The following is a 72089-nucleotide window of genomic DNA, read 5'->3' on the forward strand; positions in this document are numbered from 1 at the left end:
GAGGTGTTCTCAAATACCCATTCCAGCATTGTTTTATGTTAGGATTACTTAACGAAGTGGTTTAAACAACAAGAATGGGTTGTCTCACAGTTCTGGAACCCAGAGCTCTGAAATCATGTGACCAAAGGCTCATGTTCCCTCTGAAGCTGCTAGGGAAGAATGTGTTCCAGCCCTCTCTCCTAGCCTCTGAGAATTCCCTGGCTTGTGGCAGCACAACTCCTGTCATCACATGGCCTTCTATGTGTGTTTCTCTCTTCAATTTTTTTTTTGAATTTTCTCCTTTTTATAAGAACACCAATCCTATTGGATGAGGACCCACCCTAATGACCTTGTTTTAACTTGACTGCCTCTATAAAGACCCTATCTCCAAAAAAACGTCAGAATCTCAGGCAGTGGGGTTTGGGACCCCAACATATTTTTTCTGGGAGGTAAGATTCAGTCTTTGTATTTGAAATTAATTTTGACTGGGTTAAAAAATCATATATATATAAGACTTGGTCTCATAAGGGAGATTTGGAGATTTTCAAAAATTAAGGACCTATAGTGGAAGACTTGAACTCGTCCTTTTTCAATAAATGATATAAAAAAAACCCACTACCTTCATAAAATTATGAAGTAGACAAGATTTCAACAACATAATTAATAAAAATGATTTATAATTTACACATATGGAACTGAGTAGGAAATAATGTCATAATACACATTCCAGTACACAATGAACATTAAAAAATCTTAGCCATTAAGCAATTGCCAAATTTAAAATGATGGAAACCATGTACAGCATATTCTCTGACTATAATGGAACTGGGCTAGGATTTTTTTAAAGATTTTTAAAAAATTTATTTATTCATGAGAGACAGAGCAAGAGGCAGAGACACAGGTAGAAGGAGAAGCAGGCTCCCTACAAGGAGGCCAATGAGGGACTCCATCCCAGGCCCCCAGAATCATGCCCTGAGCCAAAGGCAGACACTCAACCGCTGAGCCACCCAGGTGTCCTGGAATTGGGCAAAAAGTTAATAACAACATGATAATTTGAAAATCCCCATCAGTTTGAAAGTAATAAATGTATTGCTAAATAACTTAGAGTTAAAAACTCATAGAAATTAGAACGTATTTTGCACTGAAAGATAATGAAAACACATACATATCCTGGCTTGTGGGATGCAGGTAAAGCTGGTCTCAGAAGGGAATTAATAACACACAATTTCTAGCGCATACATTAGAAAAGCAAAGTCAATTATCAATTAGCTAAATGATCAATCTGATGAAGCCTTCAGCTTGTATTTCACAGAGTCCCTTCTGCCTTTCACAGTCTAATCATCAAAATACCTTACAACCCTATGATCACGTCAGGCTATCACACCTGTGGACTTGTGCTCATATATACCCCTCTCCTTAGAAGACCATCCTGGCCACTACTTGTGTCCAGCCTCCATTTTTGCTTTGTAGACTTTTATCGGTAACTGTAACACTTTGATTGTTTGTGTAGAGAACATGAATCTCATTTAAGAAGTTATATTTAAAAAAATTCCTTTTTCTTTTTCCTGAGGAGCTAGGGCAATCATCTGCTGAGCAGCACAGGGGTTTGGGGCGGGGTAGAGCCTATGAAAGTGTGGACGGCCTTAAATGGACTCTCTATCTGGCTTACATGTATTAGAGGTTACCCAGGCCCTTCAAGAGTGAATTAACTTCTTTATCTTCTCTCTTTTGAAACTCTTAATAATAAAACACCATGAAGTCACTATTATGTTCACTTCAACTGAATATTACCAATGTGTTTTATCTACCTGTAGGTTTCTCCTATCCAGTCTCTGTTTCTCTTAAAATACAAGTAAAATTCTGATTTGGGGGTGTGAAATTCTCTCTCTTTTTTTTTAAATTAGAAATATTTTAAAGATGTGTATAAGCAGTCCTAAACAATATGTTTGGATTTGCTTGTTATAGGGGCAGAATATGGAATTATGTAGTCTTTCAAGACATGATTTTCCCTCAGTTGTATGTATAGTAGCCATAGATATTGCATGAAATGTAAGCTTATTCATTTTCACCAATGTATAAAATATTCTATAATGATAATATGCCACAGTTTATTTAACCATTATCTTGTTTTGGAGTATTTAGTTTTTTTCCCCAGGTTTTGGGAGGATTTTTTGGGGATGTTATTTTGCTATTACAAAATACGCTGTTATAAATATGCTTTTCTAGGCCTCCAGGTGCACATATATAAGTTTTTCTCAGATACACACACACACACACACACACACACACACACACACACACACAGAATTGCTGACTCATGGAAAATTTAGTGCTGCATTGTTTTCAAAATAGCAGTACCAGTTTACATTCTCAAAAGCAGAGTATGACTATTCCCATTGATTTGCATCTTTTCTAGTAATTTAAGCTTCTTCATTTTTGCCAATTAAATTTGTGTAACATAGTATTTTTTTGTGGTTTTAAATGCATTTCTCTAAATACTAATGAGTTTGGTTATCTTTCTGTGCTTTAATGGTCTGAAGTGTTTCTCTTTCATGAGGTATGTATTCAAGTGTTTTCCTTGTTTTTTCATTGCTTATTTTTTTCTAATTGTGCAATGCACATATATCTTTATACAGAGGCATATGCATATATAGAATTCTGAATCTTTTAAAAAAGATTTTATTTATTCATGAGAGACACAGAGAGGGGGGGAGCAGAGACACAGGCAGAGGGAGAAGCAGGCTCCATGCAGGGGGCCTGACATGGGACTCGATTCCGGGTCCCCAGGATCACGCCCTGGGCTGAAGGCAGGCGCTAAACTGCTGGGCCACCTGGCCTGCCCAAATTCTGAATTTTTTTGATAAGGTAAGAGGTACCTTTGCTCAGGTAGTGTCTGGAGTAGCTGTGGTTCATCCAGGCGGAAGGCCTAGTACTTGTGTATACCAACTGGAGAAGAAATACAGACACAATTTACCTTCGCTTGGATGGGACTCCACTATATGTTTATCATCTCCCCTCACGGAGGTCTGACCTCTCTCAAATACTGTCACTACTATGTTAGGGGCAATTTTAGCCTAGTGAATATTAAAAGAAAGGTATTTCATTATAGTAGTGTATCAGGATCATTTCTCACTGGGGAGAAAGCCAAAGACTCTACTGATGCTCATGATTAGCTGAAGATGGTTATTAAAAATAGATAAAATACAGGAACTTACCTAATCAGTAAATTTTCTAAGAATAACTTGATGCAGAATCTCGAGATACATGGCACAGAATAGTCTCTGCTGGATGAACACTAGGAAATAAACACAGTCCCTGCAGACTGTTTGGATATGGCTAGATGTATATACCAACATAGGCACCCTGCTAATTCCTGTACATTAAATTAATAAATTTGGCCAGAGTCTAGAACAAAAACTAGCCTGCAGACATGACACGTGGTCATTCTTATTTATGTCCTTTTGTAGTCAATATTTCTTTTTATCTCTGGATAGTTTGAGGACTTTTTTTTTTTTTTTTTGAGGACTTTCTTTTAAAAAACCTTTTTAGCATTTTGATTAAAATGTGATGCTGTCATCTATATTTTTATTCTCTTGGAATTTATTGAGTTTCTTTGATTATTGAGTTCACAGTTCTCTTTAAATTTGGAAAAAAAAATGTGACTCTTACATTCAAGTAATTTATCCTCTCTTCTCCTGCCCCAATGATATATCGGACTTTGGAGATAGTCCCTAACACTTGCAGATAAAGTCAAGCACTGCCACCAAGTGGTGTCTTTTGGGATTCTGGGTTCAAAATCTACGTGATGCGGTAGCAAAGTATTACTTTTGTGAACAATTGCTAGTCTATTATTGGGCCCCGATGCAAACATCTTCTGTTACAGAAGTCCAGTAGCTAATCTTAAGAGCTGAGACACCTTTTATATAATGTGAGGTGTCAGAGAGACATCCTTTTTGATAACATGGAAATTACATATATAGGACAATATCTGGAGACATAGAGGGATGGGATGAAATCATCTTGCTAGTTGTTTCCTGTTTGTTACATTTGATTTTTTCCCCACCCTTTGCCTTCTTTTTTTAAAAATTATTTCAGGTTTTTTAAATTTAATTGTTTTCTTTACTATTGGGTTATGAGATATACCTCTGGGTTTTATTGTTAGTAGTTGCTTTAGAATTTACAATATGCATCTTTGTTATCACATCTAACTTCAAATAATGTACTACTTCATGTACGTAGGAAGAACTTTCCAACTGTATGCCGCCATCTCCTCTCCTATCTTTTTTGGTTATTGTTACCATATATTTCAATGCTATATGTCATGAATGCAACACTATAGTAATCATTTTTAATTGTTGATTATCTTTTCAAGCATTTTGAAGATGAGAAAAAACATCTATATTGACCCAAATGATTATCTTTCTGTAACTCTTCATTCTTTCATATAGGTCAAAATTATCTTACTTTTCTCTTTCTGGAGACCTGTTTTTTATTATTTTCTGTAGTGCATATTTGCTTGCAATGATTTCTCTCAGTTTTTATTTCTTGAATACATTTTTCTTTTGCTTGAATTTAAGAGAATAGTTTTGCTTTGAATAGGATTATAGTGTAATTTTTCTTCAGAAAGATGTTGATCTAGTTTTACAAATTTTATAATAAGCCTGTCAAGTTTTCCTCCAAAAAAATTGAGATCTTAAGTCAGATTTTGTTGAATCTGTAGATCAATTTTGGAAGAACTGGTAAATTAAAATTAGTACATTTCTCAATCCATGCATGTAGTATATCTCTCAACTGATTTTAAGTCTTTTCTAATTTGTCTTGACAATGTTTTCAGTGTTGTAATCTTACAAATCTTTGGTTAATTTAATTATGGTTTTGATGTTTTACATTGCTATTATGAATGGTCTTGATGTTTTTATTTCCCATTTTTGTCATAGTGTACGGGACGATGTTTGATATTTTAATATCCGTATATTAAGACTTCATTAAATTTACTTATTAAACTGTGACTTTGTAAATTCCTTAGCAATTTCTTCTCACATGGTCATGTCATCTTCCAAGAGAGGCAGTTTATTCCTTCATTTTCAATATGTATGATTTTGATTTTTCTCCTGCCTTACTGCTTTGGCTAAGACCTCCAATGTTAAGGTGGTGAGAGTGAATATCTTAATTTTTCCCCCTGATTTTAGGAATAAAGTATTTCGTATTTCACTATTAAATATGAGAATATATTATGTCTGAGTTTTGCATAGATACTCTTCTTTAAAAAGACATTTTTTTAAAAAGTATTTATTTGAGAGAGCACAAGCAGGGTGAGCTGCTGAGAGAGAGGCGGGCTTCCCACTGAGCAGGGAGCCCAATGTGGATGCTTGATCCTAGGACCCCGAGATCATGACCTGACCTGAAGGCAGATGCTTAACTGACTGAGCCATCCAAGTGCCTTTCAGAGATACCCTTGAGGAAGTTCTTTTCTATTGCTTGTTTGGTGAGATTCATTATTATTACTATGATTATCATTATTACTGCATGTTGAATTATTTCAACTGCTTTTTCTGTAATTTATTATTATTATATTTTCCTCCATTAGTATGGTTTTCAAATGCTAAGCCGACATGTATAACCAAAATGAATCCCATTTGTGATCTCTCTCTCTCTCTCTCTCTCTCTCACACACACACACACACACACACACACACATACATACACATAGTAGTTTGTCCTATTTTTTGTCCTATTTGCTAACCTTGTGTTTGGAATTGCAGTATTCACTCATGAGAAATTTTCATCTGTTAATTTCTTCCTTCCTTCTTCACTTCCTTTCTCTTCTTTTTTTCCTCTTTTCTTTTACTTCCCTTTTCTTTCTTTCTTTCTTTTTTTTTTTTTTTTCACCTGCACCTGGCATTGAGGCCAATTTACCTGGCTTCATAAAAATGTTTTGTGGATCAATCAGTTAAGCATCTGCCTTCAGCTCAATTCATGGTCCCAGGGGCCTGGGATTGAGCCCTGCATCTGGCTCCCTACTCAGTGAGAAGTCTGCTTCTCTTTCTCCCTCTGCCCGCCTCACCACTGCTGATATGTATGCTTTCTCTCTCAAATAAATAAATAAAAATATTTTTTAAAAAAGATTTGTGATGCACTCTATATTTTTTTCTCTTCTCTGGAAAGTTTGTGTAAGACTGATATTCTTTCTTCTTAGAATGTTTTGAAGACTTCAACAGTGAACCTATCTTGCCTATGGTTTTCATTGTTGGTAGTTTTTTTTTTTTTTTAATAGAGCTTAAATTTCTTTTATAGTTCTATTGACATCCAGATTTGAATTTATTCTTGGGTGACTTTCTTAACTTTTTTCAAAGAATTTATCCATATCATCCGAGATTTTAAATTTATTGACATAATGTTTATAATATTTTATCTTTTCAAATGCCAGTAGATTTTGTAGTGATGCCTTCTTTCTTATTTCTGTTATGTTTTCTTGATGGGCCATTGAAGGATTTACCACTTTATGCCATTTGCAAAGATGTTAGGACTTTTTGTTGATCTTTATTTCATATTTATTTTTATTAATTAATGCTCTTTATTAATAATTTTCTCTGCACACTTTAAGTTTTATTTACTGTTTATAATTTCTTGCAATGGGTGATTGGATCATTGATTTTCATCTTGAGCGATACTACCAAAGGAACACTTTAAACATATATCATACATTTAGATGTGCAGAATCAACTAAACAACTTTTCAACTTTTTAAAGTTTGACAGCAATGTGGATTAATGAGGAATTCTTTCATGATAATAGATTTTGTTTCTTTGCCAAGTGATTTATAGATCTCATGATGAATATAGAAGTGATTTAATAATTACAAGAGTATAATGTTAACATCTTTCAGTTTCCTGTACAAAAAATAATTGTAGCACAATGTAAGGTAACAATACTACTGACCTTCATTAGGAAGATAGATCATCAGTCTTTAGTTAGGGAAAAATACATGATGTATGAATAATGGCAATGGCTTTGACACAAGCTTGGACAATAATTCAAATGAGACAAAGCAGTGAAAACTGTTTATTAAATGGAAATTTGACAAAGAAATTCTTGGTATTATATTTTGCAGATACGAATACTATATGGTGTTCATACTAGTAACCAATTTTATTTAAAGTAAAAACAACATGTTTGCTAGAAGTTGCTGAAGAAATAAGCATTCTCCTATACCTTTACTGTTCAACTATTTTTATATAGTATTTGTTGTAAAAACAGTCCTTTCATTCTACTCTGAGGAAGTTGTCACACTGATGAAACACAATAAAAACTTTGTTTTTTAGATATTTTGTTATCTAAAAAAGCCTGTTAGATACAGACGACACTTATAAAAATCTCAGAGGGATTATGCTGAGTATAAGAAGGCAATCTAATTTAACTACATGTCAAAAATCCCCACACTATTTAAGGCATAAACTATATTTTACAACTAACAGTATAAAATTTATAATGCCTGTCATTTAATAAAAAATGAGAAGGTATTTAAAGCAGAAAAATATGACTCAAATCAGAAGAAAAATTATATAATTGACCTATTGGATATCATGACAGATGGTATAACTAATAGACAAGGACTTTAAAACAGCTATCATAAATATGTCCCATATGTTCAAGAAGTTAGAGAAAAATACGAGCATGACGAAAAAAGAGGTGGAAAAAGCATACAAAAACATATTTAAAAACTCAAGTGGAAGGTCTCAGGTTGAAAATTATAGCATCTATAATTTAAAATATATAGATAAGATTAACAGCAGATTAAGAGAAGATCCATAACCTTGAAAATATGGAAACATAAATACCCAAAATGAAACAGACAAAATTAATAGGAAAAATGAAGAATTAGTGACTTCAGGAGTAATATCAAACTGTTTATGTAAATGTAATTGAATTCCCAAAAGTAGAAGTGGAAAGAGGGATCAGAAGAAAATATTTAGAGAAAAAATGTTGAAAATCTTCTCAAATGTGAAAAATAAGACTTCACAGATCCAAAAAGCTCACAGACTCAAATTTGAATGTAAAGAACATTGCAGCAAGCTATATCAAGATCACTTCCAGGAAATCAGCGGAACAGAGTAAATCTTTAAAACACAGAGAAAAGGGCTCATGAGGGAGATACAAAGATAAGAGTGAATGCAGACTGGTCATCTGAAAATATGAAAGGAAAAGATGATGTAATGGCATTACTAAAAAACTGAATGGGAACAAAAACTGTCGATGTAGACTTCGTCACGGAGGAAAACAATTATTTTAAAATTAAGACAAAATATCAAAGTAAAGATATTTTCCAAATAAAATGAGAGAGAATTTATAGCCAACAAATCTGCACTATAAAAATTGTTAAAGGCAGTTCTTCAGATAGAAGAAATGTCCTAGCAAATGGAAATTAGGATCTACATGAAGGACCGAAGACTCCTGGAAATGGGAAATATGTGTATAAATTAAAAATATTTCTTCCTATTTATAATCCAACGAAAAGGCAATTGACTATAAAAGCAAATTGGATTTAAAACATATTTAGAAGTAAGATATATGGCAAGTTTGGCACAGTGTATGATGGGGAATAATGGAAGCAGGTTATTGTGTTGTTCTTACACAGCTTCTGAGGTGGTGTAATATTGTTTGAAAGGTGAGTATGCCTACAGCATACAGTAAAATATAAAACAGAGATATAGCTATTAATGGAGGTAAAAATGGAGTCATTGAAAGAAAACTTCTGTAATCTGAGAGAGATGACAAATGGAAATATTTAGCAAGATGACAGATTTGAACTCAATCACATCAGTAACTAGTGGGAACCCTAATGAAGCATAAATTTAAAACACTAGATTGGTTTTATTAGTATCAGACAATGTTGATTTCACATTTAAAAAATTACCACAAATACAGAAAGACATTTTATGATGCTAAAAGGATTAATCCTTTAAGAGGGCATGACAATCATAAATATTTTTTTCACTTAAGAGAGCTTCCAAATGGAAGAAAGGAAAAATAATACAACTAGGAAATATCAGAAAGGGAGACAGAACATGAAGACTCCTAACTGGGAAACGAACTAGGGGTGGTGGAAGGGGAGGAGGGCGGGGGCTGGGGGTGAATGGGTGACAGGCACTGAGGGGGGCACTTGACGGGATGAGCACTGGGTGTTATTCTGTATGTTGGCAAATTGAACACCAATAAAAAATAAATTTATTATTAAAAAAAACCCTAAACACTGAAACAGACAAATCCAAAATTATAGTTGAATTATAGTTAACAATACTGTATCACATATTTGAAAATTGCTAAGAGAATAAATCTTGAAAGTTCTTATCATGAGATAAAAAAAATTTGTGGGGTGCCTGGGTGGCTCAGTTGGTTACGCATCTGAGTTTTGATCTCAGCTCAGGTCTTGATCTCATGGTTGTGGGTTTGAGGCCCACATTGGGCTCATGATAGGTGTGGAACTTACTTTTTTAAAAACATGTATAGTTATATATGGTGATGATGTTAACAAGACATTTAAGAATAATACAAATATTGAATCATTATTTTGTATACCTGAAGCTAAATGCTATTTGTCATTTATAGTTCAAAAAATAATTATAGTTGGAAATTTCAACACTTTTAAAAAAGTAATTGGCTGGAAAATTAAACAGAAAATAATAATATAGAAGATTTGAATATTGTCAACCATTTTGACTTAATTACATTTAGGAAAGACTCCAGCTGATATTACCAGAATACTCATTCCTTTCAAGTATGTGTTGGTAATTTGCCATTGTAGACCATGTTTTAGCTATAAAATAAGTTGTGTAGATTATTGAGATGGCAGTAACAGAGACTGGATTCATACCAGTGCCTGAAATAGCTTAAACAACAACTTGACCCAACATATGAAACCATGGTTTTCAAGAAACTGGAGGTCAGAAAATGAAGGACGGTGATCTCTGAGTGGCCATAAACAAAGGAGGTGAACCCTGTATGTGTTCTTATTCCCTTGTGAGGGCTACACAGCTTTGGTATAAGGAAGGGAAACCCAGGTGGATGCTAATCATCTTCCTGATATGAGAAACCGAGAACAAAACAGCTAGAAGTTTCAGGACAAAATGCTAGTTTTGCCACATTAATAAAACTAAAAAGGGAGTCCAAAAATAGATGCCATACATATATGGCCAATTGATTTCTGACAAAGGTTTTAAAAATTTTTATTTATTCATGAGAGACAGAGGCAGAGACATGGGCAGAGGGAGAAACAGGCTCCCTTCAGGGAGCCCGATGTGGGACTTGATCCCAGGACCCGGGGATCATTACCTGAGCCGAAGGCAGATGCTCAAGCACTGAGCCACCAGGCTTCCCGACAAAACTTTTTTTTTTTTTTCCTGACAAAACTTCTTAACTAGGACACAAAAGCATGAACTAAAGAAGAAAAAATATTAAAATTTTTATCTTCAAGAGCCAGTGTTAAAAAATAGGTAAGCTACAGAGAAAAAATACTTGATAAACACATATTTGAGAAAGAGCTGTAATTAGACTATGTGAAAAATTCTTCAACTCAGTAAAAGATAAAGTAATGAGCAAAATTTTTGAAGAGACTGTTCACTAAATAAACATACGAATGACAAAACAATACAGGAAAATTACTGTCATTTGTCATTAAGGAAACGCATGCTCAAACCACAATGAAGTCTATCTACATGTGCATTAGATTGGCTAAAATTAAAAGAATACTGACAATATCAAGTGTCAAAAAGGATAACGGAGCAAGCAACTCAAACTCTCATATGTTGTTACTGGGAATGCAAATTGTACATTTGGAGAATATGTTTAAAATATTATCTTGCATGATTAGAAATCTCTTCTATGCAGTTAAAACTTTTTGGAAAAATGTACAGTCATATTGGGAAACACTTTAGAGATTTCTTATAAAGTTTAACGTATGGCCCAGGAGTGACATCCTAGAAATTACTCAAGAGAAATGAGAAAGTATGTCCTCAAAACTACTTTGTAGACATGGGCACCTGGGTGGGTTAGTCAGTCAAGGATCTGACTCGTGATTTTGGTTCAGGTCATGATTTCAGGGTTGTGAGATTGAGCCCTGCATTGAGCTCATGCTGAGTGTGAAGCCTGCTTAAGATTCTCTCTCTCTCTCTCCTCCTCTTTCTACAACACCTCCTTCTGCTGCCAGATTGCATCCTCTCTCTGAAAACAAAAACAACTTTGTAGACAGATGTTCACATAAGTCTTATTCATAAAAGTTACAAACTAGAGAAAACCCAAATGCCCATCATCTGAAGGATGGATAAGCAAATTGTGTATATTTATACAGTAAAACAATATTCAACAATAAAAAACTCAAAATGCTGATACATGAAATATCATGGATGAAACTCAAAAACATTTTACTAAATGAAAGAAGCCAGACGCAAAAGAATACATACCAGTTGTAGATTTTCACTGATGTAAAATTCTTGGAAAGGTAACACTATAGTGACAAAAAGCATTTCGGTGCCTACTGATACCTCGAGCAAAGGGGAGATGATAGCAACCATGGTGTTGGTAACAAGGCTGTATATGTTTGGCCAAACTCCTCAGACTATACGCTTAAAATATGTGAATTTTATCTGACATAAAATTTACCTCAATTCAACTGATTTACAAGAGGGGGAATTGGGAAGGGCAAAAGAAAGTGAGGATGCACCACCTTGGAGGAGACATGAACAAAGGGAAGCAAAGTGTTAGACTGGTGCAAAACCCTAAGCACCAAACTCATTTAATGCTTTGGGTTTGCAGGTCCCAACAATCAAAATAATAGACTATTTTAACCACTTAATCAGACTTTATCTAATTGAAGACCCAAAGCATTTATTCTTAATTGAAATAATATCCTTTATGATAATGATCATATGGAAATAAAGTCACTAGACCATTTAATTTCCAGATTTTGTCAATATCTTGCAGGCCCTATTTGGCAACATACTTTCATTAACTTAATCTTTTTAAAAATAGCATTTTATCAAACATTGCAGCAAATTTTAGATGAAAATTTTTGATAGAGGTGGCCTTAGAAAATGAACTAGATGTCTCTTAACTTTTATTTATTGTAATTCATTAGAAAGTTTCTTTAAGCCTATTTTAATTATTCAACTGGTTATAAATAATGAGTATATATTTTGTTGTCAGGTACATGGGGGATTTCTAGCAAATTATTTACCCCTGGCAAGGGAGAGGTCCTTTGGAGAATATGTTTAAAATATTATCTTGCATAATTAGAAATCTCTTCTATTCAGTTAAAGCTTTTTGAAAGGGCTGCTAGAAAGTAACCACGCAGTAACACAGACAAAGAGAATTAAAATCTTTCTCAATGAAAAGGGCATCAAAATCTTCTCACCCTTAAATACAAATTTATTCAGAAAACAAGTACCAAATGTCTAGGTTAGGGATTAGGCAAATAACGATGAAAGAGGCTCTTGTGAAAAGTCATTATTAGGGTGCCAACCATCCTGGTTTTCTGAAGGTTGAGGAGTTCCTCAGGATGCAAGACTTTTAGTGTTAAATCTGAGACAGTTTAGACACAGAGACATAAACACGTGGAGACAGAGGAATAATTATGATGAAACATCATGCGTGTTTTGATAGCTTTAATAGAAATCTATCTGTCCGTGTTGGATACATAGGCCAGATTCTAGTCTATTCAATGCTCACATCTAGGGGATAGTCCATGAAACCAGCAGGCAAATTGTCTCCCTCCTAGTCTGCAAATTTCCCTGCTTCCCCTTGCACAATTTGTGACCGACCCTATGGTGAGGAGTACAGAGTCTTCATTGAGGCTCTCTGGTGGAAACCGGCAGGCTCTCATGGGGCCTGGACCTGGGAAGCTGATATTAGGACAACTTCTAGGTCCTCAGCCTTCATCTCATTTGAAGGTGACCCTATTTTATCATTCTGGACTTCTTTATTTCTTTGTGTCTCTCTAAGTACCCTTCCGTCTCCATTCTGGAACTCTGGGAAAGGATGTCTTAGACTCCTGGACAGGTACCTCCAGGAAGGTGGGGGGAATGGGGATGGGGTCATCTTGCAAACAGACACAAAGCATGAAACCGACCCCTAGAAAAGACATGTGCTACTTTGCCATGGAATGCACCGTTCTTTCCCTCAGGTACTTGCATTCCCCACTGTGCCATCTCTACTCAGTATTTCCCATCAGAGAGTAAGAAGGTACTTCCCTTCAGCACCTTTGGGAGGCCTGGCTTACTTTGTCTTTTATATCGTCTGTTTTCTAGAAGGAAGAATATGACCCTGATGGATGCTGGGAAAGCTTAGCCACACAATTCTCCATGTTTATATGCAAGCTGCACTTCTTTAAATCTTAAAATTCTGCTTAGAAGAACTAATTTGTGCATGGTCTCTTTTATCCATTGGCAAAAATTATTGAAAAAAAAAAGATTGCTTCATAAGAAACAAAGAAAATAAGGTTTTGACACCTTTTAGTCAATATACCTCTATCCCTCCTCTCTTTCTTTGCTGTGCAGACATGGCTTTTCCTCTTCTTATAATGACTTCTGAGCCCTGAGAGATCCATAAATGACTTATGTTAAAATGCTGAATTTCCATTTACTCCAGTCCTTGAGTCTGGGCAGCAGCACGGGGGAAGGAAATACATGGTACGGATGCAGACGCATCTGGGCTTGAATCTTGACTGTGTCCTTTTCTACCTGTAATAACAATAACAATAATAGTCATTAAATGAACAACAGTAATAACGGTTAACTGTGGTGTTACCATTTATTGTTGACTGTGTGTCAAAACCTATGCTAAGTTCCCCAACTTCATTACCTAATTTGAACCTAGCCAGTGAAGGTTAAGTATTAGCATGCCTGTATTCTAGATGAAGAGTCTTGCATCAGGAATCTTCATTATATCACATAGGTAGCAATTATGTAAGTGTCCATTACCTCATCCATAAAATGCTCAACATAATATGACAGTAGGTATCCTATTGTGGAGTTTTGGATTAGAATGCCAAGCACATGTATTACACAGAATGAGATAGAACGGAAGTTTTATTTGGTTCTTTGAGTTTTGGTTTTCCTTAGATAAAACTCAAGATCCCTGCTTTCTAACATAATTCAACTGCTACTTTGCATTGGCCTGGCCACAACGTGATATTTATGATGAGCTTGCTTTCTGGAGCTGCTCTGTAGGAGGTTGCTGATCTTAGAGTTCTTTCTTCATATTGCTTCTGAATTTATCTTCACAGATTTGGGTGAAAAACCTTCTTCTCCTTATGTTTCTAAGTTAGTAATGCTGTAGCAAAAACAAACAAAAAAATAGACCTTAAAGATGAAGGACTAAGTTTTCACGTATACATTTTCACTAAACAGGGTATTCTTGATAGAATTAAACTCATAGCTAACAAGGGATGTTTGGTAATTATAGTATATTATGGATATTTTATTTTGGTTTCTTTTGAATTTTGTTTACAATATACTTAAAATCAGTCATAAAGAGGATAGAAAAGAAAAGGTGGTTTGCATTGTATTCTACTTTTATGTTTTTTATATATGAGTAATATTTATTGTTTCTTCCAAAACTGTATCCTACATTTTTTTCACATTTTTAATATTTATTTCGTTTCTTCCAAAACTGTATCCTACATTTTTTTTTCATTTGTAGAAACACCTAGAAACAAAATAAGATATATTCATGGTACTTTAGGTGATTAGGAAACAAGAGATTGTCCAAGCCACTGTCCAAGCTTGGGAGCTTCTATTTTCTTGGTGTTCAAACTCCTTTGGCAAGTTTAAGGAAGACTTTTAAAGCTTTTTTTTTTTTTTTGTCTGAAATAATATATTCTCATTTAAAAACATTTGACCCATATAAACATATGACTCAGATGTAAACATAAATACAACCTCCTATTTCCCAATCACTTATCTAGATTATCACTTTTATCAACTGGAGTATTTCATCATCATCCTCCTATTAACATATATGTTACTTTAAACATTTTCATAGCAGCAGGACAATATAATATTTCATGGATTCTTAATACTAAGGAAGACCATGTCAGAATAATTTAAGAGTTTTTTTTTTTTAATCTTCATAGTACCCCTTATACCACATACCTCCCCTCCCCACATACACTGCCAGCCCTCTTAAGGATTTGATGCTTTGCTCAAGGGGCACTTGAACATCTCAGATGAATATAACTCCCACTGTGAGTCATCATTACTAATGAAGTTAGTTAAGGAATATGTTCCTTAACTCTGTTGAGGCTGGAGGAGAGTAGGAAATCACCAAAGTAAAAGAAAGAGCAGAAGTCTTCTAGTCAAACATATCTAATTTTAGACCTCAGCTCTCTCTTGGTAGGAAAGTCAAGACCTAGGAAGCATCATGTTTGTTTAACAGACTTCTCACTATGTGATGATGGACAAAGTCCTTATTCTTCCCTGATCTTCAGTTTCCCCATTAGTAAGAATTGGTAAACTAGTACACAGCTCATAAAATAGTTGTAAAAACTGAATGAAAACAGTCTTTAGAAACTCCTAGCTCAGAACCTGGAAGAGCATGGATAGGCACTCTTTTTTTTTTTTTTTTTTTTGAGTTCAATTTGCCAGCATGGATAGGCACTCAACATGACTTCTGTTTGAGCTGGGTCTCAAATAGTCACTTCATCCTGTCGACTCGTCTTCCCAAGTGAACACACATAAACAGAAAATTTTTCAAAAGATCACTTTATTGCCACGCAACATTACACATGCTAGAAAAGATTTGCACTGAGTAGTTTCCTGAGGGGAAAAAGTCAAAGTCAAAAATTTTAAGAGCTAGAAAGGAAGAGGAGAATTGTTCATGGAGGTAATAGCAACTGATGATTAGATAATGACTGAAAATGAGCTCAAAGTGTAGGGCAAATGAATCTATAGGTCTGTACATGATTGGTTAAACAAGTCTCATTGTTCTTTGGCCTAGAAAAAAAAATCTTCACTTACATTCAGTAACTATCTGACTTAGCACAATTACTAAGATCATGGTTCTTTCAGAGCATTAGTGTTAGAACAGTTGATGTGAAGTACAACGTTCAGCAAGCAATACTAGTGATATTATAAATCCAAAGTGTTCATTTTACATTCCCCCTCTATCTATGCAGGAATCCCCTCAGTAATGCAGAAGGACGTGCTTATCCAACACAAACACCCAAAGTCCATCGGCTCTGAATCAGTTTAATTAATCATCAACAAATAGGACAAAATTCCATTAGCTAAAGTTGTATATTAACTAAGACAAAACCTGTATGAAAGAATAGTTACATATTAAACAGAAATTTCTCTAAAAGTGTATTTACTGACTCTTCTTCAGGGCTCCTTATTTGAAAAGAATTTGGGCTGGAAAGTGTTACTTTCTCTGACACACCAACACATCACTCTTTCCCAAACAAGTGACTCAGTGTAATCTTTGCCACAAGCCTTTATGATTTGCATATTATGTAACTCTTATATTTATCTTCCTTCATAAATATTTCAAAACTTACAGAATTCCTTTAGTCTCCTCCCCTCCTCAATGGGGAGTGTTGACTTGAACATATGGCCCCCACAGAGATGAGCTCTTTGAAATCAGAAAACATTTTAATCTTTGCATTCCCAGCACCTAACACCATGTCATTCACATTGAATGAAGTAGCTACCCTGATGTTGAATGCTGGTAGAGGATTTGGTTGGGTCTTGAGAGAATGCAACTTGTTTGGAATAACCAATGTGGAAATGGAAAGGAAAGTTAATCAGGAGCAAGTTACTGAACAGTATTAGTGGAAGTTTGAGGCCACTCTTATTTTCTCCCTGGGAATTCTATGTAAATTATAGAAAAATAAAATTATCATGGGGGGATTTCATGAAGAAAAAAATCACACGATTTGTTAATTCTGATTAATATTTTGATTTTGTCGTGGTTTTTCTTTTAACTCTTTAGATATGATTTCCTGTCGAGATGGACAATAGACAGACTTGATGCGCTATCAAGTAATTGAAGTGTTGATTATACTTTAACCCAAATGCACTATTTATCAAAGTCCTCTCAGCTTTCTTGAATGATTTATTATGCCCAAAGTAAATCTGTGTCCCAGATGGAACTAAGTATGGAAAGACAAGCTGATGTCAGTACGTTCCCTGAGAATAGTTAGAAAAGGACAGATACAGGTGGGTAAAAAGAGATGCAAGTCCTGGAAGTTCAAGAGATTTTTTTGAATAAAATAAATGGTGACACTCTATGGATGTAACCAGCTCCTATGGATTCCTACTTCTCATTGATTTGCCGACTTAAGAATAATGACCTCAGAGCCATTCCCCTTTAAAGGGGAAAGGAGAAAAAATGAGTGGGAAATATCAGAAAGGGAGACAGAACATGAAAGACTCCTAACTCTGGAAAATGAACTAGGGGTGGTGAAAGGGGAGGTGGGCGGGGCGTGGGGGTGACTGGGTGATGGGCACTGAGGTGGGCACTTGACGGGAAGGATGAGCACTGGGTGTTATTCTGTATGTTGGCAAATTGAACACCAATAAAAAATAAATTTATATATATATATACCTCAGAGCCAGAGAATCAAGGCTAAAATGATAGCTTTGGAAATATATAACCGTGTGACCTTGGGAAAGAAAGAAACCTTTCATAATATTAGTTCCTATGTTCTAGTGTCAGTATGAGAACCAAGTGAGGCAATGTATTTAAAGTGATATGATGATGAAGTCACACATTTTAAATTCAGCATGAAATTTTCTTGCTCCAGAAGTAGACTCTTATGGCCTTTGACCAATTAAAACCTTGGGTCCCTTAGCAATCCAAACAACTCACATTTTATGATACTCTCATTTTATTTTATTTTTTATTTTTTTATTTATTTTTTATTTTTTTAAAGATTTTATTTATTTATTCATGATAGTCACAGAGAGAGAGAGAGGCAGAGACACAGGCAGAGGGAGAAGCAGGCTCCATGCACCGGGAGCCCGATGTGGGATTCGATCCTGGGTCTCCAGGATCGTGCCCTGGGCCAAAGGCAGGCGCCAAACCGCTGCGCCACCCAGGGATCCCTGATACTCTCATTTTAAAAGATAGTTTCCAGGTCTCGTGGATCTTAACTACTTCTGTGTGGTACTAACACATGACTTTCTATCAGCGTCCTTTTGCCAGCACTAGGTCCATAACCTCGCTTAACCTCAAGAGAAGGGATCTAAAAATTGCAAGCGCACATGCCTAGTGAACAGTGAATGTCTCTTGACACTGCTTTTTGATTTTGTATGACCGTAGCAAGTTACTTAATCTTTTTAATCCTAATTATTTACCTGTAACCTGAAGACAGGGATAAGTGAGTATTTAACATGTACTTATGGAGGAGGACTACTGGCTTCACTCCATCCTATTGAATGAACTTGTACAAGTTTCTGAACTTTCCTCTGCCTCAGTTTTTCTCTCTCGTGTGACAATAATACTTTGGAATTAAATAAGATTTAATTTTTTTTTTTTTTAGTCCACTTGCTTCGATCAGAGTAAGTGCTCAAAAACTATTAGCTCTCTCCGTGATTATTGTATAATTTTAACATAATTGGCATTATTCATGGATAAGTTCAATTGTAGCAAGATAATAAAAGCAATATAAAATACACATGACCATATCTATCTTACTTTGTAAAAGCTCTCAGTACCTTCAAAATATTTGTTGATTCTCCTCCACTCTGAGATTTGTTATTTGAAGCATATCCTGAAATTCTTGTAATTTATTATGGCCTTTTCTTTAATAGTTAAAGTATTCTTCACCTAGTAACTGTGCAAAAAGTGTCTGTTCACTGACTGCCTGGCAGCATAAGAAGGCTGTTGGATATGACAAAATTTGCAGACAATACAGTTCTTTGTACTTTTACTAAGTATAATCGTATCTGGCCAGCCAATGAAGTGATAGCCTGAGCAGTAAAATATGTGTTTGGGAAGTTAGATAACACCTTACGATGGTGCCAAACGTGGGTGTAAATTTCAGGAGCTGAATATTTCAAGTATATCTAGTGTGTTGCCAAGTCAAGAGAGCAGAAGGGAACCATCATGGGAAGAAAGACTATTTTGCTTCTGATCATGGGGGTCTTCTGGGCATATTATATATATATTCCTCTCCCAGATAATATTGAAGAGTCATGGAAACTACTGTGCATGACCACGTATTGGAAAATTCTAACAGATTTGGTAAGTATAGAGTTTTATTGGCTCTGAATATTTAACATTTTAATCAGGAGAAAATAATTATTTGCATTATTGTTTTTATAAAAATTTCTACTGTTTTGGAAATTTTGTTCTTATTGCTTGCTTGCTGATGCTAACACCTTTTTTTTTTTTTAATTTTAACTATTTAATGCAGATCCCTAACAGAATGAGTAGAGGAAGTAGTCAAGTAGCTTTCATTTAAAATTTTAAAAGACATAATCATTTAAATATTAAAAGACAGGAAGACAAAAAAATCTTATTCTGAGCCACAATGCAGTGCTTTTTTTTAAAATATGAACTTCAGAAATAAAAAGATTGAACAGTGTTGTGATTAGCTACAGAATTCTATGCGATAATCTTGTATTCTGACATGAAAATGCATTTGTATTGAAATATTTGTAAACAAGTCAGCTGGCAAAAAGCCAAGGGAAACTGGATGCACACAATTTCCAGTTGTAAAAGTGTGAGCTACTAAGGTAACAGGGTAGCTGGTTGGCTGACTGCCCATGGTGTCCAAGCTGCCTCTCGAAGATCTGTGGTTCTTTTCTAATAAGGCTCATTCTGTGAAATTGAAACCATTCTTTAAACTCTCCTGTAGACATCTCTGTAGTAAATTGCTTTCTGTGGCAAAAAGCAAAACAAAATAAAACATAAAATGAAATAAAAGTAAGTCAAGGACAGTTAGCCTGGGTATTCAACCTCTGGCTCATTATTTCTTTCCTTGCATATTTTTTTTAAGTTGTTTTTGTTTTTGTTTTTGTTTTTTTAAGCTCTCTTCTGGAATTGAGTGTAGCTCTGAATAAGTGCAAGGCATGTCTTACTTTCATTTTCTTTTTAGTGATTTGATCACTTGTAATAATTTTGCTAGCACATATGTTGTTAGATTTGGGTCAGTTTCACTGGAATAGAGTTTCAAGTCTTATTTTTTCTAAGTTATTCTTGAATTATATTTAAAATATTTATTTTGGAAAAGAATTTCAAAAAATAGAATATTTTCATTCATAGTTTTGTTTTCTTTTATTATTTAGATTAATTATATGTACATATATACTTACACATACAAATACATATATGGTCGTCTTTGTATATTTCTAAAACGATGTCATTTTTTTCTCCTAGTACTTTTTCATCTTTTTCTACATTTTCCCCTCTTTTTGTTTTTCTCATTTCTATCATATATAATACCTTGGGCTTCTTTTAATTTGATGTTTACTTCTGAAATTATTTTATCTTTCTTATATTCCTTTTCTAATTTCTACCAGTACCAGATTTTAGTCACCCTTCCTTTTGACAAGTGATCACCTCCAAATATCTTTCTATATCTTCCATGAATATGTGTATTTCTCCTTTGTGATATTTCTTCTTACATAATTTAAAAAATCCATTCTGCAATATTGTGTAATGTATTTCATCCACTTTGAAGCAACTTGTTTCTAATTTGTTTTCTTCATGTGTTGGAAACTGTTATTTTTCTTATAGTACCTAGTACCTTTCATGAATATCATATATATACAACTTTTGTATTATTTCTATTTGACTGAGATGGCTTTTATTGGACAAACTATTACAGGAATGTCCTGGAGAACAGAGGTAGGGTCAATATATTTTTTTTCTTTCAGTTTTTGTGCTATGACACAAAATTGCTAAGTTTATACATATATATTTATTCTCTTAAGAATGAAAGAGTCTCACCAAATCAGAGATTCCCACTAGCAGGATTAAAACATTATAAGGCTTGACAGTGGGAGAAGTAAAGAAAGTCAGAAATTACCCAGGAAGGTTTAGAGGTAACCGGTATCTTTGTCATTATTGATTTGTTGTTTTCTCTCTTGTTCTATGTGGTTTTCTACAGAAGAAAAATGTAGATTTACCTTAAAGCCTTCACTCCTTTTTTTTAAAGAAAAAAATGAGTTTATTTATTAAATACATCAGATTACCATAGAATGTGACATCTTTCCAAACCTCTGTGAAGTCCATCACACATTGATGAAGTAGCCAGTTTTTTGCCAATCCTCTTTTCCTCCACCAAAAAGAAAAAAAACCAACAGTTTCTCAGTTGAATTTAATGCCATCGGGTCATATTTTGTGCTTCGCCAATCAATTTGAACTTAAGATAAAGAGTAGTAATTCAAACTTTTGATAATTCGGAGATGAAGATAAATGGAAGCCATTGAATACAATCAACTGTCAACTTGTTTGTGGTGAAGCATTATGTCCTGGAATAGAAATATCAAATATAGTTAACTAATATGCCAACTCTAATAGATTTCTCAGCATTACCTTGAAAGGACTAGGAGATTGCATTGAGTCTTGGTAATAAATAACATTATTGTCAAATAACATAATACTGTCAGACCCACCGGGGTGAGGGATTACAAGCATTTGTGAAAAGTGTTTTCCACCATTATACCAGAATGTAAGGTTTTCCTTAGCTGCACTGAGACAACTGGAAGCTTCCTAGGTTTGAGGCCATTTTTAAAAATACCAGGTTTATCATCTCTGTTCTTTGTCTATATTTGGCATTGATTCCTCTAGCCCTGCTGACTTCTTTTTGCTACTGTGGCCTCAAAGATAACCCTAGTTGGCCTTTAGGGGGTGAGGACCAATGGTCATTTCAGTTTCCAAGTTGCCAAATGCGTATCCTTCCTATGCAAAACCCTAACTTGGGTGCAGCCAATGACATAGGTACTGTTTCTTAACTTTGAATGATCAGAAATTCAATTTTATTATTTTTCCTTCAGGAGCTAGATCTATCTCTGTATGACAGATTAAGATACAAGAAATAATTTTGTCCATAAATTGAAGGATATAAATTCTAGAGTTGGTCAGAATTTTCCTTCTTTGTTATCTGATATTTCAAATTTACATAAAAAATTCCTTTTAAGGGTATAGAGTTATACAAAGAGAGTAAGTGATCTGAGAAGATATGTCTGTTAAGCTACTGCTCTCATTCATCACAGTTCACTAAAGGAAAGACAATTAAAGAAACCATAAAACCTTTGTGATTCAACTCAGACTCCAGGGACACTGTACAATATTTTTAACACATTGGTAACTTCTTAGTCCTTTTCATTTTTTAAAAAAATATTTTATTTATTTATTCATGAGAGATAGAGAGAGGCAGAGACACAGGCAGAGGGAGAAGCAGGCTCCCTGTGGGGAACCCGATGTGGGACTCGATCCCAAGACCCTGGGATCACGACCTGAGCTGAAGGCCAATGCTCAATCACTGAGCCCCCCAGGGGCCCCATAGTTTTTTGTATATATTTATTACACTTCCTAGTCGGATCCAAAAGCTTGTAAGATTATAAAGTCTCATCTTACAAAATTTTATACTTAGTACTGTCTTACACAGCATGGTATAATTACTATTTTTTTTTAACAATTCTCATCTTGTATAACATAGATAATTTTCTATCATTTTAAAAATATTTATTTGAACTAACCAGTCTCATTCTTAGCAGATAAAATACTTGGGTCTGGTGATTTATGTTTTAAAAGAGGGACTTATATTTTCTCTATTTGACTTTGATTTAAAGCCAGAGGGCCAACTAAATTAGCATCATTTACTTTTGTGACAACTACTTTGTGTCATAGGTTGTACAAAGTTTTAAGTTCTAATTTGTAAAAATTAAATAAATATATGCTTATAATCTATTACTTTTCTATGTTGACATTTAAAGTCAGCAGCCCTGATGTTTATGGGATTCCTTCAAACATTTTTGTTAATTGGTTGGAATGCTGTACAAAAATCATACCCAGCAGAAACATGGAGGATATTATTCAATGCTCTGTATAAATAATGTAGAAATAAAGAAGACAGAAGATGGTACACTGGAGGCAGGAGTCTCCATCCCTTGCATAGTTGTAGGGAGGAGCAGGTAAGAGACAGCAAAGTGTTGGGGCGCATGGTCAGCATATGTGACACTGTCTGTGTGGGAAGTATATGCAGAATATGGACAAGGCTTGAGCATACTTGTAGCAAGAATGATTGGTCTCCCATAGCCTTTTAAACATGGATTAGATGGGATGCCCGGGTGGCTCAGCAGTTGAGCACCTGCCTCTGGCTCAGGGTGTGATCCTGGATTCCACATCGAGCTCCTTGCATGGACCCTGTTTCTTCCTCTCCCTGTGTCTCTGCCTCTCTCTCTCTCTCTCTCTGTGTGTGTGTGTGTCTCTCATGAATAAATAAATACAATATTTAAAAAAATAAGCATGGACTAGGCATTTGCAGTTCACTCTGCATGAAATACTGCCCTCCTGGCTGCAATTGTAACATGAGGGCAGTCATTTGTTGGAAGTGTATATGTTTTGTGATGGGCCAGACCCAACGTGACCAGAGAGTTAAGTTTCTGCCCAATTTCTTATACCATGAAAAGTTCCATGAATACTGAGGGATCTTGGAGGGCTACATCTGCTGTCACCCTCTGTCTTCAATGGGCCTTTTGCAATGATGCTCACTAAGGGACAGAATATTAGCTAATCATGAGTGACACTCGACTCCAGAGTCAGACTTGGGCTTGAGTCCCATATCCAGCACTTATTGCCTGGGTGGACGTGAACAGATCTTTTAACCTCCCCTACCTCAGTGTACTCAACTGAATATCTGGGGATATAGTACTACATACCAGGTCTTACTAAGAATCGAATGGGTACAAGCACAAATCTGGCAAAAATTAAAAAACAACAAGTATAGTGTTATTTATATCTATCTCCATTCAACTGCCTTTGGTATCACTGGATGTTTGCGATTTTACAGCTGGATACAATTGCATGAAAAAAGTTTCCAGCTGAACGTTGGCAATACTGAATAATATAAATATGGTGAATCATGTTCAAGTCAAATTTCTGTAAAAATACCTGTAAATTTTATAGAGATAGATACAGACAGAGCTAGGGATATGCATATGAATACAGATTTGGACTTGGATTAGACATAGATATTAATAAGATCTATATAAATACATATAATACATTATATACATGTGAATATATGTATTATGAAGCTGTTAGTATTTATCAATCTATCATCAATCTGTTAGTTGATTGCATGGTGTCTTTTATCCTTTCTTTTGATTATAACTGACTTTTTTAAAACTAACTTTTTAACTTCAGGAAAATCTAATAATTCCACAATATCATAACATTGATTTTGGATCAAATTCTACTGCAACATTAGACTAAATAAAACAGGATAATTACTGGAAATGACCTTCAATACGTGAATTAGAAAATTAGAAATGGATTATTATCAGTGCAATTCACAGCTATTTCACAATGCCTACAATTTAAAAATTTTTTAATTTTAATAATTTCTTTGGTCATTATATTTAATGATACATGATATAAACCATTTATTTTGTTGTTAGCTAGTTAGAACACATTAAGCTGCTTGTTAAAACTCTTATAAAGAAAGGAGACCATGTTCTGAAAACAGCTCCCCACAATGCAGCCTCAATAGAGATTCCCAGTATAACTCAGTATAATTCAACAGTAAAGCTTAAGAAGGTTAGTTAGCTTCGAGATAACTTCTAGGTTTTTGTAAATACTCTGTCATTCATTTATTTCAGGCTTTTGATCAAATTGTCTTGACTCTCTTACTAAACCTAAAATTTTTAAACACTCATAATGTACAGATTTAACAGATTAAAAGCACCCATCAGATACTGTCTCCATATTGATCCCCCTCCTCTTCCTACCTGACCACCCTACTCAAAGTCTTTCTTTACTCTGTCTTCTATAATAGGTTCTTTATGTGAATGTCCATTTTTTCCAATGTCCATGAAGGTGAAAATTCTATCACAGGCATCTTGCATCAATACATTTTCTAGCACTGTACTTTGCACACACTGAACCAATGCAGGATATTTTGTGGAATTACATCACGTTCACTTGCACTGAAGAAACTTGCACTCCAGGGACTCCCCTGATGTGGGCCTGGGTCCCTGCACAGACTTCATTGGCATCCTGACTCCTTTATGCTTTCTTCTCTAAGGGACCCCAGGGGGGATTGTTGCTCCTGGAACTTTTAAAAAAAGATTTTATTTATTTGAGAGAGAGAGAGAGAGCCTGAGCAGGGTGAGGGGCAGAAGCAGAGGGAGAAGCAGACAAAGTACACCAAAGTATGATATACTTAAATATGTGTTTGTGTGTATGTGTGTGATGTATATATACTCATACTCACACGTATATTTTTACTCATATACACAGTCATATATATATGCTCATGTATAAACACACACCATATATACATATATGATTAAATACAAATATATTTTTATTTCATTAATACATGTTTATTAAGCAGAGGCAAACATGAGAAGTTTATAGGACAAAAGTGGTGCAGATGACTAGCGAAGGAGTAAGGCATTCTCATTGGGAATTTGTACAAAGTGTTGCCATTGCCTAAAAAAAAAAGCAAGTCAGGATCATTATCGCAGAGAGTGTATAGTTACTTGTAGAAGGGGAATAGGAATATATTTGCTCAAAATCAGAAGTTCCTGAATTCCTAACAAAACTTGCCACCACCTCCCTACCACACCCCTAGTTGCCCCAGACCTTTTGATCACCACTGGATCTGCTCTGGGACAGAGCAGTTTGCAGCAGAGCCTGGACCTGGTGCAGAGCTTTCCTTATCTTTTGTTCCCACTAAAATCCAATGGGCTGAGTTATCAGCCTTACTTGATAAGTAATTGAGAGTATTTTGCTCCCTTAATCTGAAGTGAGTCATGGAGCATTTTGCCCCTTTTTTAGTGGTGAGGATACAAATATAGCAACTTTTTCCTCACTTCAGAGATACTATCTCAAGAAGTCCCAGACTACTGAACACCTAGAAACCAGGGATCCCTGGGTGGCGCAGTGGTTTAGCGCCTGCCTTTGGCCCAGGGCGCGATCCTGGAGACCCGGGATCGAATCCCACGTCAGGCTCCCGGTGCATGGAGCCTGCTTCTCCCTCTGCCTGTGTCTCTGCCTCTCTCTCTCTCTCTCTCTGTGACTATCATAAAAAAAAAAAAAGAAAAAAAAATTAAAAAAAAAAAAAAAAAAAGAAACCAAAGTAGCAAGTCCCTAAATTTCCATGAAGTTTACTACATGTCCTTTGCCACATATATGACTTACCAAGGCATGCATAGTATTTGCTGTTTCCCAATCACCAGATGTATCAGCTTGATGACACAGTGTTGTGGACCAGTATGATGTCCTGGAATATATGGAAACAGTCAAATCCTTGTAGACCAGATAATGCAGGGAGCAGGAGAGTTCCTAGAGACTTGAAACAAGACAGTGATGGTGCACTGTCTTCCTTGCTAACTGGTAGAGAAGGAGACAGACTCAAATGAATAGCTGTGTCCTAGAAGCCAGGGGCTCTGTGGATTTGTTCCGTTAAAGAGATCCTATCTGGAGTAGCAGCTACAATTGGATTTACTACCTGATTAAGATAATTATGTCTTTCTCAAATAGTCGCCTGTCCTCTGTATATATCATATAGTTGATACACTCTTTGACAAAATAAAACCAGGCACCAGTTAAAAGGGGTAAGGTCAGATTTTAATCAGTAATATATTATTAGAACAGGATAGTGAGTCAGCATGCTTTGAATTTCAACTTCAGTTTGCACAGAGGTGATTTGGGTATTTTAAAGGGAGAATGGGAGTAGTGAAGGGAGCAAGGGAGGGCTCAGGGATCAGGAAATGAGAAGTGACAAGAGGTTGCTTATTATACATGCATTTCCGGGCACTGGCAATTATGGAAGTTAGAATTCTATCCTTCAGTTCTTACTACTGATTACATCCCACAGGAATGGCTTTTAGGTCCTTGAGAAAGACACTCCTAAATTGTAGGAGATACATTTCAAAGAGGCAGAGAAAGGATTCACCATTGTAAACCCATTTAGTAAATACTCTCAGAAAGGATGATCAGGGGCTTGTCTCTAGGGTGTTGGCTAAGAACAGCAGTACATTTTTGCAATAGCGTTGAGCTTTCTCAGGCAGGCCCTTTAAGGAAATCTAGAGTTATCCTAGGGATGGACCTTGAGCTTGACCTAGTTAATGTTTTAGGTTTGTTAATATGAGAAGAAAGAGGGTGGATGAAGTCCTTAGTCCTTAGTGGATGAAATCCTAGTTTTCATAGGACAACATTGAGGCCCAGTTGAGAAGGGGGCTCAGAAGAGTCAGGCTAGTACTTAGGGAGAGAGAATCTTTGTCATTTTAAGACTTGCAACCGAAATGATGACTTCTAAATTTTTCAGATCTCTTAATTGTGGCAGTAATCTTTGTGATTCCCTGGGACGTATAACTGCTTTTGTTTTACTATTTCAGTAGGGAGGAGCAGTTCAAGGTGTCTCTACCTGGCCCTCACTTCCATGGAGGGCCTCTTGATTAATCTTTTTTTTTTTAATTTTTTAAATTTATTATTTATGATAGTCACAGAGAGAGAGAGAGAGAGAGAGAGAGAGGCAGAGACACAGGCAGAGGGAGAAAGCAGGCTCCATGCACCGGGAGCCCGATGTGGGATTCGATCCCGAGTCTCCAGGATCGCGCCCTGGGCCAAAGGCAGGCGCTAAACCACTGCGCCACCCAGGGATCCCCTCTTGATTAATCTTGATTAGTGGAATAAGGAGCCAAAGTAAGGACACTGCCAGTTGCCAAGTATGTCTATTTCAACTATCCATTGAGAGAAACTGGGGAAATAAACACCGCCATGGATATATACACCTAGTGGACCCATTTCAATTTGGAATCAATCTAGAACACTATTTCATACTTTTTTTTTTTTTTCACTATTTCATACTTAATATCCTTAAGCTTCCACTCTGCTTGTAGGCCATGGTGGCTTTGGAGTCCCCAGGAATTAATAGCACTTCTGAATGAGTGCCTAGTATTCTCTTTCCAAAGTCTGGGCATTCCCCTTTCCCTCAATATTAACTCATCCAAACCAAAGGTCTTGGTTCTCCTGAGGAATGCTAGGAGGAAGATGTATAGTACATTTGTAATAGTTTTGCGTGAGTCTCTCCTGAGGAGACCCTGCCTTTCCTCCATTCAACGAGTCTGAGTCCTTAAATGTCTCACCTCTGGAAATTGGGTAAGAAACCATAATAATGCAGAGTAAGTCAGACTTCAGTCGATTGCCCTGCCATTGTTTTCAGACATCAAGATCATTTTATTGCTGCAGTGATCTCCGAAATTATGTTTCACTTCATCACTGCTGCTCATTCCAGTAACTACATAGGCCTTGTATTTGATAGTTTATCACTGCTATTTGGGTGATAACTTTGGGATTTCATCCTTTCTATTGAAATCAGAAGATCCATATCAATATCACAATCTTCCACTGTCATTTCTGGGCGATAGATGACAATCATTGCAAGTATTTTTACTGAGATTCTAGAGTTCCATTCACCAATACATTTCTCAGTGTCTTAGTATAGAGATTATTTTCTGGACTTGGCTGAAATACACAATATGGGGGTGGGTTGTAGGCTGCAATAATAAATTACATCCAAGATTACTATTTCCCTAAGCCTTTGGCTTTCCTCCCTTACAATACCTGGGAAATTCGGCATCTCATTTTCCTCAAATGCTTCTACTGATGGGCTTGGTTTCTGTTGCTTCGGCTAGGGGAGGCCTGATAGGATTTGGGAGTTTAGGGTGTTCAGTACTCCTGTAGATGTTTCCAGTCTAGTACTCAGAATATCATTTACAAATGAAAGCCAGACCAAGCTTTAACTTCCAACTAAAATAGCTGGCAAGACAGTGACTTCACCTTGCATTGCAATTCTATACTTTGCAAGTTCAAACTTTGGTTCTATTTTCCGACAGAGAGGTAAGAGATGAGATTTCTTTTAGGGAAAGTTTACAGAGTATCCGCTTTACTGACTGATTTGATCAACTAAAGCCTTGAGAATGTATTTCTTCTTTCAGTAACCTTTTAAGTTCAGTCAGTGCTTGAACTCATTTTTTTTATTTATAAATTTATTTTTTATTGGTGCTCAATTTGCCAACATATAGAATAACACCCAGTGCTCATCCCATCAAGTGCTCTCCTCAGTGCCCGTAACCCAGTCACCCCCACCCCCACCCACCTCCCCTTCCACCACCCCTAGTTCGTTTCCCAGAGTTAGGAGTCTCTCATGTTCTGTCTCCCTTTCTGATATTTCCCACTCATTTTCTCTCCTTTCCCCTTTATTCCCTTTCACTATTTTTTATATTCTCCAAATGAATGAGACCATATAATGTTTGTCCTCTGATTGACTTATTATTTTCTTCACAACATTTTATTGCAGCAGCTACTTGGTCTCTCAAAACTCTCCTTTAATGGGAACTGTTACAGGTATTCATTTAATAACTATTTTGCTACTACATTTTGTTCATTAACTGGTTCTATTTTACATTGGCAATGAGACCATTTAGTATCTTTAAAAGATTTTATTTGTTTACTTATTCATGAGAGATCCAGAGAGAAAGAGGCAGATACATAGGGAGAAGCAGGGTCTTGGAGGGAGCCTGATGCAGAACTGGATCTGGGACCCCAGGATCACAACCTGAGCCGAAGGCAGAAGCTCAGCCACTGAGCCACCCAGGAGTCCCCATTTAGTATCTTTAAAGCTAACCAGGTCGTTATCTAATTACAACACATGTCTTAAATGTTCTCCTTTCTGAGAACTCTCCTTCTAGACTATATTCTCTACCAATTATCATTGTGTTAGAATATATATATATATATATATATATATATATATATATATATATATAATCAGTAGGAATACATTGAGATTATGGAATGTGAGATATACAACCTTGCAGCACCGAACTGGTAATTTTCAGAACAACCAGAGGCATGGAAAGCCACGTATTTGTCAGTATGCATATAAATACCGACAGGGGCTCAGAGAAAATAATGGCTTTTTCTTTATTTCTGCTCTCACAGTCTTGTAGGAGTGCCTCTTTGTGGCATAATTTCACCTGACATGGAGGTCTGGGAAATGTATTTCCCTGACATGCCTTTTACAGACAAGGTGGAGATGATTCAGTGTTGAAAACAGATAATTTTGCTTATTCCTTTTGTACCTATTTTATCTTCATATGATGGGAAAGGGGTTGACCCAACTCTTTAATCGATCTCCTAGGACCATAGTCCACATGTTTCCACTTTAGGATTGGAAAACAAATCTTTTGATTCTTGGAATTCCAACATGATAGATTCTTCATGGTTTGGCTCACACTCACCTCTTGGGGTCCCTTGTCTTTTATGCATCCTTGGGTGGACCTGATTTAATAGCTTTACTAAGCTACCTGCATTTCTCCAATTGCAGTAGGAATCTTTAAATTTGGCCCAAAGTGAGATTTCCTCCTTTATTTGGCCAAACTCTTGCATAACAGAGTTCACCTACTATTTGAAAACTTCTCCCCAGGTCTCATGTCCAGGCAATTAGAGTTTATCTTCCTATTGACCTTTGCCAAAGTTCATTGTACATGTTTATGATACATGCAGTTATGTTACTTCATGACTGCTTATATATCATTTCTCCCACTTGGCTGAGCTTATTTAGAGTAGGGAACATACCCTGTTTGTCTTTGTACTCAAAGTAGGAAGCATAGAACCTTCCAAGTTGTAATACCTCAATAATTCTTTACTTTTTTTTTAATCTGAGGCAACTATTGTGGTAAAAAGTCTGAATCTCCAGTATTTCTAATTGTGTCATGCAGATTCACCTGTGACAATCTGACACAGGACCATTGGGAGCATGCAACATACTTCTATGTCTGTAAACAACATTGACCTTTGATGTTTATAACCTGGTGTACTCCCCCCCACCTCTTTAGAGTCTGTTTGCTGAACTACTGGGAGTCAACCATTTCATGAACATTTTTATGTTCTTTATGAACCTTCAAGAAGTTCCACCCACATCTGATGAAAATGTCACTGTGATGGAGACAACTTTCAACAATGTTCCTGTCCGTGTATACGTACCAAAACGAAAGCCAGAGAGACTAAGAAGGGGTTTATTTTATATTCATGGTGGTGGTTGGTGTCTGGGGAGTGCTGGTATGTGCCCTTTGTTGAAAATCTTAGTTTATTGTATAGTGTGTGTGTGTGTGTGTGTGTGTGTGTGTGTGTATTTAAAGATTTTGTTTATTTATTCATGAGAGATCTAGAGAGAGAAGCAGAGAAACAGGCAGAGGGAGAAGCAGGCTCCATGCAGGGAGCCCGATGTGGGACTTGATCCTGGGACTCCAGGATCATGCCCTGGGCCAAAAGCAGGGACTCAACTGCTGAGCCACCCAGGGATCCCCATATAGCATATATTTTATTAAGATGTTGACTTCAGCATATCAGGAAGATATATTTGTTAAACATCCTAGATAATATAACACTTAGGCTGTCTGAAATCCCTTTCTTTGGATCTATGTTAGTTTAAAGGAATTATTTCAGATCTCTTTCTGAAAGAGAATAATGATTTGCTATAGCAAATCTCGGGCCAGAAGGAAAAGTGTCTCATAAGCATTTATTATTTAACTTGTTAATTGCAGAAATAATGGAATGTTATGATGAAAACCAAAATGAAGTACATGGATTAGTGGATATGAAATGAGGAAATGGAGATGATGACTCTAGTCTTTCATTCAGCTTAGACAATAAAGAAATGAAAAAGGTGCTAGATGGAAAAGCAGCCAAAGTTGAGTAAGGGTATTTTATCTTTATTTGATATAAAGAAATAGTTATTTTAGTTTATTTTATGCATTTTAATATTTACATAAATCCATGAAATATATATTTTATTGTATATAATGTTCCTTTATATAAAAGTTTATACCTTATTTTATGTGTAAGTACATTTTTATATTATACGTATTTTATATTTACATAAGAAAGATCTATGAGCAGATATTTTATTTTACATTTTTTATAATAAATTTATTTTTTATTGGTTTCAATTTACCAACATACAGAATAACACCCAGTGCTCATCCTGTCAAGTGTCCCCCTCAGTGCCCGTCACCCAGTCACCCCCACCCCCCACCCTCCTCCCCTTCCACCACCCCTAGTTCGTTTCCCAGAGTTAGCAGTCTTTATGTTCTGTCTCCCTTTCTGATATTTCCCACACATTTCTTCTCCCTTCCCTTATATTCCCTTTCACTATTATTTATATTCCCCAAATGAATGAGAACATATAATGTTTGTCCTCCTCCGATTGACTCATTTCACTCAGCATAATACCCTCCAGTTCCATCCACATTGAAGCACAGGGTGGGTATTTGTCGTTTCTAATGGCTGAGGAATATTCCATTGTATACATAAACCACAGCTTCTTTATCCATTCATCTTTCAATGGACACTGAGGCTATAAGCTGAAGGTAAAGATGGCAGTTAATAGAAGTATGTTGGAAGAATGGGGGTTAGCTGGGGGACGGAATGAGGTTTGCATGATCTTGGGGATATGAGAAGAAACTGGACTTAGTTTGGAGGAGAAGTACTAACAAAACATAGAAGGAGGAACACTTTCTCTGTGACAGGAGGAAAAGAGATGTCGATGGTATTGATGTAGACCGGAAATGTAAATCAGAGTAGTAAGGGGTGTGATCCTGTCTGTCACTTTCTATAAATACAGGCAGTGAAGTCATTAGCTGGCAATGAAGTGAGGTTTCTAAGGCAAAATTTGACTATGCTATGCCTCAGTTGGTTTCCATGAGTCCCTGCTGCCCAAAGCACTTCCTTAAAATCTCATCAAAGTATTACTGAAGAATGGGAATAAGCTTATCAGGATAAAGGAACTAAATAAGAATGAGCTCTGAAACAAAATGGTATTTTCCTGATTTTTGTATTTTTATTAAAAAGACATGAAAATGTATATTCTAATCCCAAATATAAGAATGACTTTTTACAGCAAATGTTAAATAAAAGCTTACAACTTAGTATGTATGTGATATTTTAGGAATATTCAGCACCTTACTTCAGAAATCATTTCAAGATAGTATCTACTCTTCATGGTCCACATGATTTAATGCTTGTGACAACTATATATTCTGAGATTTTCCCCATAACACTTTACGATTTGGCCCTCCTGTCATTACTGGCAAATTCCATTTTATCTTACAATTTTCTTATCTGCGAAAGGGAGCACTTGCCCAAGCCCAATAGCAAACATGTGTGACTCATCCCGACTCTATACACATGGCCAAAAAAACCCCCAGAAAACACATTTTTCTTCTTGTCTGCCTAGAACATATGAATATATAAATCAGGTTTTAGCTTTCCCTACTTCATCTTTTCTTTATCTTTCTCTGGCAGTTTCTTAATTTTTTAAAAATATTTTATTTATTTATTTGACAGAGAAAAAAAGAGAGCCAGAGAGCACAAGCAGGGGGAGCAGAGGAAGCAGGCTCAGCAGGGAGCCTGATGCAGGGTGGGGATCATGACCTTAGCTGAAGACAGGGAGTTAACTGACTGAGCCACCCAGGCGCCCCTCTCGGGAGCAGTTTTAATAAAGTCTAGTGCTATTTCCACACAACCCTTTGTGTACCTCTCCATTAAAATTGATGGGATGAGCACTGCCAATATGTTGGCAAATCGAATTAAAAAAAAAAAACCACTAAAATTTTGCATGGTTGCTTTTTGTTTATATGCTTGCCCCTCCCTACCCCTGTCCCTAGTAGATTGTGACTTACTGGAAGTCAGGGATTTAATATGCATGTGTTTATTCTTTCAACACCTAATGTATAGGGAAGGACAAGAAAGCTGACGACATAGTAAAAGGATCCCTGAGCAGAAGAATTCATATTCTATAGCTATGATGAAATCTTAAAAAAATTTTCCCAGAACATTTCAGTGAGGAATAAGGTATAGTGATAAGCTTTCTGTTGATAGAAAAACTCACCAATTCATTTGTCATATTTTGATTTTATTCTCCTTTATTTCAGCTTTTCTTGGTTATGACTCTCTGTCAAGACGGACAGCTGATAGACTTGATGCTGTTGTCATTTCAACCAAGTAAGGAGCACTGTTGATTTGTTTGAGTTTGAGCCAGATACCTTATATAGTGAGATGCTCTCAGCTGTCTTGGTTGTTCTTTGGTTATGCTGGGAGTGTTACAAAGAAATTAAGAAGATGAGGCTAAAGTGATCTTGACATGACCAGAAACGAGTAAGAGAGAAAAGAGTTATACAGTTTGGTCAAACGGGGCTCAAAAACAGGAAGTCAAAAAATTGTTACAATAAAATTAAACTACTGCATCTAAGGGACAAATGACCTCTGTTGGACTTCTAGCCTACTCCTTTTTTTTTTTTTTTGAGAGGCTCCACATGGGGCTTGAACTCACAACCCTGAGATCAAGAGTCAGAGGCTTCACTGACAGAGCCAGCCAGGCACCCCTAGCCTACTCTTAACTAGCAAAGTGAGTAAGATAGGAGCTTTGGAGTCAGAGAATCAGGTTCAAAGCCTGGTTCTAGAATTAATTGGATGACTGTGGCCACTGAATATCATTTTAGCTCAGTTTTCTCAGATGTAAACTGGGAGTCATATAATATTTTCTATATCACAGAGTTATTTTAAAAATTAGGTGATAAAATGCATTTAAAACAATTAACATAGTGTATTTCATGATATAATCCTTCATTAAATGAAGTTAGTCAGCAAATAACATACAGGAATACAAGCAAATTATTCTCAAGAAACATTTTATTTATTATTATTATTATTTAAAAAATTATTTATTTATTCATGAGAGACACAGAGAGAGAAAGAGAGAGAGAGAGAGGCAGAGATACAGGCAGGCTGCATGCAAGGAGCCCAATGTGGGACTCGATCCCAGGACTCCAGGATCAGGCCCTGGGCTGAAGGTGCTGCTAAACTGCTGAGCACCCAGGCTGCCCTCAAGAAACATTTTAGATCAATAATTAATAATAGAAAACAAACCCAATGGAATAAATAGAAAAATGAAGAAACTATGAAAAAAATCCCATAAAAGTGACTGCATGTCAACTTGATTATTAGATTAAGTTGAAATAGAATAATTCCTAAGCTTTGTTTGCTACTTATTGGTTAGTAATAAAGCATAATGATTACAAAGAAAATCACATTTTGGTAAAAGCTTAAGAGAAGTGATCACTTTTTTTTTTCTTAAATCTAATCCAAGTTTTACATTCAAGCCGTTACTTGTATCAAAATGTAAAAATTTGTAAAAGCTTTCATATCAACATTATCATAAAAATGAAGTTTGGATTCAAAATGACCGTAAATATCAGGTTTGCTAAAGAAAATTTTTTACTTTCGGTTTTACGGTTAGAGTATGCCCTCTCCTACACACAGATGCACATTTTTCAATGAAAAATAATTGACTTAAAGAATATCGCTAAAGAATATTGTTATTCTGCTTACAGCTACAGACTAGCACCTAAATATCACTTTCCAAATCAGTTTGAAGATGTATATAATGCATTAAAGGGGTTCATGCGCCAAGATGTTCTTGATAAATATGGTGTGGATCCTGAAAGAATTGGTATTTCTGGAGACAGTGCTGGAGGGAATTTGGCGGCAGCAGTGGCTCAACAGGTATGTTGCTTAGATTTGCTCCTTTTAAAAAACATTTTACACTTAAATATTTATTTCAAACATTAAAATATCAAAGCACTTATGTTACGTTCATATGTTAGAAATCAGAGATACATAAAGATAAGTATTAAAGAACATTTATATCCTTAGTGCTTCTATTTCTACTTTCTGCAGATTTCTTTTTTAAGATTGATTTACTTGAGAGAGGGCATTTGTTGGGGGTGTGTGTGAAGTAGGAACAGAGGGAGAGGGAGACAGAGTCTTTGTTTTTTTTTTTTAGATTTTATTTATTTATTCATGAGAGACACACAGAGAGAGAGGCAGAGACACAGGCAGAGGGAGAAGCAGGCTCCATGCAGGGAGCCCAATGGGAGACTCGACCCCAGCCAGGGCCCTATGATCAGGACCTGAGCCTATGGCAGATGCTCAACCACTGAGCCACCAAGGCGTCTTGAGGGAGAGAGAGTGTTAAGCTGACTCTGCACTGAGTGCAGGGCCTGATGTGGCACTCAATCTCATGACCCAAGGATTCCGACCCTGAGATCACAATCTGAGCCCAAACCAAGAGTTGGATGCTTAAATGACAGTGCCACCCAGGTGCCCATACCTTCTGCCAGATTTTTAAAAATAAAATGATAAAGTACTCTTCCTAGATCATTGGTTTAAACATAATTAATATGGTCAGCTAAGTGCTACACTATTTAGTTTTATTAGGGCTGGTATTTCTGAAATCAATGATACCAGTCACCATAGCTACAGAATCAGATTATTCCAGTATCTTTCATGGAATATACTAAAATTTACATGAAAACTATTATTATCAGAATACTCAATTTGCCTATAAGCAAAAAATGATAGCAGGTTTATAGATACTTTCCTTGCAGAAGGAATTATAACTTTCAGATATCAACCATTACACTATTATTAAGACATTTAGCTAAAACTGGAGAATTAGCTATCAATTTAAAGTGATATATGATCATGATTAGTTTAGTAATGAGTGAGAGTGTTTTTGATGCTGGTTATCTGACCTAAGAAATAAACCAGGCTCTGATGGCTTAGAAGCAATGTTCCTCTCTGAAAAAAGAATTCCTTGTTGATTTATAAATGAATGTCTGCAATTTAATAACTAACTCTAATCATAAATATTGCATATTAATTTATTTTGCAATCAAACCTTGCTGTTTATTTTGTTGATTGTATTATTCATTTTTGTACACGTATTTTAAAGTATATAAATTTTGGCTATTGATACCTTTAGAAATACCTTCTCATGATTTATAGCCAAAGAAAAGATATAAATTTTGTGTTTTGTTATAAATATACTACAGAACAGATATCTGCTACCTCTATATTGCCTACGATTGTCACCCTGAGAGGCATCTTGATGCAGTACAAGGGAAACACCAGGAGACATGTAGTTTTGGAGCTAAAGAAATGTCTAGCTCTGTGACCTTGGACAAGCTACCTAATCTTTTCAAGCATCAGTTCCTTTTTATTGCGTTGCATAGTAATCCCTTCCTCTTGTGGAGTTCAGGCTTCTATAGTGGTGAACCAATGAATTCTGACCCATAATTATGAAAAATCTAGTTAAAATATCTTGTGCTAATCTGAGAAGCATTAAACTGCTAATAAGGTAGGAGAAGCTTCTAGGCCAAAAAGTTTTTTAAAGACACACACACAAACAAAACACACACACAAAGATAACTCTATTACTTGATGTCCTCTCTGCTCTAATGGGATATATCTATCAGAAAAACAAAAACTGTTTGACTAAGATTAGATAGAGATTGAAGTCAAGTTCCTGGGCCTCCAAAAAATGGGGACAATTATGAAGTACTCCTGACTTTAAGTGAGGCCCTGAAGAGATACAGTCTCACTGTTGGGGTGAATGTGTTGTAAAACAAGACCCATACTCATTTGAAGCCTTGCTTCACATCACCTGGATGGTTTGGAGAAATCTCGATCTTTGAACTTAAATTAAGTTAGTATGAACAGTTAATATTCAAGTATACTTGATAGAAATGTATAAAACTTATCACTGGAGAAATATGGTATTGTTATGGACTTCAAATTATTCCTGCAAATATTTTTGGAATTCAGTATCCCGCACAGAATAAAACATATCGAGGAAAACAAGTAAACAAGAAACCATGAAGGAAAGCATGCAGAATTAACAGACAACAGATAGACATTTTAGAAAATTCAGATACTGCAGTTATCAGCCACAGAATATAAATAATTATCCTAGTTTCTTCAATTAATTCACAACCATAATTGCAAATTTCAGCAGAAAAGTAGTTTTGAAAAACAAATAAAAATGCCAAAACTAAAAAATAAAATTATCAAAATAAAAACTTTATGAATTGCTTAAGTGATTTTACATAGCTGAAGAAATCATTTATGAGCTGAAAGATGGGTCATATGACTCATAGGTGATTATGCAAAATGAAGCATGGAAACCCCCAAAAGATAGACAATACAGAAGAGAAGAGAAGAAATATAGCAGACACAGTATGAAAATCCAATAGACTTTTAAATATTATGCTAGAAGAGAGGGGAAAGAATGGGAGAAAGGAATATTTGAAAATATAATAGGACATTTTGCAGAGCTGATGAAGGATATCAAGATACAGATAAAAGAAGCTCATGAACCCTAGACATATTTTTTAAAAGATTAAAAATAAATAAGTAGCTAGAGAGAAATCTATATATAGACACTGCAAAGTAAAAGTTTAGATAACCACCAATACAAAATCAAACAAAAAGAAATAGAGGGGTGCCTGACTGGCTCAGTTGGTAAGGCATGCAACTCTTGATCTTGGTGTTGTATGTTGGGTGTAGAGATTACTTTAAAAATTGTTTTAAATCTGGGAAAAAAATGAAATAGAGAAAATCTTAGAGAAGAAAGAGTACCTTCACAGAAGTGCAAGTCATACTGACAGCTTACTTCTCAGTAGTGAGAATGTAATTTTTAAGTCAGTGGAATGTTACCAAAGAACAGCACAAAAATTACTGGCAACCAAATCCTTTGATGCACAAAAATATTACATACAAATAAAGAGAAATGGAATATTCAGGTAAACCAAAACTAAGAGAACTGCTATAAATGGAACACACTAAAAAGTGGTTTAAATAATTTCAGACAAAATGAAAATGCAGATAAAAGTTAACAATAGAGGAAGGAGCAAAGAGCAAGAATGTGGTTACAATGTGGATAAATCTTAAACCTGGAGAGTTTAAAATAATAAGATATAAGAAAGACAAATAATCAGTTCAAGAGTGGAGGGGAGGGCAGATTTTAAGTCTTACCGGCTCTTTTTATTATCTAAGAAGAAGTGAAGATTTAGATTGGCCTTTAATAATTTCATTTGTTTTTGAGAGGTTACAAATACACATTATAATTCTTAGGGTAATCATTTAAAGAATAGAAATACGGTAAAACTTATAAACTATAAAAGGAAAAAATAGAATAATTTAAATGTCAACTCATCTAAGTCAAAACTAGAGAAAAGAGAAAAGAAGGAAAATTCACAAAATAAGGTAGATCAAAATCAACTGTTTTAGTAATTAGAGTAAATATTAGTAGTCTAAATAACCTGGTTGTAAGATCAAGTTTGTCAGATTAGAAATATGAGTAAGCAGAAAATTTGAAAGTAAATGTATGGAAGATATATGGATGTTACCTAAGGTAATATCTAAAAGAATTACTACTGGGATCCCTGGGTGGTGCAGCGGTTTGGCGCCTGACTTTGGCCCAGGGCGTGATCCTGGAGACCCAGGATCGAATCCCACATCAGGCTCCCGGTGCATGGAGCCTGCTTCTCCCTCTGCCTATGTCTTTGCCTCTCTCTCTCTCTCTCTCTCTCTGACTATCATAAATAAAAAAAAATAAAAGAATTACTACTATATTAAGAAGATCATATCATTAAAGAAAAAGGTTAAACCACCAAGAAAGTATGACAACTCTAGATCTGTATGGATTTAATAATATGGCCTTAAATGTATGAAGAAAATACTAGAGCTACAGGGAAAAACACAAATGTTCAAAATCACAATGAGAGATTTTAAATTACCTCTTTCAGTAATTAAGACAGCAGGCAAAAATAATAATAAGGGTATACAGGACTCGATCAGTACATTTAATTCGATGGGTCTATAAAAAATAGGGAAACAAGCAAGTACATGTGATTATATTAAAAAATTGGCCAAATACTGGTCCATAAAGCAAGTCTCAAAAAATATCACAGGATTTAAATCACACATTTGGACTCTTAACCACAATGCAATGATTGGGAAATCAACAAGAAAGGGCAAATAAGAAAATATCCTTCTTTGTATGGAAATTTAAAAAATACATTAAGTACTTATGGGTCACTATTTAATAGAATATATATCTTGTATATGCTCCCCACATTTAGAACAATACTCTTAGGAAATTGTATTTCCTCAAAAGCATATATTGGAAAGGAAGGCTAGAATAAGCATCTGACTCAAAAAAAAAAAATTGAAGGAAGATAATAGTAATGGCAAGAACAGAAATTATGATATTCAAAACCAAGGCTTATAAGAAATATGAACAAAAAGCAAAAAGTTAATTCTTTAAAAGGACTAATAAAATTTTTAAGTCTCTGGAAAGACAAAAAAAGGAAAAGCAAAATCAGGCATAAGTAATGAACATCAGGATTGATAAAGGGACAATACCGCAGAGCCTTCAATATGAAAAAGAATTTGTCTTTGATGAGTGAACATTGTAGTCTTTGAAAGACATTTTGAAAAACTTCTTGAAGTTAAAAAATATCTAATAATATTTAAATTCAATGGAAAAATTCTGAGAAAAATGTAACAAGTTATAAAAATATAACTTGCAAGCAGACACAATAATAAGTGAATTTTATCACATTAATAGATAAAGGAAGCAGAATCATAGATCATCTTGCAGAAAAAGATTTAGTAAAATTCACAATAATAATTATTGGTTCACTAAGAATTGATGGAATGTCCTCAATCAGGTAAACTGCTTTGATTAAATGATATAATTTTAAAGAAGTATACAATATTGAATTCCACAGAATGAAGGATGGGGAAGAAGAAGGATGAGTGGTCAGTTCAGGGTGTATGGGAAAATCTTGAGCCTTAAACATAGTTACATTTATATTTATTATGAAGTTCTTTACTTGATTTTATGTGTATTAGCTATAAAGATAGTTTTTTAAAATCTATATGTTCAAAGATTTTAGCTACCTGTTGAGTTGAGTTTATTGGTCAAATATAAAATATTTTTGTATTTCTTCTTAACTCAATCTAAAATCAGCCCCCCTTATTTATTACCACACTTCTACTAATGTAAACAGTGTTCTTCATACTAGGTATTGAGCTAAATGGAATGTGGTAATCTTACAGGAGACAAAACACTGAAATGATTATTTAAATTCATTACTTTTTCTTCAACATAAAATGGTTATTTTTACATAAAACAATCTGGTAATGGATTTATACATATTTTATTTTAGTAACTAGATCTAATTACTAGCTGTGCTTAAAATGCAATGTAATAAATAAGCAGAGCTGCCATTTGCTTTTGCTAGTGTGTGTGTATGTGTGTGTGTGTGTGTACAATGTATACCAAAGGAAAAAATGTCACAATGCTCTCCCTCTTTAACTCTACATTAAGTTTTTAGAAATAGACTTCAATTTAGACATTATACTTTACTCTGAGAAGCATCAGAGTACCTACAGCTTTGATAATTACTATTTGTGACCTATGCTAGCAGATCTCAAGTTTTTGCATGCATGAGAATAACATGAAAGACTTATTAAAACACAAATTGCTAAGAAAAAAACAAAAAAACAAAAAAACAAAAAAACACAAATTGCTGGTTCCTCCCTATCTGACTTAGTAAATCTGGTTGAGGACCCAAGAATTTGAATTTCTAATAAATCCTCAGGTGATGCAGATGCTAGTGGTCCAGGGGCCACACTTGAGGAATTAATTAACGTATGAGACACAATGGGCCATTCCAATGTTGTAAGACCAAATAATGTACATAAAAACATCTGCTAGACTGTAATCCTCAAGATTATTGGTCTCCAGATATTTTTGGTCATGTATCCTATTAATAAAAAACTTCTAGTATACCCCAAATATATGCATTTTATAGATAAATATGTTAATTCACTAATGTAGTTTGAATATTTAAAAACATAAATATTAAAATGAATTAGACTTTGGCCCAGGATTTATCTGTTTAGTATCAGAGCCAAATTGGAGTTCCTAATTATGTGGTTTTTCCTTTAAGTGTTAATGCCTGTTGATATAATAATATATGTACATATTTTTTTTTTACTTACAAAAAATGTTTCCTCTGATTGCCATTCCTAGTTGTCAGAGTAAATATTTTGCATTTTAATCACACATTAGATGGTCTCTTTCTCCATCTATGGGGAAAATCGTACAAATCAGTTTGTTTATATTCATAGGATTTAAGTATAGACATATATCTAATATTCAATATAATACTGAAAATTAGAAAGTTCTTTGAGATATATTTTTGTTGTTTCTGATTATCTTTTTGAGATTTTGGATTTATATCAATCTATTGTTTTTAAATAAAAATATTTTTTCAATGAAAACTACTATTTGAGCAACTAATTTAAATTATTTTCAGCTCATAGACGACCCAGATGTGGAGATCAACCTCAAGACCCAGTGTTTAATTTATCCTGCCCTTCAGACTCTTGATATGGATTTACCATCATATCGGGAAAATTCACATTTTCCAATTCTGCCCAAATCATTGATGGTCAGGTTCTGGAGTGAATACTTTACCGTGGACAAATCTCTTGTAAAAGCTATGTTCTCCAATCAACATGTACCAGTGGAATCAAGCCATCTGTACAAATTTATTAATTGGAGTTCCTTGCTCCCTGAGAAGTTTAAGAAAGGATACTTTTATAAAAGTCCAACTTATGGTAGTTCTGAGCTGGCTAAAAAATATCCGGGGTTTCTAGATGTGAGAGCAGCCCCCTTGTTGGCTGATGACAACAAACTGCGAAGTTTACCCTTGACCTATGTCATCACCTGTCAATATGATGTCTTAAGAGATGATGGAATTATGTATGTCACCCGACTTCAGAATGCCGGGGTTCAGGTGACCCATAACCATATTGAGGATGGATTCCATGGAGCATTTTCCTTTTCTGGATTTAAAATTGCAGATAGACTAGAAAATCAGTATATGAACTGGCTAAGTGAAAATCTATAGTAAAAATCTGAGGAAGGGGTTCATAAAAGTATGTAAACTTCAAATAGGAAACAAACTAGTGAGAATCAAAGGGTTATGTTTGGGTTGATGTTTATCATCTGTGACCTTTCTAAGTCTTCATAGCCATCATGTGGTTTAGTTTTTTAAATCAGAGGATTCTTTATTTCTTGTCCCAAATGCTGTTTACTCACTTCTGTACTTTAGAAACTATCTACTTTCCTGTATATTTTTTTCTGCTTCTGTTATTCATTTCTTAAATTTTTTTTTTAATTTTTATTTATTTATGATAGTCACAGAGAGAGAGAGAGAGAGGCAGAGACGTAGGCAGAGGGAGAAGCAGGCTCCATGCACCGGGAGCCTGATGTGGGATTCGATCCTGGGTCTCCAGGATCGCGCCCTGGGCCAAAGGCAGGCGCCAAACCGCTGCGCCACCCAGGGATCCCTGTTATTCATTTCTTATAGCTGTAATTCACAGCCCTGGTTTTTAAATTGCCTACAGTATTACTATTGAGAAGAAAGTTTTAAACACATTTAGCTCGTGAAATGCCAGAGCTTCACCCAGCATGGATTTAGAGGCTTGCAATGCTGTTTTGTAGGCATTAATATGAATTATGTGCCAATTGTCTTTCAAAGCATTTGCCTCAATATGATGCCATTTGTCTATCACTACAAAAATCATTTCTTAATACAAGCTTTTCCTGTGCTAGTTACCAAATTTAATGCCAATGATCTTTTAGGCACTTTGGGGAAAAGCAGCTCCATACTTATAAAAATTAGGGACACTGAGGTAGGAGACAATAGCTCCACAATGTAGTAGTGGTGAACGAAGCTTGAAATATGGGAGAAATAATAAAACCAAATAGAAAAATTTGAATTTCTAAAAGTTCTTATGTCCATGTGGGCAAAAATTTGAATTTCTAAAAGTTCTTATGTCCATGTGGGCATAGTAGAAGGCAGCCTGAAATTAAGTTGTGTTCTTGAGCTGTCTTAGTGTGGATCGCTATAACATAATACCATAGAATGGGTGGCTTATAAACAATAGAAATGTGCTCCTAATATTCTGGAGGCTCAGCATGGTTGTCAGCATGGTCAGGTTTTGGTGTGAGTCTTCTGGATTGCAGATGTTAACTTCTCACTGTATCCTCACTTGGCAGAAAGCAGAGAGGAGAAGCAAGCTTTCTCATGATTCATATAAAAGCACTAACTCCTTATGAGTTCACCTATTCCTAATTATCTCTCAGAGGCACCACTTCATACCATCACATGGGAGCGTAGGCTTTAATGTAAGAGATTTAGGAGGATACAAACATTTAGTCTATACCCTAGACCATGAACTATAGTATATACTATGACCAACTATGAAACTTAGGAGGATAATAAAAACAAATAAAAATAAATAAATAAAAGAAACTTAGGAGAACACAAACATTGTCTATACCCTACACCTTTCTGTTCAACTATGAAATTTAGAAGGACACAAACATTTAGTCTACACTCTAGACCATGAAGAATAAATTGTAGTGACTGTAATTATCAATCTTGATGATCTTGTGGAAGCATTGAAGAATTCAGCCTAGGAGTAATATGGTGGTTTCTCGAAGCCACCAGAAATCAAGTCTTTACTTTTCTGCTCAACTATTATCAGGCAGAAAGAGGTTTTGGTCTTGGGATGGGAGAACCACAAACTTTCATTTCTGTTTCTATCAAGAAAAATAACAGAGTAGTCCTGGAAGCCTGGCCAATATATTTCTCATTTTATGTCTCATTTTATAGAACTACATTTCTTGTAGACACTGTCAGGGTTGCTTGAGGAATCATTTTTTTAACCTGGGCACATCCTCCTGAACAAAATTAGTATTCTTTCAAGTAAAACCATAAGTGAGAAGTGGATAGGCAATTGGCAAGCCACAAATTCAAATGGTTTAAGTAAAGTGGAAAAACAGAAATGTTTAGGGTCATATATTACACGAGATATGTATACAAATCAATCATACCTATGATTTCCAGTGGAGCATCATAGGGTCATTTGTATACTCAGTTGGAGAGGACTTTTTTCTTTTCTTTTCTTTTCTTTTCTTTTCTTTTCTTTTCTTTTCTTTTCTTTTCTTTTCTTTTCTTTTCTTTTCTTTCTTTTCTTTTCTTTTCTTTCTTTTCTTTCTTTCTTTTCTTTTCTTTTTCTTTTCTTTCTTTTCTTTTCTTTCTTTTCTTTTCTTTTCTTTTCTTTTCTTTTCTTTCTTTTCTTTTTTCTTTTCTTTCTTTCTTTTTTTTTTTGCATCTCTATGCCTCATTCTTTTACCTTTTTCAAACCACCTGCCGATCAATAAAAATAATCTATGTTAATAACTAGGTGGGGACATAGTCTTAATTTGGAATTGTAAGATTCATTTAAACATGGACAAAAGTTATGACACAATATACATTATTAAAGCTACCTACTTTGTTTTTTATGCCGTAAAATAAGGTAAATAATTATAGGTGTTCCTACCTTACCATGTGGTTTCTTGGATCCGAAGTTGCCAGGACTGGCTATTTTAATTGCTCTTTACCCCTCTCTACATTGGCCATCACTTCCAATTGCCCTCATTCCACACCTTAATTTCTGTGAGACATTCCTTGTCTCTGATTCTGTCCTTTCCCCAGTCTCTTCCCAATTTCTATTATCTTTTTCCACTCTGTTTTCTGGAACTCATGGATCATCATGAGCAGCATCCAGAAGCTTTTATCTTGCATTAACTTCCATCTGAGATGCAGTACTTAGGACCATGCTTCCTCTATTCTTCCCACATTCGTCATACCATAGTAGCTGAACATGTGCTAAATGTCTTCCTTGATTATTGCTGCTGCTGCCAGACAGTTCTGTCTCCTTCTGGCTTCCTGAATCATAGTAACAGACTGTATCACCAATTACCCTTCCATTTTGTAGTCAACTGTTGACCCCTGAGTCACTGGCTCTCATGCTTCAAAAATTTCACCTTTCAGCTCATTGTCAATACTTCAATATTACTATTGGGGATTTCAGAATCTATGTAGGTAACACAACCAGCAACATGGACTTACTTGACTTGTGCTTCCCCTAATGATCTTGCCCTCCATTCTGCATAAACTATTTGCCCTTATTATCATGTCTTGGACTTTCTTACAAACAAAAATTCCACTCCAATAATCTCAATGTTAAGTAGGCTACTGACTGTAATATGCTGTCTTTTTAGGTCATTCCCATCGATACTTATGATTTCTATAATACTTGGATTATACCAGCATTTAAAAATTCCTCATGACTAAGAAGTGTTTATGTCAGGAATGAAAGGATCATTCAACATTTTTGTTAGCAATAATGAGAAAAATCATATGTTTATTTCTAAATATCTTAAAGAGATAAAATTAATATTCAATTTTTAAATTTAAATAATCCTTATGTGATAGTAATAGAATAATAGAGTAATAGAGTAATAATGCTCTATTAATAGAGTAATAATAGAGTAATAGAAGGTTTATGTATACAATGGAATATTACTCAGCCATTAGAAATGACAAATACCCACCATTTGCTTCAACGTGGATGGAACTGGAGGGTTTTATGCTGAGTGAAATAAGTCAGTCAGAGAAGGACAAACATTATATGTTCTCATTCATTTGGGGAATATAAATAATAGTGAAAGGGAATATAAGGGAAGGGAGAAGAAATGTGTGGGAAATATCAGAAAGGGAGACAGAACATAAAGACTCCTAACTCTGGGAAACTAACTAGGGGTGATGGAAGGGGAGGAGGGCCGGGGGTGGGGGTGAATGGGTGACGGGCACTGAGGGGGGCACTTGACGGGATGAGCACTGGGTGTTATTCTGTATGTTGGTAAATTGAAACCAATAAAAATACATTTATTATTTAAAAAATTAAAAAATAAAGGGTTAAAAAATAGAAGGATATCTATATGGATAAATATTTGCCATATAAAATTTTGCCTCATGCTAATCTCTTTTAAAATTATATAGAAATTATGAATATCCATTATCACCTTTACTATATTTCATTGTTTTAGATAGATACTATCTATCTCAATTAGGCAAGAAAATAAAATTTAAAAGGTAAAAAATTGGAAAGGACTTAAATGATCACTATTTCAAATGACTTGGATGATTTAAGATAATCAAGCCATTATAATAGATATTCAGAAAGGTGACAGTTTAGCAAATTAGGAAGTAAAAATTGTTATATTTTGCACAAAAAACAACTAGTTAGAAGGAAAGTTAGAATCTATTTACAAATTTTCTCTTTTCTGTTTCACTTTGTTCCCTTGTCTCTGTAGAGCTTCTCTCTTTTCCATGCCCTCCCAATGAGCAGTGTACACATTTTATTAAGTCTCTTCATTTTAGTAAATTCTATGATCCACTATGACTCATGTACAGAATGTTCACCTCTTGGGTGTATTTTCTCATTTGGAGGTGGGAGGTGGGATTTTTTTTCCTCAGTCTAAGGCACTTCATTTTTTCATCTCTTCTTTGTAATTCACATCTAAATGCAAAAACCTAAAGCTTTAAAACTTTTAGAAGAAAACACAAGAAAAAAATTTTGTGTCAACTTTTTTTAGGTAAAGATTTCTTAGATGAGACTTGGGACAGAAAAAAGGTGCCAGACATTTAAAAAAGCAGGGGGTGGGGCACCTGGGTGGCTCAGTCGGTTAAGCATCTGCCTTTTACCCAGGTCATGATCCCAGGGTCCTGGGATTGAGCTCCATGTCTGGCTCCCTGCTTCTCCCTCTGCCTCTGCCTGCAGCTCCCCCTGCTTGTGTACTCACTCTCTCTGTCACATAAATAAATAAAATCTTTAAAAAAATAAATAACTAAAAAGTAAAAATAAGAAAAAAGATACATTGGACTTCATCAAAGTTCAAACCCTTTACTTCCTGAAAGGCATGATATAGAGAATAAAAAGACAAACCACAGACTGAGAGAACATATCTGAGAAGTATATATGTAATAATAAACTTGAGTCCAGAGTACAAAAAGGACTTCTATAATTCTGTAACAAGAAGCAAAATATACAAGGAAAAAAATGGGTGGAATATTCAAGCAGCTACTTCACTGAAGAAAATACATGATTGGTCAATGAGAACATAAACAAAAATTTAGCAATGTTAATCATTAGTACAGTTTATCCATTTCTTATAAAGTTAAACAGAACCTATTATATGACCCAGAAATTCCATTTCCAAAAAAATATGAAAACATATATCTTCATAAATACTTGTTTTTGTGTTCAAAAGAGTTTTAGTCATTATGGTCAAAACCCAAACAACTATTCATCACCTGGTGAATAAATTTTGATATATGTATATGATGGAACACCAATGTATGATGTAAAGGGATGACAGGACATGTACTTTGTAAGAGATGATAGAGATTCCTGTAAATGTATGGGTGCATGGATCACAGTTCAGCCTGTTTTGATGCTCTCTTCAGTGAGGCATAGATGCTAACTCATATCCTAAATCCTATGGTACTTCTAATGTTTCCTAAACTACAAAACTAAAAATTTCATACTGAGGAAATCACAAAAAAAAGTAATGACATCAGCCATTTCATTAGGCTTGTGCAAGCATTCAAAATCTCAGCACTCGGAGGTTGCAGCATGATAGAACTGTGGGGTCTAAGTTCCCCAACATTATTTTGTGCTCCTGACCTACAGTTAAGTGGGTCAGGCCATAAAGGAAGTAGCCAATGTGTCCAATTCCAAGTCCGATTCTCTCCTGCTTCCCATCATGCAACTAGTGACCCTGCCAGTTTGAGGCACTGCATTGCAATATTAACAATTGCTTTATTTTGAATGGCTTATGTGCATGATTCAAGATTTATGTCAGTGTTGGCTTTGTGTATTTCTACAGCAATAAATTGCCTTCATTAAGTTAAATCCCTTTAGTCCATCAACAACTAATTAGAGCAATTGAATAAACAGATTGTGCGGAATCAGCTGTTTTTCCTAGATGGGGTTGAAAACTGAGGGGAGTAAATGCAACCATTTGCATTATGTTTTCCTCTCTCTAAGATCTTTTACAATATCCACAATAACATTTCAAGTGCCTGAGCAGATTCTTGAATCCTTGGAAAGAAAGATAGGTATTAATTAAAAAGCTGAATAAATATGTAATATGAAGTGAATTGGTGAGAATCATAAGCTCTCAAATTGCAACCATTTACTAACCATGTGAGAAAAGCCTTAATTTTGCTATTAGAAACAGAGCTAAATATTAACACTTATTTGGGTCACAGAAAATAAGATCTTAGATCTTAGTTATTATTTAAAGTTTAGAAGCATTTCCATTACTGTTTTGGAAACTTATTCATAGCTGCAACATTGGAAGTTATACATGTCTCCTGCCTGGGTGAAATTTGTTTGAATATGAGTGAAATTATCAGAAAAAAATCACTCAGTACATAAGAGGCAAGCTCTTATGTTGTATTTTTACAATGCTGTTGTGTATGATGTTTTGATGTGCTATTATTTTTATTTCCTGTTTTAGTTCTCTAGATCCATGTAAGGGAAAAATGTCCTTTTCTAACCTTTGCCCTACACAGCATGCTTCTCTGTATTTGATATTTGCTCACAGATGAAGAGGTGACTTTTCCTATCAGCTTGCTTTTGGAAGCCTGACTGCCTTGATTCTTACATAGTGTGCATTATCTAAAAGACAGAGTGTGGTCTAGGTGGACAGTGGGAAAATAATCAACAAAAACATTTTCATACCTTTGTAAAGCTATACTTCTTTAATTTACAGGATTCCACTCAGAATGCATTATCTCTTTTCTACATTTTTAAAATGGTCATTAGTAAACAATTTGATTCTCAATGGTCATCACACTTTTATTCTACTATATCTTCTATATATCTTCTATCTATATCTTCTGCACTGCACAGTCTTGGCTTTTTCTATGTTGCCACCCAGTTTACTGGAGCAGTTCTTAGGGCTCGTTCAATAATTTGCTACACTTCACATTTCAATCCACCAGTTCAGGCAGCATCAGGGGGTAAATTTTTTTTAAATGGAGGATACTTAAGTCAGATCCATATGGGCATGAATTTTGATTGTGTTTCTTTCTTACTGTAATGTTAATAATAATATGTACAATTATAACATTACCATTTATGATGACCTCCTAGATGCCTAGAGTTATTATTAGTTATTTATATTCATTAGGAGTTTAATTCAAACAACAACCCTAATAGGTATGTATTAACATACCTTTATCATAAATGAAATTATTGCCTCCAGAATAGTCTAAGAACTTTCCCTTATCATACAGCTAGTAATTTTATGTTTCAATTACTTTACCTTTAAAATTGGGGCACCTGGGTGGTTCAGTCGGTTAAGCTTCTGCCTTCAGCTCAGGTCAGGATTCCAGGGTACTGGAACATGGAGACCTGCATCGGTCTCCTGGCTGAGCAGGAAATCTGCTTCTTCTCTCTCCCTGCCCCTGCCCCCCAAGTCATGCTTGGGTGCTCTCTCTCTGAAATAAATAAAATCTTTAAAAAGATAAAATTGTAAGCATAATACAAACATATTTTTTAAACTATAAATACTTTTATTACATAAATTATGATTGAACGGAAGAGAGTTTATTTAGCTTTCTTCACCTTGATCCTACTCAGAGCTCTAGCTTCATGATCTTTGGCACATGGCAAACTTTTGATTACCCTGGAATTAAATTGGACTCAAAGCGATGAATACAAGAATGAACCCTGCTGGAATTCCAGCTGAAGTTTATTGACCTTAGTATTCTTTCTTCATTGCTTTTGAATTCTTCTCGGTATAGTGTGAATGAAACATAGGACCAGTTAGATAGGATTCACTAGGGCTTCTAGGTCACTCTGTGAAAGTCATCTCAAAGACAACCTGCTTAAAACTGTAATTTTTTGAAGACACACACACACTCACAACACACACACACACACATATTTAGGGAGATTCCTGCAAATGCTTCCCAGATTTTGTAATCTTGGGAGGAGAAGAGCAGCTGTTGCAGACGAATGACATAAGTTGACCAACACCCTTACCCTTTCTCTCTCCTTTATGAAGTAAAATCTTAATGAGCAGGAGACAAGGACACGGAAGTGTTGTCTTTCAGAGCATTGGTGAAAACCTATTACAGTTGTCAATAGGGAACAAAAATGGCAACAACAATAACAAAGACCTTCTAGGATCTGGGCAGGAGCAGTATTTAAGGTGAGATTACTAGTTAAGGAAATAGTTTTTTTTTTTTTCACTTCATTGAAGCATAATTCACAAAACTGTCATATATTTAAAGTATACAATGTGATGATTTTATATATATATAATATATATTTATATACACAATTTATATATATATATATATATATATATAAATTGTAAAGGATTTCTCCCAACAGGTTAATTAACACATCCATTACCTCACATATTTCCCTTTGGTGTTGTTGCCATGAGAGTATTTATGTTCTGTTCTTTTTTTTTTTTAATTCTTTTTTTATTTTATGATAGTCACACAGAGAGAGAGAGAGAAGCTGAGACACAGGCAGAGGGAGAAGCAGGCTCCATGCACCGGGAGCCCGATGTGGGATTCGATCCCGGGTCTCCAGGATCGCTCCCTGGGCCAAAGGCAGGTGCCAAACCGCTGCGCCACCCAGGGATCCCTATGTTCTGTTCTTTTAGCAAATTTCAGTTGTATAAGACAGCATTATAGTCACCATGTTATACTTTGGATCCTCAGACTCTCAGACCTTATTCATCTATACCTCAAAGTTGGTACTCTTTTATCATCCTCTCCCTATTTTCTCCAACTCCTGGCAACCACTTTTCTACTCTCAGTTTCCAGGAGTTTGATTTTTAAAGACCTGTTGACTTGAGAGAGAGCACGAGCAGGGAGAGGAGCAGAGGGAGAGAATCTTTAAGCAGACTTCCTGCTGAACATGAAGCCATAATTGGAGCTTGATCATGACCCATGAGATCATGACTTGAGTCAAAATCCAGTAGGACAACTAACCAACTGAGCCACCCAAGCATGCCCCCATGAGTTTTATTTATTTTTTTAAATATTCCTCATATAAGTGATACCATGCAGTTTCTGTCTTTTTTGTCTTTTTCACTCAGCATAAGGCCTTCCAGTTTATTCATCCAATGTTGTTGCAAATGGCAAGATTTCCTTCTTTTTTTAAGGCTGAGTAATATTCAATGATAACATAGAGTGATAGATGATAGATAGATTATAGACAGCCAGTGAATTGTAAATATTGTGCTACTGTAAATAATACTACAATAAAAATGGATACAGATTATCTTAGCCATGATTTTTTGTATTTGACACCACAAGCAATCCAAAAACAATAATAAGTCGGACTACATCAAACTAAAAAAGTTCTGCACAGCAAAGGAAACCATCAACAAAATGAAAATGTAACCAATGAAATGGGAGAAAATATTTGTAAACCACATACCCAAAGAGTTACTATACAAAATATACAAGGGACTTATACATCTCAATAGCAAAAAAATAAATTGCTGTCTTAAAAATTGGGCCAAGGATCTGAATAGACATTTTTTTTTCCCAAAGAAGATGTGCAAATGGCCAAGAAGTACATGAAGTAAGTGCTCAGCATCACTAATTATCAGGTCAGTGAAAATGAAAACCACAATGAGATATCACCTTGTTACTTGTTAGGATGGCTGTTTACAAAAGATGAGAGAATAACGAATGCTGACAAGAACGTGGAGAAAAGGGATGTGATGCTGGTGGGAATGTTAACTGGTACAACCCCTATGGAAAACAGTATGGTGGTTCCTCAAGAAACGTAAAAAGAATCTCTGAGAAGGGTTTGCTTTTTGATAGGAAAGTTATCACTCACAATTTCTATTGCTTGTATTTATTGTACCAACTTATTACTAATCTTTAATTTCTTTAAAGTATATTTTAAAAAGGAAATAGTGTTGAACAAGGCAAGAAACAAAGGAATAAAGAGATAGAGAATAGAAATGTTGTAGGTGATCTTCAATAATCTTTCCCTCTAGGCCTTAAGCTGCCATTTATGCCTGCCCACTACCTTCATCCACTGTCAAATAATACAACAAAGGTTATGCTTTTTTGCTTTTGGTTGTTAATATTGAGTAAATTGCCACGCAGAGTACATACACCGGACAAGAAATTCATGGAGTCATTTCCTAAGGAGGAAAAGCAGACTTTTTTTGGTAAGTACTAACAAGTGAAAGGGCATGGTCCACATTGGTTGTGATAAGTAAGAACTAAGAACTAGCCATGTAGTAGAGATGAGTCATGTCTGTGCTCAATGGGTTCAAAACAAGTTCCACTGGTGACGAGCCAGAAAAGAATCTTCAGTTAGATTCAGGTAAGTGTTTCTTAAAGTTCATGGTTCTTTAAGAGCATTAAGGTCAGAGCAGTTGTAGAGACACACAACCTTAGGTTTGATTCTCAGCCAGGCAAGTACTCCTGGAAATTTACTTCTTTGTTTTTACCACCCACTTTCCACACAGAATTCCCTTGACAACAGAAAAAGGGTAGTGATACAAACTATTTTTCTTGCTTTTCTAGAAAGTAGAACAATGACAAAGAAAAGATTAATAATCTTACATTAAAGTCAACAGAGTAGCTTAACAATACCCCTAAGGTGCCTTTGTTTCTGATACGATTTGGTGGGGTTATTAACAACATATCAACTGAAATTATGTATTAGCTAAGATAGAATTTGCAGGAGCAAGAAATGACATATTAAGCTGAGAAATGCACATTAAAAATAGGGCTTAGAAGCTCTACATCAGTGCCTTTTGTTTTAAAAGGTCCTTTATCTTTCTCCAGCATACCAAACAATGGACCTTTCTAAGACTTGACTGTCATCTTTGCAACAAAGTTTTCATTATTCCTCCAAACTATTCCAATACTACATAGCACTTAATATATTCAATTCACATGTAATAATTTTGAATTCATGAAGGATATAATAAAAATTAGATGTACCAGTAAAATATAACAAAACTTTTAATTTATTGTTATTATTGTTTATGTTATTTTTATGACTCCCTTTGCTTTCCTTCTCTTCTGGGGGGAATCTGCTTCTACTATATTTTCCAGAATCTTTGAGAATTAACATACTCTTCTCCCAGGGGATGTTCCACAATTATTTGCGCTGTGACTATCTGAAGGTAACACAATGCTGGTAGATTGGACAGGACTTGCCAGAATGTTGAATATTTGCTTTTACACCATGTACATTGAAACTTGAGCTCTTATTAGCAACACCTGATATCACATGATAAAAACTTTTGTGCTAATTCAGGGAACTCTGTGGCTAAGAAGTTAGGTAATAATAGTTCTGGGTAGGGCTTGCCTCATGTTTCCTTTGTTTTAGGCATTGAAATAAAGTATAATACTGTCTTGCTGAAGAAACAGAACCTGAGTTACAGGATGGTGGAAATATCTTTTCACTTTCTCATCTTGGGAGTCTTCATAGCTAGCATATTATACTCATACATGCCTCTCAGATAATGTCAAGGAACCGTGGAAAATGGTGTTTAATGCTGTTGCAAAAATGGCATCATATTTGTTAAATCAAATTATTTACTAATCGAGAGAGACAAGTTTTCTAGGATTCTAAGGGTTTTTTTTGTTGTTGTTGTTTTTGTTTTAAATTCTACATGTCTCTGGCTTCCTATTGTCAAAGTTTCCTGATTCCTTTATGATATCTCTGAATGACCTCAGAATTGATCTTGATAACCAGATGAGCAAGGAAGCATTCAATTTATATTTCTAAAATGATCCATTTTAAAGTAGCAGTGAATTTTTTTAAGTGACAATTTTTTCCTTCAATTTTTTTACTTACATGTGATTTTAATATTTTATACAAAACTCAGAAGTCAGATGTTTAAATTACTCTGTAGTTATCCATGACATGTAAGCATTAATACTGGATTTGGATTATATACTATGGACATGTAAGTAGGTTCTTATGAAAATATACTATAGATTGTCTGACTGAAAAGAGTGCCTTTAAAAAACCATGAGAGAAAAAAAAAAAAACACCATGAGAGGTTAGTGGCAGTGGAAGAATGTCTATTATTATCTCTATTAGGGCTACTTCTCTGGGAGCCTGACCTAGTTTATTTCCTCTAATCCTCCCACTACCAAATTAACCTTCTCTCCTTCCCTTTCTTTTAACTTTTTACTTTAATCAGGAAAGATTTTTTTTGGTGGTAGAGATTGGAAACTGCTAAAGCTCTGATAGGGAGAAATCCTTGATCTTCATGTGCACATTTCCAGGAATGGAGAACTCATTACTTTTTTTTTAAGGTAGCCCACCCCATTTTTTCTAAATAATTTAAAATTTTATTTTTTGAATAGTAATGCATTCATATAGTTCAAAAATAATGTAATCAACATGAAAAAGGTATACAGTGAGGCACCCTGCTTCCATTCCTGTCTTTACCCATCCTTTAGACACTGAGAAATTACCATTTTTGATTTTGTTTCCAAGATATGTGATAAATTATATTCTAGTACAATTTTGTTCTGTGTTCTTCTTAATAAGAGTAAGTTTTAGAATCAGAAAAGCTCCTTTGTGCCCAGTTTTCAATTGAATTTTCTTTTCCTTTTTCTTTTTCTTTTCTTTCTTTCTTTCTTTTTTTTTTTTTTTTTTTTTTTTTTTTTTATTGTCCTAGGGAGATTAGGCCTTGGTAGAAGGAAGTGTAAATTTTGTTCCCCATTTCTCTTTGTCTTTAATACAATAAATTGGCCATAATGAAGTGGTTTTAAAAAAACACTTTTCTTCATTTAAAAAATTTTAGGGCAGCCCTGGTGGCTTAGCGGTTTAGTGCCACCTTCAGCCCAGGGTGTGATCCTGGAGACCAGGGATAGAGTTCCACATTGGGCTCCCTGCATGGAGCCTGCTTCTCCCTCTGCCTGTGTCTCTGCCTCTCTCTCTCTCTCTCTCTCTCTCTCTCTCTCTCTCTCTGTCTATCTCTCATGAATGAATAAATAAAATCTTCAAAAAAATTTTATAATTTATCCGTGTTTAAATTATATCTCCTGGACTTTGATAGTTAGAAAGGCTTTTTCCATGACTACAGGAGAATTCACTCAGTTTCTTCCAGTACTTTCATGGCCTTTTTTATACTTTTTTACACCTTAGTTCCAATTAGAATTTCTGTTAATAAATGATGAGTGATATAGATTGAACTTTACTTTTTTCAGCTTGTTATCCCAGTAGAATTTGTTTTAAAGTCCCTTAGTGATTTGAGAAAATATAAAAGATTCATACAGACTTCTAAGAAATAGCCAAAAGGAAATGCCTCCGACATTATATATCAAAATATATTAGAATAGAATGTGTATTGCTATGGTTGGGTGGAATGTTTTCAATCTGTCAGTGGATTCTGTGGGTTCATAGTGTTTCAAACTTTCTTTGTGCCTACTGTTTTTCTGTTTTCTTGCTCTATCAGTTAATGAGATGAGTGTCGATCTTCTCTAAATTATTAGTGAAACTAATACTTTTGGATATTTCTATTTATCTTTTCAGTCTTCCCAGTTCTTGCTTTCAATTATGAAGCTCTTTTACTGTATGCATGCACAGTTAGGATTGCTGTGTCTTCTTGGAGAACTGGCCTTTTATTTCATTATGAAATGTCTGTAATTATTCCTGGGTGTATGCCTTTTTCCAGAAGCTTGTATGAATATATTTATCTTTTTTAATGTCATCATAATAAGATTTCTCTTTTGCCATCATTTTAATAAAATTTGGAGAAATGAGGAAAAGTTAAAATAATGCTTATTTCACCATCTTGTTCTATAAGGCACTACTTTTGAATTACACATTTGAAATATGAACATTTTTTTGTTTCTTAGAGCCCCAATCATTCTAGACCTTTATGAAACAACTGAAATCTTGAAATCACAAAGCCTTCTGCTCACTTTGTCTATTGACTAGTTGGACTATTTATTTCTATAAGTTATGTATTCTAGGTACTAATATTTTCTTATTTAAATGTATTGGAAGTATCATTATCCATATTGTGGCTTTTTTTCAATAGCTTTATAAAATATTTTGAGTAATATAAATTCTTGACCTTAGCCAAACTGAATTTATCAATATTTATGTCATAATTTCTGTTTTTCTTTTTGGGGGGGGGCTATGTATGTATATTTTATTAAATTCTTCTGAAGCATTCTTTGCTCTCCTTTATCCTCATGGACTCTGGAAGTATAGGGAAAGCAAATGACCTGAAGTTCTCTATCATCACATATTTGGTTTTCTTCAGGTAACTTTAACCTGCCTGAAAGGCCTTCTGCTCAGTTAATCATACAAATTTATCTTCCCTCCAAGTCTCAGTTCAGTTACAGGTTAAAAACCCTTTTAATTTCCCAATATCTTTACAGCAATCCTGAAGAACATTGCCCTTACTTATAATAAGATATTATCTTATAACTTATGTCTTTCATTTGGCTCTGATTTTTTTGACGATGAGGAACATTTAGCACAGAATTATATATTCCATAATAGTATTCCTATGGGTGAATGCATAAATAAGGATTAATTTCACATATGGTAATTCATCATATGGTAATATAGCATCTGGATTTCTATATCTTCTGGTGCTGTCATGGCCAGTTTTTCTGAGAGAATGTAATTAAGATTCTTTGAGTCACATCAAATATTAATGTGCACTTCTTTGTTCAAAACATTTTGACACTGTGTGCATGTTTTATTTTAGGCCCAGCTTGTTGAAATGTTGGGACTAAACTACTTCAGGGAATCCATGATGTTCTCTTCAAGCTTTTAGTATGTTCCACCAACATCAGAGGAAAATGTGACTGTGAGAGGTACAACATTTAACAATACTTCTGTCCATATATATGAACCAAAACAGAAGCCAGAATCATTAAGAGGTTTATTTTATATCCATAGTGGTGGTTGGCATTTGGGTAGTAATGATAAGTGTGATATGTTGGAAAACTCACTTTATTGCTATAATTAGCTATTTTTCAGTTCATGATCTATAAATTAAATATTATGTTCCTGATTTTGGAATTAGTTTCATTAAGCGACATGAATTAATGGAGTTTTTGAAATCTCTATTTAAATAAAAATTTAAAATATTTTTGTTACCAAAATTATAAGAGTTTCTGACCTTACCACTGTGACAGAACTTAGAAATTTTACAGGATGATGATTAAGCTCCCTAGCAAATATATAAGGCTTTTTGTGTTGTGAACTTGCCAACATATAGCTGGGAATGTTTTATTTTTCCTTCAAGACTCAAATAATTATTTTCAAAGTATGCTTTCTTAATGTCCCCAGATGAAGGTGGAAAGACTATAAAGTTTCTCTTTACTGAAATGTTAGGGTCTGCTTTCTTCAAATTGTCTCTTGCTAACAGTATAGAACTAAATAGGAGTTCTTTTCTTTTTTTTTTTTTCAGTTTTTTTTCCTCCAATATACTTATCCCTTTCTCAGATCAAAATGAACTCCCCCCACAAAAAATACTTCAGATCAAAATAAACTCTAAAAAATAAGAGATTTCCCTCCTTTGGGGTATTACAATAAAAAGGAAAATAGACTAAAGGTAGAAAGACTGCGTTCAAGGCTCCAAATCCAGAGTAGGGAGTAGGGAGTGTGGTCTATAAGGAAAGACATGCCATGGTTCTGGTGGCTCTGTGCTCTCTGACAGCACAGAGGAAGTCCAAATAGTCCTTATAAGTGTGGGGCCTGGACAGGGGCCCAGATGCTTAGGTCCAAGGGGGTTCTGATGGTCAGTGTTCTAGGTTGGGTGACTCAGAGAGTGCTGGCATGAAACTATTTTAAAATGGTGAAGAAATGGGTGAGTCCATCATTTCAAGTGATTGAGAATGGTCAGAGATATGAGGGATACTATGAGAGAAGAGGATATCTAGAAAGAGGATGGAGTTGGCAGTACCAAAAGATGCAGGAATCCTGAACTATTGAAAGAATGCTTCATGGACTTGGACATTTATCCAATTTGGGTGAGGGCAGACATTATAGAATGATAGGACATTAACTCATGATGAGTGAAGAGTAAAGGAGAGTTGAGGAAATTTAAGCAGTGATTATATATAGTATTTCAAGAAGCTTCATCAAGGAGGGAAAATGAGAAAGAAAGAGACAAAAAAGGAAATACAGACATGAGAATTTTTACATTTCAGTAGAGGAGAAATGTAAAAAAATACATAAGATTTAGTTTAAAAATAGTTAAATAGCAATATGTTGAAGGAACGGGGTTGATGACTGGGGCAGCATAGTCCCAGATGCAACGGTAGGGAACCAGGGTGAGATCTGAGGGCAAAGAATTTCCAACACACAGGAGGAACAAGTCTTGCTATGAGGGGGAAGGAAAAGAAGGCTTCAGTTGAACGATTGTATGCTAGCAGCAGGAATGTGCAAGGTAGTTGAGAGAGTGCAGCTCAGTGACATCTGTGAATGAGTTTGTCTTTTAAATGGGTCCAAATTCTCAAAGTTCTTGCTCTTCAAACTATTTTGCTAAAGCTGTCCCTCTCTGAGTGCCAACCCTCCACACACACACACACACACACACACACACACACACACACTTTTCTCAGAAACACCCCTCCAACCCTGTTGTCTCTAGTCTACCCAAATACTTTTTAAATTATTTTCAACACCTCCTGACTGATTAATGAAGGATCTGTCCTATATGTCAACACTGTTCTCTCATCACCTCCATTAAGGAAGCTATTTTTTGTGTTTCTGTTTTTGGCCTCTCTCTTATAGATGTGACATCCTTAAAAGTTAGAGAACATGTCTCTTCAAATGCATATGCCCAGCCTCTAACTACATGCCAATCACATAATAGGCAACCAAAGCAAGCTAGTTTGGAATAGACTATTTGGAAATTTGGCAAATGGAAAGGAAGGCTTATCAATGGCTAGTGAAAGGGTCACTGAGAAGAATAATTCACATTCTATTGAGATGTGAGTATGAGCATTGATTAATATGAACCTAGTATTTAATTTTTTCCTTTATGTCATAGTTCAAGTTAAATGGAAGAAATAGAAAATCATCACAGTGATTTCAGTATTCTTTTTTCTTTTATTTCATATCTTAATACCTATGACTTGTCAAGATGGATAGGAGACAGACTTGAAGCAATTGACATATCAGTCAAGTAAGAATTATGTTGATTTCATTGTAGACTAGATGCCTTACATGCTAATATTCACTCAAGTATTTTGTTTTATTATGTAAAAAAAATTAATCTATGTCACTGATGATACTAAGTATGGCCAGAGAAACCTAATGTCAGAGGCTGTATCAATGTCAAGTCCAGCATCAGATAAAAAAGGCACATAAACCTAATGTCAACCCCAGCATCAGAGAGAAAAGACACATACATACAGGTCAAGAAAGCATGAAAGCCAGAAAGTCAAGAAGTTGTTCAAGTGAAATTTAACTGTAGTATTACTTCTAACATCCCCCTCCTCCATTAATTAGCAGAGTATTGAGGATGAAGACTTTGGGAGGGGGTCCAAGAGCACCCCCTAGGCATAGGAAGATCTGCACTCAACTTCTCCCAAGGACACATGAAATCTATAGCTACACGTGGGTCATTTCCCTCTGAAAAATAACTGAAAACTAGATGAACCACTCTTCATGATGTAAAAGGACCACACAGAGATGAATAGGAGAGGCAGAGACTCAGTCTCACAAAAACCTCACCTCTGGTGTGGTGATACACAATGTGGGAGGGGGCTCACCAGACAGGTGCTTCACCCAAAGGAATGAGGCATTGGTGCCCTACCTCAAACACCCTGGCCCTTGGATCTGCACTGGAGAAGACAAGACCCCACAATGTCTGACTCAGAAAACAAACAAGGCTGATCTCTGGGCATCCCAGAGTGCTAAGGAAAATGGAAATTCTTCTCTTGAGGGACTCACATGTGGTCTTGCTTGCCCTAAACCCAGCAATCAATCAATCAATCAATCAATCAATCAATAAAATAGTAGTTTGAAAAGCACCTGGATTGTATGTGAGGGAGAGTCAGTTGCTTGGAGGACAGTTAGAAGCTGTCTGGAGACAGAGAGGCTGGCAGATGTCACTGTGGCAACGTCCACATAGCCTGTTAGCATGGGCAGCAAGCTCACAGCACCCTCGCACTGCCGTGCTGGGCCACCGAGGGTGGGGGCAAGCATTGGACTCTTGGTTTGTGTTCAGGTCCAGCTCAGGTCGTGATCCCAGGGTCATGAGATAGGTGATTGCAGAGTAGTTCCATTTTTAACTGTTTGAGGAACCTCCATGCTGTTATCCAGAGTGGCTGCACCAGTTTACATTCCCACTAATAGTGTAAGAGTGTTCTTCTTTCTCCACGTCCTCACCAACACCTGTTGTTTCTTGTGTTGTTGATTTTAGTCATTCTGACAGGTGTGAGGGGATATCTCCTTATAGTTTTGATTTGCATTTCCCTGATGATGAGTGATGTTGAGCATCTTTTCATGTGTCTGTTGGCCATCTGGATGTCTTCTTTGGAAACAACGTCTATTCATGTCTCCTGCCCATTTTTTAATTGGATTATTCATTTTGGGGGTGTCGAGTTTGAGAAGTTCTTTTTATATTTTAGCAATTAACCCTTTATCAGAGATCTTAGTTGCAAATATCTTCTCCCATTCTGTAGGTTGCCTTTTAGTTTTGTTGTTTGTTTCATTCGCTGTGCAGAAGCTTTTAATTTTGATGTAGCCCCGATATTTTATTTTTGCTTTTGTTTCCCTTGCCCCAGGAGACATATCTAGAAAGAAGTTGTTATGGCCAATGTCTGAGAAATTACTGTCTGAGTTCTCTTTTAGAGTTTTTATAGTTTCAAGTCTCACCTTACGCCCTGAATTTATTTTGTTTATTTTTGTATATGGTGTAGGAAAGCAGTCCAGTTTCATTTATTTGTGTGTAGCTGTCCAGTTTTCCCAACATTCGTTGAAGAGGCATTCTTTTTGCCATTGGATAGTCTATCTTGCTTTGTTGAAGATTAATTCACCATATAATTGTGGGTTCATTTATGGGTTTTCTATTCTGTTCTATTGATCTATGTGTCTATTTTTTGTGCCAATTTCACTTACTTACCAAACCATTTCACTTACTCTAGTTTTGTGATATAACTTGAAGTCCAGTATTGTGAGGCCTCTAGCTTTGCCTTTCTCTTTCAACGTTGCTTTATCTCTTTGGGATCTTTTGCGGTTCTATGTAAATTTTAAGATTCTTTTTTCTAGCTCGGTGAAAAATGCTGTTGGTATTTTGATAGGGGCTGTATGAATGTGTAGATGGATTTGAGTAGTGTAGACATTTTAACAATATTTGTTCTTCCAATCCATAAGCACAGAATGTCTTTCCATTTCTTTGTGTATATTCCATTTCTTTTATTGGTTATTTATTTATTTATTTGTTGTTTATTTATTTATAAATATTTTATTTATTTGACACAGAGAGAGAAAGCACAAGCAGGGGCATGGCAGAGGGAGAGGGAGAAGCAGGCTCCCCACTGAACAGGAAGCCCAACATGGGGTTCGACATGGGGTAAATACTATAAGTTTTACTTCCTCCTTAGCAATTTGGATGCCTTTTATTTCTTTATGTTGTCTGATGGTTGAGTCTAGGACTTCCAGTACTATGATGATTGGAAGTGGTGAGTGTGGATATCCCTGTCTAGTTTCTGACTTTAGAGGAAAAGCTCTGTTTTTCCCTATTGAGAATGATATTACATGTGAGTTTTCTATATATGGCTTTTATTATGTTAAGGTATATTCCCTCTAAACCTACTTTGTTGAGGGATTTTATTATGAATGGATGTTATACTTTGTCAAATGCTTTTTCTATGTCTAGTGAAATGATCATACGGTTCTTATTTTTTCTTTTACTGATCTTATTCTTTCTTTTACGTTGATTTGTGAATACGGAATCTCTCTTATAACCCAGGAATAAATCCCACTTGATCATGGGGAATGATTTTTTTAATATATTACTGCATTCAGTTTGCTAATATTTTATTGAGAGTTTTTGCAACTATGTTCATCAGAGAGATTGGCCTGTAGTTCTCTTTTTTAGTGGTATTTTTATGTGTTTTTAGTAACAGGGTAATGCTGGCCTCATAGGATGAATTTGAAAGTTTCACTTTCTTTTAAGTTTCTTGGAATAGTTTGAGAAGAATAGGCGTTAACTCTTCTTTAAATGTTTGGTAGAATTTGCCTATAAAGTCATCTGGTCCTGGACTTCTCTGTTTGTTGGGAGTGTTTGGATTACTGATTCAATTTCTTTGCTGATTATCTGTTTGTTTGTTTGTTTTTTAAGAGTTTATTTATTTATTCATGAGAGACACACAGAGAGGCAGAGACACAGACAGAGAGAGAAACAGGCTCCATGCAGAGAGCCTAATGTGAGACTAGATTCCAGAACTCCAGGATCATGCCCTGGGCTTAACCGCTGAGCCACCTGGGTGTCCCTTACTCTAAGCCTTATTATTTCCTTCTTTCTACTGGCTTTGGGTTTTGTTTGTCTAGCTTCATTAGGTGTAAAGTTAGATTGTTTATTTGAGATTTCTCTTGCTTATTGAGGTAGGCCTGTATTGCTGTATACTTCCCTCTTAGGACTTCTTTCCTTCCTTCCTTCCTTCCTTTCTTTCTTTCTTCTTTCTTTCTTTCTTTCTTTCTTTCTTTCTTTCTTTCTTTTCTTTCTTTCTTTCTTTCTTTCTTTCTTTCTTTCTTTCTTTCTTTCTTCTTTCTTTCTTTCTCTTTCTTTCTTTCTCTCTCTCTTTCTTTCTTTCTTTCTTTCTCTTCTTTCTTTCTTTCTTTCTTTCTTTCTTTCTCTCTTTCTTCTTTCTTTCTTTCTTCTTTCCTCTTTCTTTCTTTCTTTCTTTCTTTCTTTCTTTCTTTCTTCTCTTTCTTTTCTTTCTTTTCTTTCTTTTCTTTCTTTCAGACTGGTTTTGCTGCACTCCAAAGGTTTTGAGACTTTGTGTTTTCATTTTTATTTGTCTCCCTGTATTTTTTTTTAACTTCTTCTTTGATTTCCTGGTTGGCCCATTCATTGTTTATTAACATGCTGTTTAACCTCCATGTATTTATGGTCTTTTCAGAATTTGTCTTGTGGTTGACTCCCAGTTTCATAGTGTTGCGGCCAGAAAAGATGCATGATATGACTTCAATCTGTTTTGAAGTCTAGTTTGTCAGACATAAATATTGCTACTCTAGCTTTCTTTAGACATGGATTTACATGATAAATGTTTCTTCATCCCCTCATTTTCAATCTGCAAGTATCTTTAGATCTAAAATGAGTCTCTTGTGGGAGGCATATAAATGTGTCTTGTTTTTTTATTCATTCTGACATGTCTTTTGATGAAGCATTAAGTCCATTTATATTCAAAGCAATTACTTATAGATATGTATTTTTTGCCATTTTATTACTTGTTTTGTGGTTATTTCTGGAGATTTTCTCTGATCCTTTCTTTTCTTTCTCTCCCTCATGTCTTGCTGATTTCTTTAGTGATATATATATATATATACATACATTTCTCTCTCTATTCTTTGCCTGTTTGGTAGTGGTTTTTGATACGTGGTTACCACTAGGTTTGTATATAACCTCTTCTGAAAATAGCAACCTATGTTAAGTTGATGGTCATTCACATTTGAACTCATTCTTCTCTCCTCCCCATGTTTTAGGTATATGTTATATTTCATATCCTTGTTTTGTGTGTGAGTTCCTTGACTGATTTTTACAGAAATATTCATTTTTACTGCATTTGTATTTCCTGCCTTAATACTATCACTTTTAGTCTCTCCATTCCACTCAAAGAATCCCCTTTAATATTTCTTTCAGAACTGGTTTAGTCACAAACTCGATTAGTTTTTGTTTGGGAAATTCTTTATCTCTCCTTCTATTCTGAATGATAGCCTTGGGAGATAGAGTATTCTTGATCACAGACTTTTACCGTTCAGCACTTTGAATAGATCACACCTGATTTGCTTAGACTTTAAATGCCAGCATTTGAAGGTTGTAAAATGTGTCCAGTGATAACTCTCCAGTGGCTTACTTTGACAACTAAAATGTCAATATTGATTTTGTATGATAAATCATTAAATTTTTAGCATTTAAACAGGAATTTTCTAAACTATAATATTATTAATCAATATTATACTTTACTTAGCTTTATATTACTTAATCCATATCTTTTGTTTTATGTTTTATATTACTTGCAGTTTTTTCATGCATTAGAGGGTTTGTTTTTGTTTTCTTTTATTTTTTTGGTGGGGTAATTTGTGTTTTTAGTTATCCGTATTTGAAATATAGAGTATTCTCAAATGAAATGTATAAAGAATAAACATAAGTATTATAATCAGTCACAATGTCATTTTCCTGAGTAGTGTTTTGATATGACCATAATCTCTAAGTACAGTGCAGTATATTGTTTCTGATTGGAAATGAAAGAAAGCCAGGTGAGCACAAACATATACTCACATATGTACACATGTACACACAGACACACACAAAATTTTCTCATCAAGACTTTCACCTCTTTGGATTTACATTTATTACATACAAAATGCTAGTGTGGGAGGTGGTTAGTATTTTTCAAATGAAGGTCTACAGATCTTAGTGCCCACCAGCCTTCCAGAAAAAATTTACAAGTATTTTGTTTTCATGATTATGATCATCTAATTATACATATAACTTGTATATCATTTAGATGAACACTTTAAAATTGGGCATGTTCATGAAGCCAAAACCTAAAGGAAAGCCTTTGAATTTGTAAGAGTTTTTCAATACATAGTCCAAGAACCTTTGTCATCTTCAAAGAATTTCTTGATAGTCCGCAAGTGCTTAAATATGAGAAGCATTTATTAAATTCTTTTCAGCATTTGATATTTATTTTAAAATATGATACTCACTTCCTTTAAGTGAGCTACCAGCAGAAGGCAGCACACCACAGAAGAAAGACAAATTGATTTTTCTCTGTTATTTTTGAGTGTTCAGGTTCTACAAGCATTTCAAAAGAAGCAAACTGATTTAGAAGACTGTTAGGCATGTGATAGCTAAAGCAAAACTGCAATAGTGTTGTGAAAGAAAACTGACAACCTCCTGGAAGTGTTTGCTGAAATATCTAGCATAATGATGGTAATCTGGAGTGCTTCTTGGCAGAGTGTGCAGAAGGGATATCATGGGATCTGAGGGAAAATGAAAGGAAAAAAAACCCATATTTGTAAAATCAATCATACTGAAGCAAAGAACGTTAAGAGTTTTAAGGAAATATATCCACAAGCACACAAGTCTGTCCAGTAAGTCTTCAAAATAATTGAGCTTATACAGAGGTGAGGTTATGAACAAATGGATTGAAGAATAATAAGAGCAATCGATCAAAAGGCAGATTGGTTGCTGATCAGGTTCAGACTAAACATACTCCAAAGGGGAAGATGGTTCAGAATATTTATACTAGGCAGCTGGAATAACTCCAGACAGAAGGAAATAGGTGATATATAGACTAATATTTATTTATTGGACTTCTTACACTTGTTTGTTTATAACTAAGATCATAGGACCAACAAAAATGATAGAGTCAAACTCCATTACCATTAACAAATAGTTTAAGATCCACAAATTTGTTAGGACCAATAAATAGGGCAATATTCAAAAATTGTCAAATATAGTATTTCTTGCTTTTAAGAGGCAATATAATTAGCTAACTAGTTAATATATTGATGATACTTTCCTGATTTGATTATTTGAATTTTATTTGATTTAGTCTGATAATTTGATTATAACACAATTATGAGTCTGTTACTAAAATATTGAGTGGTTAAAATTTTTCATTAAAGCATTATAACTAAAAATTCATCACTAAATAAAAAATTTTTTATACAACATATCATATCTCTCACTTACACATATGTTTTATTTTGGTACATAGAATAGGAGAATTTATTATGGTATTGTGACTACTTTTTAAAAGCTAAGATTACTTCTTTTATAAAGAGGATTTTTTTTTATCATAAAGAAGACTCCTTATGGCCCCATATAGTCATTCCTGATTAAACACAGCCAAAATAAATACACAAACTCAGATAATAACAAAACTAGACATCTATGTTGGCTCTGCCCCTTCCTTTCGTACCAATAGAGAAAAAATAACCAGCTTGAACAACTTTGTAGGAGAGATGCAACTGACCTAGAGGTCAAAGACAAACAGCAGAACAGGCCATATTTTATTATGATGTTAACACAAATAAAAGAGAGAGCAAACATCTCTCCCTGCTTTCATAATACAGGATTAAAAGCAACAGCTGGCTTAGCCTTCCTAAAGCCATCTATCATGAACTGCAATTGCCTAACACTTACTTACAGAGAACACAGTTTCAAATGAATTGAAGGTATATGAAGAGAAGGAGCCTATCATTTCTCTCTTGGGACTTCTAGATGACTGAGTCTGTTAAATCTACAGCACACCCTCTCATGTTCTCCCTCAGCTCAGAACAATGTCTCAACACTTCACTAATTTGTGTAAGAGCCTCCTGATTTTGCTATATCCATGTGCCTCCTAGACTATCAGTTCTCTATTTTTTTGAGTAATTAACTATTGTAAATTAAACATATTTATTCTTAAAAAGCGAACTTCATATTATATCATCAGCAGGAAATCAGTGTCACCTCTCATGAATGTAATGAATTTAGAATACTAATAAATACATACTATCCGAGTCTTTTTGCCTATCAATGCTCTGAGCCTGAGGAGATTGCATACCCCCTTTTAAAAAAGAGTAATAGCAAGTGCTAAAGAATATTAAAAACATGAGATAATCTAAATCAGACTCTCTTCTTGAAAGGCAATTGAAAAGGAGGTAAATATTTTTCTTATGATGTGAATGAATGTCATAGTATCTCCTAGAGTCATCTGATGTCTTGCCATCAATAAGAGGATGACTTTCTGAAAGTACAAGTGGGATCCAGGTATAGCAAGTCCAAGATTGATGATAGTCCAGATCCTTAACTTTCTAGGCACATTATACAGAAAAATATGAATTTCTTATCAAGTTCTTATATGACTTGGCTTAGCCTATCAGGTCTCCTCAAGTAGAGGTGGAGTCTGTTCAGAACTTACTGCAAGAGGCATAACAGGTTTTATCGTCCAAAGACTCTGCTTTGCATTTGTCCTTGCCATTTCTCTCTCTTGATAGGCTGTTCTTTCACCATGTTATCTCCAAAGCAATTGGTCATTGACATACACTAGCTATTGTATGAGACTCAGAGCAACTAAGGGGTGTAAATTAAACACAGTTTAAAAAGATTTGGCAGAAATGTGAAGTCTGGAGTATGTTGTTGTTTCCAAGTTCACTTCCCTCCAAGTGCCAGGTCGAGGTCAGAGTTATGTTTTTGTTTTCTCACATTTATCAATCATTGAATGTTTAAAATCCATTTTTTGTTTGCCTCCAAAATCTGCCACTGATCAACCTATAATTCCATTTCTAGGAACAAATGATAAAACTTGACAAAATAAATTATGCCAAATCACATTAGGACTTTGGTCAATTAACACCACTTAGGTGAACACTTAAATCTCCGAGATTCAAATCAAAAGCATACTCTCTTCCTTTAGTTCCTTGATAAAAACTTTACTTCTTTAATTTTAGTGTTAATTAATTTCATCCTCTTTTTTGTTACTAGTTTTTCATTTCTGTGTTCCCCTCTGGTGCCTATCATAGTGTTTGTATTTAAAAACCAAATAAGTCTTTCCTGAATCAGTTTAGGGAAGGAATAACTAGGAAGTGATGATATTCACGTAATCCCTATTCCAGTCTTCACAAATAATATGTTGATTTTGTAAAGAAGATATCTGTTACTTCTTGCATAACAATATATTGAATCTCTAATAAAAATGAGCTTTGAAATATAATATTTAGGACGTTAACTTTGTATTTTAAAATCCAACATGTAGAATTTTGCCATGCATGACAAAGTTCAGCATACAAAGGTACTCTCTTCTTCCCCAAGAATGAATAAAGTCTACTTTTACCCTTATTTCATTTAATAGAAATGTATATCAGCCCTCAGAGAATTTATTTCACCGAAGGTTTATTTTTTATAAATCAAAACTACTACAACTATGACACAGAATAACAACTTATATTCAGATGTAGAGGCTAAAGCTTTTAGAGTTGTTTCACAAAAACAGGACCAGCAGACTCTTTTAAAATGTTTATTTTTTTTACGTAACTATAATTTATTACTGAATAAGATGAGTCAAAGTTAAGCATTCTCTCTATTTGTATTGTTTTAAGAATGTGTCTGAAATGGTGAATTATTTTCTCATTGGAATTTTAATCAATTACACATGTTATATTTTATAAATTATTTAGCTAATAATTAATCTGCTCTTACGTGTTAGGCACTTCAAGTATATCATGATTAATCAGTTTTTGTCCATTCTGTTTATTTGGGGCTCTTTGGGTTCAAGTTAAAGAAACACATTACAGCTGGCTACAGAATAGAGCAGTTAGTGGGGAAAGAATGTGAGAGTGAAATTATTAAGCTATGAAGAATGGCTCATAGAAAGCCAAGGGCAGGACCACATAGAGCAAAAGTTCAAGGGAATAGAGGATAACAAGCCCTGGGAACCTCAGATTCTTAATCCCAGGATGGGGGTTCCTCTTCCTTGCCTCAGAATTCTGATATAAAATGGAATAAATGACACAACCACACTCTTCACTTCATATGAAACCTTGATATATATATATATATATATATATATATATATATATATATATATATATATATATAGTGACTTCTGCTCTTGATGCTGCCTTATTTCGTCAGTGACCCAAGCTTTTTATACATTTTTATTTTTTTAAAGATTTTATTTATTTGAGAAATGGAGAGAAAGAGAGAGCATGAGCGGGTGAGAGGGGCATAGGGAGAGGAAGGAGGCTCTCTGCTAAGCGGGGAGCCCAACCTGGAGCTCATGGCCCCAGAACCCCAGGATCATGACCTGAGTCAAAGGCAGATACTTAAATGATTTAGCTACCCGGGCACCCCTGACCTGAGCTTTTCAAAGAGAAATCTGATTGTTAGGCATACTTTCCCAAACCAGGCCATTTGAGTGATAAGTCAGGTCAAGACCTGCTACCCCTTTTCCCACAGAAGAAGGACTCACTTGTTCAGCAGGGCCTGGGGGTGAGCAGGATCTTCTAAGTGCGAGTGGGCTTTCTCATCCATTTCCCTCCAAAAGCTTATGATTTTGTTAAGGTAGGCAAGCATATTATCCCAAGCCTTCTTTGCATATTCAGAGGTAAAATCTAATTTCACCCATTCATTTTTCAAATAATATGTTGATGTAATAATAGCACTTTTCTATGTCACTTTCCAAGTAAAAATCTTAGCAGGTTACAGACTTAATTCTACTTTCTGAGATATTTTTCAACACTCTAATTAAAAATCCTTAAAACTATTTCCTAAGATTTTATTTCAGCTCCGTGTATCTATTTTCATAATATGCTGGTATTAATATTTGCCTTTTGGTTTTGCTCTGGTCAAAACTGGGGGAAAAGTCACATTTTTTATCCTTGCTAAGAGAAATCAGAAATAAATCATGCTTTTTATATCTTTGAGAAGTGTTTGTAAAGCGGATACCATAAAAATTATTCAACACTAAAAATTTTTTTAAATTCTGTGCAATTTATTTTTGAGGTTGTTTCCTTTTTACCATTAATTCCTCTTTTATTGTTCCCTTTATGTTCCCTACTTGATACTCTTATTTTTTGCTATTTTGTGTTTCTAAGAAGTTTTCCATTTCCAGTTGGGAATAAAAATTTACATTATTTAAATATAGTATTTAGACTTTTTAATGGATAATCTTTCTCTAGTTCTAATTTTATTTAATGGCACATCATATCGGTCTTTCATGAATTAAGTTGATACTTTGACCATTTGGAAATCCAGATAATTGATATCACTTAGCTTTCAATTTTATTTACTTCCACTCTTTTCAAAATTTCCCCTTCTGGGTTCCGTTTTGGTTCTGTAAGTGGAGACTTACTGGTAGTAGTTGCATTTTGGTTGTTTTATGAATATAGACAGGTCAATACATTACCCTTAAGGAAGATCTGGTGACATGCCTTTTGTAAAAGATTATGTTGTTATTTTTATTTTTTTGTCCTTTCTTTTCCAACACTTAACATAAAAAATTCTTTTTGTTTTAAATAAGTAGGATTTGATTTGGACCTTGAAATATCAATAGAATTTTTTTTTTCCATCAAACTTTTGTTTTAATGGGTCTCAAAATTCTGTTACAGATTTTTGGTCAAGTTGTTTCCATTAAAAAGTACTGATTTTAAAAACTAATATCTTAAAACTGCTCCTCCCCCAAAACCAAATGGTCCACAACACATTCTTCTTTCCTTCTGAAGGTTTTATGATTCACTGTTATCATTAACCAGTCTTTTACTATTAAACTTAAAAGGCCAGTTGACAGAAACAGTTGTGAGACTTTTCTTCCAACACTGATTACACTGGCAGATATTGGGGAGAATATTCATTTAGCCTTCTGAGCTTTCTGGGCAGACTTGGTGACCTTGCCAGCTCCAGCTGCCATCTTGTCCACTGTTTTGATGACACACACAGCAACTGTCTTATGTCATGAACAGCAAAACAGCTCTGAGGATAGTCAGAGAAGCTCTCAACACACATAGGTTTGCCAGAAACCATATCAACAATGGCAGCAGCATCAGATTTCAAGACCTTGGGACCTCTTCCAGCTTTTTTTCCAGAACGACAATCTATCTTCTCCTTCAGCTCAGCAAACTTTCAAGCAATGTGAGTCATGTGACAATCCAGCTACAGGTGCATATCCAGCATTGATTTGGCCTGGATGGTTCAGGGTAATCACCAGAGCCATGAAGCCAGTTGCTTCCATTGGTGGGTCACTTTTGCTGTCACCATTGCCATGCGAACATCATTGACAGATATGTCCTTGGCATTGAAGCCCACATCGTCCCCAGGAAGAGCTTCACTCAAAGCTTCAT

At 35.1% G+C, this 72089-nt stretch overlaps 1 protein-coding gene and 1 long non-coding RNA gene across 3 annotated transcripts; one reads left to right on the forward strand and one right to left on the reverse strand.

Moving 5' to 3' along the window:
* The first annotated feature begins 18932 nt into the window (after positions 1 to 18932).
* Positions 18933 to 52344, forward strand: AADAC (arylacetamide deacetylase). Its single transcript, XM_025436141.3, has 5 exons — positions 18933 to 19214; positions 31052 to 31274; positions 34148 to 34217; positions 35606 to 35777; positions 42446 to 52344. Exons 1-5 carry the CDS (start codon positions 19077 to 19079, stop codon positions 43040 to 43042), a joined length of 1200 nt encoding a protein of 399 aa, XP_025291926.1. The 5' UTR covers positions 18933 to 19076; the 3' UTR covers positions 43043 to 52344.
* On the reverse strand, positions 20877 to 26738 carry LOC112652533 (uncharacterized). 2 transcript variants are annotated; one of them, XR_003131532.3, is made up of 2 exons: positions 26349 to 26738; positions 20877 to 21448 (listed from the first exon to the last, which is right to left on the reverse strand). It is a non-coding gene; the product is annotated as an uncharacterized LOC112652533 (long non-coding RNA). The 2 variants fall into 2 exon arrangements; XR_007405158.1 differs by lacking the exon at positions 20877 to 21448 and adding an exon at positions 25492 to 25637.
* Positions 52345 to 72089: the final 19745 nt, after the last annotated feature.

This window comes from Canis lupus, chromosome 23, assembly GCF_003254725.2.
Source record: "Canis lupus dingo isolate Sandy chromosome 23, ASM325472v2, whole genome shotgun sequence".
NCBI classification, from domain to species: Eukaryota; Metazoa; Chordata; class Mammalia; order Carnivora; family Canidae; genus Canis; species Canis lupus.

Coding starts and splice junctions, on each gene's coding strand:
- AADAC (XM_025436141.3), top strand. CDS start 19,077: ATGGGAAGAAAGACTATTTTGCTTCTGATCATGGGGGTCTTCTGGGCA. Junction 19,215..31,051: donor GGAAAATTCTAACAGATTTG/GTAAGTATAGAG, acceptor CCACCTCTTTAG/AGTCTGTTTGCTGAACTACT. Junction 35,778..42,445: donor CGGCAGCAGTGGCTCAACAG/GTATGTTGCTTA, acceptor AATTATTTTCAG/CTCATAGACGACCCAGATGT.